The 70,620-nt window shown below is 39.8% G+C and overlaps 4 protein-coding genes across 22 annotated transcripts in view; 3 read left to right on the forward strand and 1 right to left on the reverse strand.

Annotated features, from left to right (window-relative positions):
• Positions 1 to 501: 501 nt before the first annotated feature.
• On the reverse strand, positions 502 to 20,229 carry FBXO9 (F-box protein 9). 2 transcript variants are annotated; one of them, XM_015621978.1, is made up of 13 exons: positions 19,909 to 20,229; positions 16,074 to 16,151; positions 14,927 to 15,085; positions 14,434 to 14,491; positions 11,497 to 11,596; positions 8,150 to 8,280; positions 6,771 to 6,885; positions 6,122 to 6,240; positions 5,757 to 5,847; positions 4,657 to 4,752; positions 3,867 to 3,960; positions 3,017 to 3,171; positions 502 to 1,912 (listed from the first exon to the last, which is right to left on the reverse strand). In XM_015621978.1, the coding sequence occupies exons 1-13, from the start codon at positions 19,909 to 19,911 to the stop codon at positions 1,804 to 1,806; spliced, it is 1,308 nt and encodes a 435-aa protein (XP_015477464.1). In that variant the 5' UTR covers positions 19,912 to 20,229; the 3' UTR covers positions 502 to 1,803. The 2 variants fall into 2 exon arrangements, with proteins under 2 accessions (XP_015477464.1, XP_015477465.1); XM_015621979.3 differs by having other exon boundaries at positions 16,074 to 16,147; positions 19,909 to 20,137.
• A 2-nt stretch (positions 20,230 to 20,231) lies between these two features.
• CILK1 (ciliogenesis associated kinase 1) lies at positions 20,232 to 46,494 on the forward strand. 13 transcript variants are annotated; one of them, XM_015621972.3, is made up of 15 exons: positions 20,232 to 20,369; positions 20,637 to 20,749; positions 26,248 to 26,509; positions 28,451 to 28,505; positions 29,996 to 30,117; positions 30,568 to 30,647; positions 33,088 to 33,220; positions 33,647 to 33,818; positions 34,402 to 34,569; positions 36,817 to 37,113; positions 38,193 to 38,380; positions 38,916 to 39,070; positions 40,416 to 40,547; positions 42,301 to 42,414; positions 42,882 to 43,216. In XM_015621972.3, exons 3-15 carry the CDS (start codon positions 26,409 to 26,411, stop codon positions 43,034 to 43,036), a joined length of 1,872 nt encoding a protein of 623 aa, XP_015477458.1. In that variant the 5' UTR covers positions 20,232 to 20,369; positions 20,637 to 20,749; positions 26,248 to 26,408; the 3' UTR covers positions 43,037 to 43,216. The 13 variants fall into 13 exon arrangements, with proteins under 13 accessions (XP_015477458.1, XP_015477457.1, XP_015477462.1 ...); XM_015621971.2 differs by having other exon boundaries at positions 20,651 to 20,749; XM_015621976.2 differs by having other exon boundaries at positions 20,651 to 20,749; positions 26,327 to 26,509.
• A 1,287-nt stretch (positions 46,495 to 47,781) lies between these two features.
• Positions 47,782 to 57,537, forward strand: LOC107202465 (glutathione S-transferase 3). Of its 4 annotated transcripts, none has more exons than XM_015623236.3 (7): positions 47,782 to 47,892; positions 50,215 to 50,357; positions 52,164 to 52,215; positions 53,737 to 53,869; positions 54,997 to 55,138; positions 56,097 to 56,228; positions 56,769 to 57,537. In XM_015623236.3, exons 2-7 carry the CDS (start codon positions 50,235 to 50,237, stop codon positions 56,910 to 56,912), a joined length of 726 nt encoding a protein of 241 aa, XP_015478722.1. In that variant the 5' UTR covers positions 47,782 to 47,892; positions 50,215 to 50,234; the 3' UTR covers positions 56,913 to 57,537. The 4 variants fall into 4 exon arrangements, with proteins under 4 accessions (XP_015478722.1, XP_015478725.1, XP_015478723.1 ...); XM_015623239.3 differs by having other exon boundaries at positions 50,215 to 50,321; XM_015623237.2 differs by having other exon boundaries at positions 47,838 to 47,967.
• An 8,032-nt stretch (positions 57,538 to 65,569) lies between these two features.
• Positions 65,570 to 70,620, forward strand: part of LOC107202308 (glutathione S-transferase A4-like) — a 10,391-nt gene continuing 5,340 nt past the window's right edge. The window contains exons 1-2 of one of the 3 annotated variants that reach the window (XM_015622906.2): positions 65,570 to 65,695; positions 69,919 to 70,025. In XM_015622906.2, the coding sequence (XP_015478392.1) occupies positions 69,939 to 70,025 (87 nt within the window). In that variant the 5' untranslated portion in view covers positions 65,570 to 65,695; positions 69,919 to 69,938. Of the gene's footprint in view, positions 65,696 to 66,509; positions 66,581 to 68,820; positions 68,843 to 69,918; positions 70,026 to 70,620 lie in introns of those variants that run through there. The other 2 variants (XM_033513035.1, XM_033513033.1) reach the window with 2 other exon arrangements.

Here is a 70,620-nt window from a genome sequence, read left to right on the forward strand (position 1 = left end):
ATCATCTGACTCTTGTGGCAAAACTTTGACAATTCTCAGCAGGCAGAATCAGACCTTTCAACAAAAAGTGTAGGTAATGAGCAGATTTTCCTGTTTACAAACTTTGCAATACTTCAAAACATGAAGCTGATATTCTAAGCAGCTGCTTTTCCTCTGAGCAATGAGAACACAATAGACTCCTTATTAAACATTCTGTTGCATGAAGTGATAGTGAAACTGCAGTTTAAGGACACAGACCAAAGTCTTGTAGGCAGAGACACGTTATAGTAGCTAGAAGCATCATCAACTTTCAAATATACACATCCTTACTGAGAACTCATGAACTGAAAACGTCTCTACTTTTCTCAGATAACCTGTAAGTTGTGTAATAAAATCTATTAAGAGATTAATTCTACCTGTCCATCTTGCCTGGCATGTAGTTTATGTATGGTAGCTCATAACTAATCACCATTAATTGTATGAAAATAAGCATTTCTTGGGAAAATAAGAAATTGCAAGGGATTGCATGTTCAAAATCATGATTTATTGATGTATTTTTTAATCATGTAGCTCCTTGCAAAGATACAGTTTATAAATTATAGAACAAGTATAGTTCTTTCCACAGCTTTCACATTTTAGTCCTCAAGTCCAGGTCAGTATTTTGAAACAAGATGGTCAAAGGTAAATAATGCAAAATGGCTTAAAAAAAAGACACAAAAAAGCTTCATTTCTTCCAGGATCCAAGATACACACATAATAAGCAGCATTACAATGTCTGCACTACACCCCCAAGCGATATATGCAGGAGAAGCAGCATACAGTACCTGCAGACCTCAAGGAACACTTCATGATTAGCAGTACACAGCACCTGAACATCTACAGCAGCCTCAAAATTTATCTTAGTAAAACAAATGCTCAAAGGGTTTACAGCATGTGTGGTAAGGTTAGATGACGGGTTGTAGTACATTACACTCATGTACAAACGAGCCCTGCTTACCTGTATTCACACCAGGCCAGTGCACAAGCAGTGCACACTAGCATTTCACCCCTGCACTGTGACACTCCCCAAGCAGGGCCAAGTACCTGCAAACTCATCCTACCGTACAGGGGAACTTGGACCCGTGTACACTTGCTACAATACATTGCCTGTATCCCTCTCCCCTCCACCAACATCCCTTGGAGAAGACAGGCTCCACTGAAATTCTTCTACCAAGATCAAATTACACTGATAACCAACTGACACCACTGCATTGGTGGGGATGTACCTCTGCAGTTAAATTTTATATTTTGTGCTTGCTTGCCCTTGACTGTTTTTCCTTAAGGCTGATGCCAACAAAATGTCAGACCTTAAAGGCAAACAAAATAAGTTTAATTTAAAGAAAACATTTATTTGAAGTTCTTTTAAATCATACAGTTTAACAGATAACAACTTTCTCCCTTTTCACATTTCAAGTCTTCACCAGGGACCATACACACTGTCCTACAGACAATGACATTTTCCTATTGATTCCTTTTGAACGAATCAGTGTCTAGGCAGATGAAGTCATATTTTAAGCAAACTGATTTAAAAATATTTTTTTAAAAACCCAACACAACAAAACAAAACTTTGTTATCAAATTCTTATCACAAATAAAAGGTGTTTAACACTCATAAGCTTGATCTCAAAACAAAATCCCAGTCATTCACAATCAAACAGAACATACTGCCTTCAAAAAATTTTCCAGAATTTTAAAATGCTCCAAATATATACACATTTATAACTTAAGTGCTTATTAGCTACAACCTTTTACTCATGCAAAAGTTGTGAGAGGAGAAGGTGTTTCTTAGAGTGGCTTTTCTGAATATGCAGTAAAACTCTTCACTCGTGCAAAGAACAAAGGGGTGTACATTTTGTCAATGTCAAAAGTAGTAACAGCTGTCTCACCAGTTGATCTGCAAAAGAGCATTGTAAAAGTTAAATTAGACACAAGTTGCTGTTTGAGTCCCTCATGCATTCATGTTCCATAGTACAGTGTGTGCAGCAAACTAGCTGGAATAAAGTGTCTTCTGTAATGCCTTGTTCTGAAAGCATTTGAGTCCTAGCTTAATCAGACTATACAGAATCCACTTCTACATTCATACCTAAGAAACCACTTTCCCTTTCCACTCTTATTAGGAGCTCCAAGGCATGAGCAGTACAGAAACTTCATGCTGAAAACAATGTCTGCAATATAAATTAGGTATGATAACATTAGCTTTTAAAAAAGTAATTTTTCTGTTTATGGACGTTACCTATACTCCCAGCCTCCAGTTGTTTATTCCTTGCATTTTATATTCTCACAGCTCAATCGCTGAGCTATGTTCCCATAAAAACACTGAATATTAAGAACCCTAAGGTTCTTAATATTAAGGTTCTTAAGGAAGACAAGGTTTAAATCCACCCTAATTGCCAACATCAAACACCTGGAAAGGCAACTTGACAGTAATTTGAAATGCCAGGTGCAAGAACAGTGGCCATGGCTCCTGCCTGGTAAGTGATCAGAACAGCTGGTCACATACCCACATTCTTCACTGCTGAATGATACAGTTAGTAACATTAGAGTTCTCACATGACAAGTACAGACACCTTTAATCTGCACATCCACAGTGGAAAAGAGATATATCTTAATGAATACACACTTTCCACAACTCCTCACTAGCGCCACATTGTCATTATACCCTGATTCAGTTCTGAAAGTAAACACTCTGCATAAATCCTTTAAAAAACTAAAATACTACAGTTAAACTAGTTCAGAAACTTCCTATTATCATTAAAACAGGCTAATAAAATCTTGGAATTTCTTTATGTTAAAGTTCATTCTGGTATTTCAAATCAGGACCAGTTACTGTTTTCATGTAATGAAATTTATGAAAGTAATTTATGAAAATTTCATATATTTTGTTAAAGCCACCTTTAAAGTCTCAGACTCTTTACATTTTCTGTACTTAGTACTGGAAAAATTAATGACACCTTTAATTCTACAGTTTAGTATCCTTGTTTGCTCTCCATTTACTCACCTGCAAGTGATGTGACAAGAATGATGTATCCACACAAGTTTGTTGAACCTCTGGCGCCCACTAGAGCACAACTGTAGTCCTACATGGAAACTGTGATCTGTTTCTTGAGCAGGAACTCGACGGAAATACCTGTATTTGTGGTAATCAACTGGTTTCTGTACAGAGAAATAAAAAGTTTCATGACCTACAAAGAACACATTGTGCAACTATTTGTCCTAAGTGACTGTGAGACCAGATTGGTAAAACTCTCATTTATAAACAAGTACTTCTGTTCCCTCAAAATACATAAAATGTGTCTGTTAATGATGGAAGAAGCTTTCACAGAAAGCAAAAGAAGCATGCAGGACACCACCCAACAGTGCTTACTCACTGTAACACTTCTTACTCTTCACAAGTTTCTCCTGACTAGCAGTTTGATAATTGAGTAAATAACTCAATCAAATCATTCAGAGTTCAATTAACAAATACTGCTTATCTAGTTTTACTAAATGTTGTGGAACATAACTGCACAAGTCAAATCTGTTCTCAGAAAATGACCTATTCATCTTTCTTTCCTGGTAACATTGTTGATACCTAATAGGGGCATAAATGGAAATTAAGCCTAAAGGGGAGAACAACTGTTTAAATTTGAACCAGATATTTATTTGCCTTAATAAATTATTACAGTTTTGGGGACAAATGTAAGAGACATCACCATGCTTATTTATTTATATTTTATTTTTAAACCGTTTAAAAATTAGATTAATTTTTTAATCTTTTGGTGTAAGGCAAATCTTTGGGTCCCTTAAAACACACAGTCTGAGTAAAATCTTGTTAATGTATTTCTCCTCTATTCTATTTTTCTACCTACCTCTTCCTTTTTCTTCATTATTACAGCAAATACTTTGGTTTGATTGTCTGTTTCCTGGGAAAGGCGATAATGGCCAAGCAAGATTGCATCCGTTCTGGAAGGTTAAAAAAGGAGGATAATGTCAAGGACATAAAAATATTCTGTGTCTCAAAAGCGTGATGTTCTTATAATACAATATCAGCAATGAAACAAAGACTGACTACATAGTATAAGGATATAAACTATTTCTTATTTCCATTCAGTAAAGGCTCATCAATGATATTAAATGGTGAAAATGTTTTTTCCCAAACAGAACAGTAAAGGTAAGTTAGTTGGTTCTACCTAGCCTACTGCTAAATTTCTGGTACTACCAGATTTCTGGTACACAGCTCAAACCTGTTTTGAAGTTCCAAACAATTTTCTGGTTTTATGCCCAAACATCAAAAATTATTAATTTCAACATATCCCTCGAATTCTTCAGTTTCCTTCACTTAAAGAAGTGTGAGAAGGCAGTCAGTAACGAAATAGTATCTTTAAAAGGACTGTTCCCTCTACTTGCCTTAAAAATTTCAAATCACATAACCCACAAAGGAAATCTAATTACAATATCCAAATCCTAAAATGAAAGATATTTTTGCATAAAGATCAAATTTTTTTGCAGTTCTTAGGAGAGAATTATGAACATCTACAACACAATATAAATAACATTGTTTTGCTAAGCCAGGATATGAAATCTGCAACAAAAGTAAATACAAATTGCTAGGTAAAAGCAAAATGAAAACTGAAGAGCCAAATATTATAGTTCAATAACCTTGTGTTTTTAGTCCGTAAGCGAGGAACTATAGATTGAGGATCCTCAGGAGTTGTTAGCATCATAACTTGACCATCTGGAAAGAATCTCAAATATCTGAAAAACATAATTGCACAATGCAAACCTAGAAAATATGTCCTTTTCCTGGTTTTTTTCCTTGTTTGTTTGTTTTTAGAATTACAGGATGTTACCCAGAAGGATTTAGAACTTAATTGGTAACAGCATTTGAAAACACATTTCTTCACACGTAACAGAAAGAAGGAGTTCAGAAATCAAAAGAGAGTTATGAATATTGAAAGAGGAAGTTATGAAGAGTTAGGAAGTTTGTGTCACCTCTATCAAAGCAAGGTGGCTAACGTGGGATCAAAACTGATCTCAAGTTTCTCCATTCCTATCCACAGAGACCAATGCAACGAAATCTCAATTACAGTATCAGTACAGAATGAACAACGTCATATGGATTTTTTTCAGGAAAAAATCTGGAATCTGACTGATTTTTACAGTACTCAAGTACTGTGCTAATGCTTGAGACTACAGCAATAGCCATCAGGTTCCATGGTTTCTATGAACAACTTCCAGCCTCAGAAGGGACAGCAGAAAGAAACAATAAATGCTGGGAGCAACAAGATTAACAGCAAAAAAACAGGCTGAGGAAACAAAGGCAAGGCATTTACAAGAAGATAAGAAAGCCCAGCCTCTTGATTTTTACAACTGATTACATATACGCTAAATGACTAATCTTGTATAATCACATGTATTCTCTTTGCTGAATTGGGTCATGTGCTGTGTCAGATATGAAAAGTAAAAGTCGTTTAGAGAAAGAAATCTGTAGATAAGTATTTAATTGTTATAAGCGTTCAAGCACTCGCCATGTGACATGGTTTAAGTGAGGATGAAACACATTTCTAAGTTCATATCTAATTATCATAATAAATCCTATTTCTAAAACCTATTATCAGAAACTGCACATTGCTTTACAGTCTCTAGCAATCCCATTCAGTTTTAGAGAATGATTATTGTCTGATTGTGATAGCCAGAGGTGGATTTAAAGAACTTAAGAGAGAGAAACATTTCACTCACTCATTTTACTACAGCTCTACCTGTAATATTCCACTTGGTGCCATGCTCTATAGAAACCATCAAGAGACTGTTCTCCTTGACGTATGTATTTTGTCTTGCTGACATACACACCTACAGAAAATAAAGATATATGAACAAAAACTAAGAACATAAAATATTTATGACAAAAAAGCCAATAATCTAAAACTTTTGAGTATGGCTTTGTTACTTAAATACATGGAAGTTTTTATTTTCACCCCTTGCACCTTTCCCTTCTCTTTGCAGATATTCTACAAACTGAAATGCACAAATTCAGATTAGGTCTAACAACAACATCATAAACATCAACCCCACCTGACTGTTTCTGTCACACATAGTTACAACTATTTCCAAAAGTACAGCTTACCATCAAATCGAACGCGAGGCCTTTCCAGAAACATGTCCCTCCAAGATGCATATGGAACAAGTTTATTGCAGCTCCTGCCCCATATTTTCAAACAGACTTGATGCCAGATTTCAGGATCTCTAGTGAAAACGAGAAAAAATCAAACCCCATAACTTCCCTACAAACCTTGTTTAGCTTTTATATATCAAAGTAAGACTCTTTTACTTAGTTTGGATGTGACTAAAAGAAACTTTCTTGAACAAAAATAGCTCATAATTTAAAACCCTTGACTAATTTACTTAATCCTGAAGTGTTTGAAAGCCTTTTCCTCTTCCCAGTGAAACTGAAGAACTGAGAGTCATTTTTATACAAGTACAGAACCACAACACTGCAGCACCCTGGCACTTTTCTGCGTGGCTATATGAGGATGACAATATAACACACCATATTTTGGAGACGTAAAACACTAATTTGCAAACAAGGTACACCAAATAATACTTTCTGCTAGATTTTTGTTACAGTATAGTTATATATCTGACATACCATTTAGCAGTGTATTCAAAAACTGATTAGCACTGAGGAGCTTAACATGAAAATGTCCATGGGAAGGAAAAGCAGGACATACTTAGTGTAAAGAGAAGTTTCACTCTAGACAAATTATCTACGATACCTGGCGCAAATGTAAAATCCTCGACAAACAAGAGATAATTGCTCCAATGATCTTAGATCCAAATCACTTGAAACCACCCATCGGAAAATGTACATTAGTACTTCCATAGGCAATGCTAAAAAGAGAAAATAAATCCTTGTTAGATGCAGCCCTTGTTACATGTAAATCTTGTAAGATGTTGTTGTTAACCCCTTGTTAGATGTAAATCAACAGGTTATTTATTTATTTATAATTCCAGGTTTGGCTTTTGACTTTCCATTAAAAAATCCTACTTTTTACATTGTTGCCCAATGCCAGAGAATAAAAAAAATTAACTTAGAAGGTCACCATAGATTAGATGTGATGTCCATAAAGAATCTTTTTGATCCTTTTCAGCCTAGCAACTTCCAAAGCAGATGTGATTTTTAAAAAGTTTTCATTCTGCTATAAAAAAGTCAGTAAAAAAGATACTATAACACAGGACTGGCTGGAAAGTAGTATATAAATCTAGAAAGAGACCAACATTGCTGCTCGAAGGACACATCTCCTTTGAGATAATTTTAGAGTAATGTCTGCAACATTTTGTCTTTACTGGCAAAAAAAGAAAATGCATTTTCCCAAGTGTACAATGCACCAGTTATTAAAATAAAACCATGTTTTCTTTATGTTTTGATTTTGATTTGCTTCACTTACTTTATTTTCTTTCCTTGACCAGAACAAAGGAAATCAGGCCAAGATTTCAAAGTGCAACTGATAATTTAGGATGCATAACAAAGGCATCTGTTTTTAAGGGAGATCATAGCTCATATATACTCTCTACAATTTAGATCTCATAAGGAAGTCTCAGGATAATTGTCCTAGAACTGAAGCACTGAAAATCATTAACCTTCAAAAGACTTTCTAGCTTTGTAATATAGTCTTTCTGACCCTGAAAACACACTTGTTGCAAGACTCTCATACAGAATCAGATAAAATCAAGAAATGTAAAAATGCATAGTCTACAAAACAATTGTCTCTTACTCACATTTGAAAATTGTAATAATAATTGTATTTGCAAACCAAAAGAACTGGGAGGAAAACTGGAATACCCTTACTTCAGCAAGTCCATTCCTAGAAGTTGCTACTTTTAAGTATGCCTCTGATCCTGAAAATTCTACTTAGAATAATACATGGAAAAAGCTTATGTGATAAAGACAAGATCCTGTATGAGAACAAGATTTGTTTACCTACTTGATAAGTTTTTCTCCTTTGTACCTAACTACAGAAGTAAATAAAGAGATAATGCATGCAATTCTTCAAAGGTGGCTTTTGAATGAAAGAGACAATGTTTAAATAAAATGAAACATCTATATAAATTCTGCCTCTCATAATATAATAAATAAGCCTATCTTAACTCTTACCTGAGATGTGGGTCTGGTTGACATAAACTTCAGGCTGACAAAGTTTGACTGAAGATTCCTGAAGAGTTAACTGCTGCTGGAAATCCGTCAGAAGATCTGCCATTTTGTCATCCTCTTTGCTATCCTCAACACTAGAAAAAGGGAAATGCCAACACTGTGATATTGGACAAAATATACCAACAGATGTCCTCCTCTTGGCAATCCACTGCCTTACTCTCACTCAATAGACTTGTTTCTTGTACATTTTTAAAGCAATCTCATTTCATCACACAATAAAACAACTACTGAAATATGATCAAGGTCATTAAGACCTCGAGGCTCAGAATGCCTGAGGCTGGAATGCCTCTGAGAGTAACAACTGGGTTTTTTCATTAAATTCCCACCCCAGTTGTTTTGTTGGGGGGGTTTTTTGTTGTTGGGGTTTTTTTTTTGTATTTGAGAGTTTTTTATTGGAAGTCACTGAAGAATTTCTTTACCTTATGAAAAGACAAATCTCATATTTTACTTTGTCTAAGATATGGCATATGCAGGAAATAAAGTGTTGTTAATGAAATGTTGCATTTTGTAATCCTTCTCATAATATAAGATATTGGAAATAATTAAGGATTATTTTTCACACTTATGTTATTCAATAAAGAGTGATCATGGGTGGGTTTATTCAACAGTAATGAAGGAAAACTACTTTTGTGCCTATTCTGTAAACAGGCAGAAATAATAAATTTCAGGAGCCAGAACAAGATAGCAGAACAGAAACAATAAACTTGCTACCCATCAGTAAATTTGAAGGATTGCTAAGTGATAAAAGAACATTACCACATTTAAAAAAGAAATCTAAATTGAAGTTGTATGTCATAATATAATCTTTTAATAGCTGCCTGCTTGCTTGCCCAAAATAACCAGAAATGACACAAAACTCCTTGAACACAATCACAAAACACCTTCTTCCCCCTCACTTGGTATACAAGGGAATTAAGAGATCTTCCAGTCACTTTTTAATACTATTCAATTCAACTCTAAACAAGTTAATAGCATGAGCTGAGAATATAAGCAAGCAACTAATAAACCTACCAATGGGTTTTGAAATATCATAGAAAAGACAATTATGTTTGGGCCTGTCCTAAGACTACAGTAAGATGTTGCGCCAAACATACCTTGCTGTATTTTGGTGGGTATGATGGTCAGTCCCAGTACCTACAGGCCACACTGTAAACTGTTCTTTTCAAATCTAATTGTGTAATTTGTTTTTTCTCACCAAGACTGTATGAAACACCTACAACAGTAATTCAAGAAAGCACAAACACCACAACTAAAATATCTAAAAAAAAATACATCTCTACAAATACTGTTTTTAAACAGTAGAGTAACAATTGAGACTACTAGTTGTTTTTCCTCCACTGTACAGCAACATTTAAGAAACCAAATAAAAACCCACAGAATTGTAGAATCATTTAAGTTGGAAAAGATCTCTAAGATCATCAAGCCCAACCATTAACCCGGCACTAAACCATGTCCCTAACTGCCACATGTGCACATCTACGCATCTTTTAAATACCTCTAAATCACGGTGACTCAGCCTCTTCTCTGGGCACTCTGTTCAAGTGCCTGACAGCCCTTTCTGTGAAGACTTTTTCCTAATATTCACTCTAAAGCACACCCTGAAGCCATTTCTTCTTGTCCTGTCACTTGTTATTTGGGAGAAGAGACCAACACCTACCTCAATACAGCCTCTCCTTTCAGGTGGCTGTAGAGAACAGTAAGATCTCCCTTGAGTTCCTTTTCTCCAGGCTGAACACCTCCAGCTCCCTCAGCTGCTCCTCACAGGACTCGTGCCCCAGACCCTTCCCCAGCTCTGCTGCCCTTCCCTGGACTCGCTCCAGCCCCTCAGTGTCTTTCTCACAGTGAGGGGCCCCGAACTGGACACAGCACTCCAGGTGTGGCCTCAGCAGTGCCCAGTACAGGGGGACAATCCCTGCCCTGCTCCTGCTGGCCACACTGCTGCTGACACAGGCCAGGATGCCACTGCCTTCCTGGCCACCTGAAAACACACTTGTTGCCAAAATCTCATACAGAACACAATGGCCCACGTTCAGCCAACTATCAACCAGGACCCCAAGGTCCTTTTCCAAAAGGCAGCTTTCCAGCCACTCTGCCCCCAGCCTGTAGGCTCTGCGTGGGGCTGTTGTGACCCAAGCAGAGGACCCAGTACTTGGCCATGTTGAAAATCACACAACTGGCCTTGGCTCATTGATCCATCGTGTCCACATCTCTCTGCAGAGCCTTCCCACCCTCCAGAAGGACCACTCCTGCACAATTTCAAGTCAGACAGTCTTAATGGATTAAAGAAAATGATGCTAAAATATGAAAACAATCCTATGAAAACCAAGGTTTTTACCTGACTATAGTCCATGATCCAGTAGCTTTTCTAGTGCACAAATGCACAGCAAAGATTTCATGCCAGCAACACATTCAGAAACTAAACTGATGGATGTAAATAACACACTTAGCTCATCTTGCACTCTTTTATATTAAGTCAACAGCTGCATTGGAGATGTACTGTCCTGGGGCAACAAGACTGAGCTAGTAATACCACAGGGACAGGATTGTGCTTTCCTTTTTCATTCTCCATGTTAAAACTCTTCTTTTTTTTGATGTAGCTATCAGCAGCACCAATGGCTGCTATGAGTAAGAAAGAATTTGGGAAGCTGTTCTTTAAGCTTGTCTATGTTAGGCTGCGGGGCTGGAACAGAAGTTTTGGCCCTCTTTAAACTTAAGTCTTGGGCTCAAGTTACACCAGCCATAAGTCACTACACATATGCTGTACTGAGTCTAGGGGTATTCTGATGTGTGTAATGATGAAAGACCAGACTACTCAGATTGCAATCTTTGAGCTTCTAAATGTATTGCTCTACTGAAAATGCTCTCAATTTAGCTGTGTTACCACAAGAACAGATTATTCCTTTGCTTAATTAAGATGCTTATTTTATTAGTATGAAGCTTTAACTAATTAATCTTTTTGCTATCTAAAGCTTTGTATATGATCCTAAATATGAAAATCAAAAAAGTGACTGATGTTTTTTTAAAGTAACTATTAACTTAATAACTATTAATAAATAATTAATAATTATTTGTAATCTTACCCCTTCCATTGCCCCTGAAATTAGCTAGCTCCAAACAAACCTGTTACTGTCTTTGAAAAATATAGTATACTCAACTGAGAGTAGGTAAGTTTTCCAGACACTAAGAGATTTACAACTGCATTATTACAGCAGAGTATAGATATCCTTCTGAAACAAAATGTCATGTTTCAGTACTCCTATGCACTTAAATTAGTAAAATTTCATACTTACCACCTCTTTCCAACCCCATCACCATCTGGGGAGCGTGTATAGGTGATCTTAAACTCTATATCAGGCACAAGCTGCATGGCTAGACGATAAAACTTGATGGCTGAAAATAAAGGTTTGATGTTCAAACACATCTGATGCCCATACTAACTTACCAAAGCAAAGACTGTTTTCAGAGAGATGGTTTCAGCTAAAAGCACTAAAAAAGCAGAAAATGCCTTTGCCAAGGCAAGCTTATTTAGCCTAAACTGTTAGGTTTAAATTCCATACAGAAGAGAGGAACATTAAGTACCTGTTTTCAAAACTAAAAACTTCACGTACTTTTTCAGAATAGAGAGTTATCTCAGATGTGTTTCAGCTTTTATAGATTTACCTTAATCATCACAAATTCAACTATGAAGTATAAAATTTTATATTAAAACTTTACAAACTCCTGATGGTGTTTTTTTGCCCAGTACTTGCAAAGATTTCCCAACAAGCTGTAAAGATCTTAGACAGATCCATAACTAGACATAAATTAAATTAAAAACTGTGCAGGTACCTTAAGTCCCTGGTATAGGACAGACAAGCATTCAGACATATACAACACTACAAAGGTGACAATGATGAATAAAATATTGTTGCAATTTTAAAATTTCAGCATTAGATGCAATATATATCAATTTCTCTATGGAAACCCCTGGAAACTAAAGAAGGCACAGAAGCAAGCCACTCAGCACACTGAGGATGAGGAAAGCAGCCTTGTCACAGAACTAGGGGATGTTAAGGAAAACCTGACAGCTTGGGTTTTGTACACTTTTCTCACACACACAGAAAATATTTCTGCCTTTAGCACTACAAAGATCCTACAAACACTGAGTAGAGAAAGAGGTTCAGGAACATCACTGTAGCAACAAACTGTTGTTTAAGCTGCAGAATGTTTTTCTTCTGAGTCAGCTCTATGAATCCTTCTTTCAGGATTCAAATTTAAATAAATTTGATGTAATAACATTCAATCTATTTTAATACCAGTAGTAAAATCATGTATGCATGCAAATGTTTTGTTGTATTCCCACATTGTGATACCAAGATCAGAGGGCAATTCTTCAGCTTGGACTCTTAAAACCAAAATTCAAATAAAACATCAGTAATTGTGGAGCTCAGAATTTGTCTGATGAGTCTGAGAAACTCAGTTTGGGGCTAGTAAATGTTCCTGTTTCCTTGAGTTCATGTCAGGGCCAGTGATTGACAAATAGTATCCTTTGGCTGTGGAGGATGAGAAATACCAGCAGCCAGCTAAATAGCGATCAGTCTCAATTTAGCATTTAATCTTGCAGACAAGGCCTCTACTGTACTTAAGCAAAAACAAGCTGCAGCACATAACTGTCTCACAAGCATCAGGTATCAGCAGATTTCAGAAGCAGGCTTGGGTTCTGGTGACCTGGGCCAGGTCAGCAAATAAAAGCCTGGTCTGAAAACAGATGTCCCAACATCTCCTCAGAAATATATCTCTGCTTGGCACAGGACCATGCCTCTAATGTCTCATAAAAATCTCTGTGTAGAAATAGTTCAGTTTAGTTTCTCAAAGTCTCAAATCAAATTCAACTGAGAAAGATGAATTCATATTCATGCAACCCAGATGTCTGAAACACTTTTGTGAATGGAACTGTTAGATATTACTATTTCTTTGCTGTTATGTTTAACATACAAGGAATGCACTGAAGCAGATGAACTCACAGCTTTCATTTTATGTACACAATGTTTAAATAGACTGCTTTCCTCACTTTTTTTTAAAAAAAAATTGTTCAGAAAGAATATTCACAATCTCCTACATGATTTCCTAAATATGTACCAGATTTTTAGTTCTGACACATTTTTTTTACTCTGCATTTAATCCTTTACCAAACACCCACCATATCTTAGCCTAAAGTAATTTTGCCCAATAAAAAACATGTAATAAATTAGAAACTGAGAGAACTGATTTTATTAATTGCAGGGGACTCGTATTCCTCTCAGTTAATATGAGATACGAAACAACAACTAGAAAGCCTTTGAAAATGAAGGGCTGAAATGGAAATTTCGTTTTCAGAAAGTGGCTGAGTTCAGAAGCTTCCAGAGTTCTCTCAGATTTCTGTATCTTAACTTATTTTGCACCTGCACTTTAAACACTGTGTCCAAACCCTCTGGTGGATGAGCAGGATGGCACATACATTCTGCTTTGCTTTTTTTCTCATGTGAAAGAAACAGAAAATGGGTATCTCCGCTACTGACCTACAGGACTTGGAAGTTAGGACAGACCTCTTACTCTCTAGATTCTGAAAACTAAATATGAGAAAGAAAACTTTGAATTTCCATTTCTACTAACACTGATAGCAAGAGTGCAGGTAAGCAAGCTAGGCACCTTAAATATTTATGACAAACCTCAAAGACTACCAGATTTGAATGCTCATTGCAGGTATTCTTGAAAAAGCTATTTTAGCATGCTGTGTTAATCAAAAAACAAACAAAAACCCCCAAACCCAAACAACAAAGCATTAAAGCATTCCACAGATTAAGTAGTTTTGTTCACAGTGGAATGATGAGAACTGTGGGCACAGGAAATAAAGTTTATTGCCTTGATTAATTATTATGCTAATTTCATGTTACAGAAGCCACATAAAGAGGTCCTCTATATGAAAAAGCAATCCAGTGCTCCATTAAATTGCAGTATTTCATTATACTGTTATTTTGCTTGAAAGCTAGAAATTCCTTCCTTAATGCCATTCTTGCTTTACCTCAACCTTAGAAGTGTGATATGATGGTTCCTTCTATAGCATGTTTGTTTGCTTATCTGAATGATGGAGGTCTCAAACCACTGTTAATCTGTAGCTTAATTTCACCAGACCATGTAGATTTGCCCATAAATCACAGAGTGTTAGATTTCTCTACAATAAAGGTGTTCATTGTAGGCTTCCATATTACCTTCATAAAGGGCCCCATTTCGTTCTTCTTCCACTGCCTTCAGGAAAAGTTCTTTTGCCTACACAATAAATTAAACAGAGCACTTATTTAATTCCTTAAAAATACAAGTGCAATGTCACTTGACTTAGAATTATTTTTGATCTTACCTATTGTACCTATGACGGAGATAACAAAATAATTCCATAAAGAGAGAAGACATAGTCATGTGCTACAAGACATAACTGAAATTCCCAGTCAACAAACTGTATTCCTGCTTCTCACCCCTTACCTACAGTCTTTCAGAAAACAGATTGTGAAGGTGACACCAAGGCAAACATAAAGACTAAAAAAATCAATGTAGGATTATGTAGATATTAGTACGGAGATAACAAGATAATAAATAAGCTCTGCTGTTTCTCCAGATTTAATTCAGCATTAACTTTCAGAAAAGTTATACAGTAATAACAGTAATACAGACAAATAAAACCTCAAAATTATGCATCTTTTTCTGTACCTTTTCCTCTTTTGCTATCTCCTGTTTTCCCCTGGCATCAACAGACTTTAGTCCAGGTTCTCTTGACGATGCTCTGCACGGCAGAGGTTCCAACCCACTAGAACTGACACCTGGGGCAAGCTCAAACATCCACTGAGCTCTGAACATCTGGAGCTCTGCCTAAAAAAACATGATTAATTCTATTTAGTGTTACATATTTAGACAGTACATCTTCTGAGGAGAAATTATAAAGTACAAACACAAAAAAGAATTTCAAAACTATACTTTACATTACCAAGTGTTAAGTGGCTTCAGTGAATTTAGGTGCAGAGAGTTAGCATTGTTTCATAGTAAATTAAAACAAAAAAGTGCACAAGTACTTGTTCAGTCTCATTCAATAATGAAAGTGCTTTTTTCTGGACTGTTCATCTCAGAAGAAAAACTGATGTTTCAGGAAGTGGTTGTTTTAGTACTATGGTTATGATCTAAGATTCCACAGAAAAGTGATCTTTCCAGACATGACCATGTTTGTTCTTGTTTATGCAGCATTATCATAAGCAAGAAGTCGATTAGCTCTTAAAATTAAAATTGAGAAAATCCAGGCTTTTGCATACAAGCATTCTAAGTTATCTACCATTCAAGATGGTCATAGAATATACAAATAAGGCCTTACTCTTTTAAGAAGTACGGACTGTGCTCTGTGAAATAATGTAAGTTACAATTCCTGCCATGCCTTTTTTTTTCAGCATCTTTGAAGTTACATTTCACATGTCTCTTGCAATCATCATGACTTCTGGGGAGCAACTATACATAAATCTAGTCTTGTAAGAGAACACACTTTTCTATTACACAGCTTTTATCAGCTTTCTGGTCCAGTAGGGAGTGACAGCTTAAACTACAATTTGATCACAGAAACTGCTGTCCAATTTCTACAGTTCTTCAAAGAAATTCCAGATCTGTCACAAGCCTTCTTTTCATCTACACAGCCAGGTGAAGACTGAATTTGACACTTGGAACACAATGCAAAATTTATCTCACTTTTGGAGGGGCAGACACATTAAGCATTTGTCAGATCAACAAATGTGTGGTAACTAAATGAGGGTAAGTGATGCAGTTTAAATCACAGCAGTACTGTATTTGTAAAAACCCACTAGCATGAGACACATACCTGAAGATTTGCTTCACCAGATCTTTCACTGTCATCAGTTCTTACCAAATCAGCGTGACAATCTTCTTCAGCTTCTGCCTAGTAGAGAGCAGTCAAACGTGATTATAGGGTCTGCATAAGTCCCTACAGCACAATCACAAAGAGCAACTGTCATGGACACACATTAAAAAAAAATTAAGCATACTTCCCTTTCAATGATAAAAATTAATTTTAAAACTACTGAGATCAGTTGCACTTCCATATTAACTAAATTAAGATAAGTTTTAGACATTTTAGACACATTAATATAACACAAATTAGCTGTGTATCACTTGAAGGCTTCCATGCTTCAATACACTGGCGTACCTGACTAAATACACTCCGTGTCTATGTCAAAGAACAGAGCAAAAGCTTCACTATTAAACAATAATGTGCTTTGCTCAACAAATTAAAATTTAATCACTATCTTCTCATTGTAAAGATAGCCAGTAGTTTTGATTGTTTAATATTTGAAAGAGCACAAAAGTGCTTTGAATAGCAATAGATACTTTATATATACATGTGTAACTAAAAAACTAAAAAAGAAATGTATTGGGAAATAAAATGATAGCATGAGAGCTTGACAGTTGGTTTAATTTACAGTACAGCTGTGAGACAGGTTAAACAAATAAAATCTCAAATAAGACCTTTGACTAAACCTAACATTGCTCTATATAGGAAGTTAAGCCAGCTAATTTAAGAGGAGAACTTCAAAATACACAAATTAATTATAATAGTGAAATATACTGAGATTTATGTAGTCTACACTAAAACAAAAGAAAACTAATTCTGAGCATGAGTAACAAGCCACAACAATGACAACAACAGCAAGATGCCAGTAAGGGGGAAAAAACACCCAAAAATCTCCACTAAGACATGTGTTTAAGGTTCTTCCTGCAGCTGGAGCAAGCTAGTTTTTCTACCATTCTGCAGTGAAATTCACATTTATAATTCTGCAAGTAGATAATGCAAAGAAAGACTACAAGAAGGCAAACCTGACATTAAGATAATCACAACTACTTAAAGAAGTTTTATTTCCCACTCCTTCCTATTGTACTCAGTGCTCAAACTCTTAAGGCGACATTCTGTCAGTGAGATTCTACCAAGCTCTCAAAAAGAAATCTCTACCTCCTGCACAAAGTGCAGAAATCAAAGCATTCTTTTATTCAGAAAATTTATACCATTTTTAGAGCACCTGGAAGTTCTGATCAAACTACAGAATACCAGCAAATGTGATGGGAAGGCAACTCTTTGTCTTGGTGACAAGCACCTCCCTGGAGTTAGCATGTCTTTAGATTCCCCAATGACCACAAACTTACTGGCTTGTCATCTGTAAAAGTGTTTTCACTGATGTCTCAGATAATTTATCATTTACAATTGATAGACATGGTTGGTTGGCTGAAGATAAACAGATATTGCATCTTTTTCTACAGTCTCATTTTTGATTTCCGTAGATCCAGTACACTATAAAACACTAGTGACATTAAATCTCAGTGAAGAGTAAATAACTTAGAAATATCATGGGCTTTGATTCCAGAATTTAATTGCAGGCAGTTAATGCCCTCTGAGTTGTGACGGTCCTACTACATAATTAGCATCCAGGAATATTTTGTTGGCCAAGCAGAGCCAGCCTAGGAATGAGCTAGCTCTGAAATGGGATTCTGTAAGTGCATTATTATGGCACTGGGCTGACAGAAATAAGGCCTAATTCTGTCTGCGCAGAGTGCAAGGCTTCTGGTTTGCAGCTGAATTATGTCCAGTCAGCTCTCCAGTCTGGGCAGAATAAGCTTGGTTTTATCTGCAAAATGCAGAAACTAGCAATTTCTAAACTAAATCAACACACTATCTTCTTATGCATAAAGGCACGCCCATTAAAACCTTTAACTCCTGAATTCTGTAAACAAACTGATTTAAGCGTTGAAACTACTTAGAAGGTTAGGAAGCTGGATGAAGTTAACCTCATTCAAAAACTTTATATTTCACTAATGTGTTTAACTCTTGATTTTCAATTCCTCCTCTGGGTTCAGCTGCCCTCCTTCTTCATTTCTGAATCATAGTCAGACATGGTAGTGGACTGACTACATCCAAAATGTAATTTGATGCTCTTTGAAACCTAAATATGCTCTCAGCTCAAGCCAAAAATACTATGAAGACCTGGCCCACAGTATAAAAGCTGTCAAAAACCATCGTGAAATTGATTACAACCAAAGTTTTGTCATTACCTTCCCTATAGTGTAGGCATGTGTGACCTGCAATCTCTCATATCCAAGGTCTGTCTTCTGGCAGTAGTAGCAGCCTAATTGCCCACCCCTCTAAATTTACTGGTAAAGCAATTAATTCACATTGCTACTGCACAGGAACAAACTAGAAAACTGATCTCTATTAACAACCTTTCCACTATTTATCTGACCTGTTGAAATCCTGAATTTCACAATCATATTCAACAAGTGAGTAAACACAGGTACTGTGAAGCAAGGACCTTCACCAGCAGACAGCTCATGAGATCACACCTACAGCACTCCACAACATGTACAAATTGGCTCCTTGCCCCAACTCTGAGAATGCTTGTGTTGTACTTCTAGTTTCTAAAATTCACAGAACACTTTGCTCTAACTGCTACTTAGGGGATAAATCTAGACTGTTCATCGTTGTGCTGCTGGCCTTTCTCCTGATACAAGTCAGCTGTCACACAGAATAGTGACTTCGTCCTGATTGAAAGGAAGATACCGTACTGTGTACTGGCTGGTTGGCTTGATTAATTTTCCATAAGGGTAGTAGCAGTCTGTCAACCCACCAAAAGGTAGCATGTAAAAAGTAAACATCTAATTTAGGCTGCAACTTGTAAAAAATTAAGTCAGCTGAGTAGATTAAATTCTGATTTGCTTAGAAACCATTTGCCAAATGCAGAACTAGTTTATTTGCACAGTTCAGTTTTGTTTTGCAATCAATAATTGCACACTTATTTCCTCAGTGTACATTAACCATTCACTAAACTGTAACATCAGGTCCGTTAATAGTTCTGATCTCCGTTTCAGCGAAATAAAACCAAAATCAGAAAAAGTTCGAAGCTGAGTGTCACCAGTTGAACAGGGCTATGAAATGTGTGAACCATACAGAACTCAGGGAGGAGCAAGCACGGCAAAGCGAAACAGTGACTGCCAGCTAACACTCCTCCTGGTTTTATAAAAAAATGAGAAAGCCACCCTATTTTTCTGTAAATGTGATAAAAACAACACCGTGCTCAAATTTAAGAGTTTTTATAACCTTGGTGAGACATTTTAACAGATCTTGTGCGGTATAAATGGTTTAACTTTGAATGATCGAGTTTTCATCATGGATACTTGAATCCATACTGAGGCGCATTCAATAAAGCAATACTGAACCAAGGAGTATTTCTGGTAAGTCAAATGATAAACTCAACTCGAGTCCCTGGCCCGCGGAATCCTTTAAATTACTGAGCGACTTTATGCCACCACATTTTTGAAGAAAGCAAAGGAAAGGAAGGGCACGCTTCCCTGTAATGACACAGGGATTTTGTTCACGCGTTCCTACGGAGGGCTAGATCGCTCCAGCACCAAGCAGCCCCGCTCATCAAAATCCTCTGGGGGAGGTGGCCGTGTCTGCCCGCGGTGGGGCGGGATCACGGCACCTTTCCCACAAGCATCGCCCGGTGCCTGAGGCCGGACAGGCGGGCAGGGCAGGGATGCCTGCCAGCAATTCGGCCAGGGGGCCGCTCCCACATACACACCCCCTTGTCCCGGTCCCGCCCGGCCGTCCCTGCACGGTGGCCGAGCCCCCGCCGCCCGGGGCCGCTCACCATGCTGCCGACGCTCGGGCGGCGCTGTCCCGTCCCGGGGGCTCTGTCCCCCTGCTTGGTCCGTGTGTCCTCCCTGCCCGCGGGGGGCACTTAGCAGAGTTCTCGGTCGGAGAAGCGCACCACGCAGCGGGAGTCCCTGCGGGCCCTGCGGACGGCAGCCATCTTCCCGGCGAGCAGGGCCGGCGGCGGGAGCGGCGGGACACGGCCCGGGCGAACCCGCCAGGTCAGAGCGCCGCCTCCCGCGCGGGCCGCTACGACGCGCGACCGCACAGACTCCCCGCCCCAGTGCGCACCGCGGCCCGTGTCGCCTGTGCCTCCCGCGGCAGCGCGATGCAAGGCCTGCTGGGGAGCGTAGTCCGCGGCAGTACACCGCGGGAAGGGCAGCAGAGCAAAGGCTGCCGGGAACTGTAGTCTCCGTGAGGGGGAATCCTGGCAGACGCGATCCCGGGGCGGGAGCCGAGGTAAAGTGGCGATGTCCCGGAACCGCAGTTTCCGCTGTGACTGCGGTCAGAGCGGGACCCTGGCACAGGCGAATTGCCGACGGGGTAACGGGAGAGCGCTCAGTGCCGCGGCTGTGGAGATAACAGCGGTACCGAGGCCATTGAATCGCGTGGCCCTGCTCATTTGCCCGTCCAGTTCAGTGAGCGCAGTTATCACCTGCTGCCAGCACACGCCTCGTCAGGTTTTCTAAAGTTCGATCAAACCTATCTTTTTAAAGCGTATCACAGTCTTTTTGTTTCAGAAGAAAACCACGTGTATGGATCCGTGAACCTTTGTGCATGTCTACTACCCTGAGCGTTTTCAGGAAGAGGATGAGGCGGCGTGTGTCTTCTCCGGAGGGGTAGGTGAGCGCTCAGGATCGGGCAGCGGGAGCAGGATATGGGGATGCAAGGGCTGTGGGAGCCGGCATCAGCAGCGGCTTTCAGATCCAGGTGACTGTAGAGCTGCTCTGTGGAGAGGAGAGAGGCAAGGGGACTGCTCGACAGGCCGGGCGCCGATCGCTGGCCGGGCAGCCGGAGGTGGTGGGGAGCAGGGCGGACTGGGTGCTGCTGGCGGGCTGTGTGAGCAGTTGAGATGACACAGCGTGACCACCTGAGGTTTTCAATGGGGTGCTACAACTGGTTATTATCAGTGCAGCTTCTCGTTTGTAGTTGGAGTAAAAGCTGCTTTTCTCCTACCTGGGTGTGCCTCTTCGTAGAGAGTAAACGTTCCATATTAGTAAAAAATCCTTTACTGTGAGGTCGGTGAGCACTGGCACAGGTTACCCGGAGAAGCTGTGGATCCTCCCATCTTCGACAGTGTTCAAGGCCAGTTTGGGTGGGGGTCTGAGCAATCTGGTGTAGTGAAAGGTGTCCCTGCCCATTGCAGAGGGGTTGAAACTAGATGATTTTTAAATCCAAATAATTCTATGATTGTTTCGTGAATGAAGAAGCCTTGCATGTAACAACAGAAAAACGGCATCCTGTGGCTGTCGCTGAGCTGAGAGCTAATATATGATTATGCATGTGGGATGTAATATAGGTGGCTTAAAGCAGAAATCTCATGTAAGTGTACACTGCTCCTCCTAGTTTCACTGAGAATCATGCCTATCTATTGGAGGGAATTTGAGTCTTTATTATATATTCATGCAAATATAGAGATTAGCCTCTGACTAGATGGAGTGGGGGGAGGCACCTAGAGCTTTGTTTTTCCCCTTATCTGTTTTAGCAAATGAATATCTTGCCCTACCCTGTACTCCTGCATTACAGCACCAGCTCTTCCTGTCTTTCCAAACCCTGGAATTAACTCTATGCTTTACTTTTAAAACCTAAGAGATGAAGTGTAAAATGAAGCTGACACTTCCTGAATCACTATTACAATCCTGATAATCAATTATTTTAGCACAAGTTTTTGTTCCTTGTTTTCTTTTTTCTGCCCTTCCCATGACATCTTAGGTTGACCCTGTCAGAGTCAGGTGAATTGCTGAATTTCCTTGGGTGAGGAAGGCAAGTGCCCCTCTATCAGCACTTAAAATATTGATATTCTTTGCATTTGTTCACAGTTTGGTATTTCTGTGTTCTAGTTTTATTGTTTAAACTCCTCTCTGAGATGGAGAGAGGCCCATCATCATTGTGGGGTTTGTGTTTGTTCGGCTGGGTTTTGTTTTCACAGAATCACAGACGCGTTAGGGTTGGTAAGGACCTCTGGAAGTCATCTAGACCGACTCCCCTGCCAAGGCAGGGTCACCTAGAGCTGGTTACACAGAAGCACCTCCAGGGTGGGTTTTCAGTGTCTCCAGAGAGGGAGACCTCACGACCTCCCTGGGCAGCCTGTCACAGTGCTCTGCTACCCTTAATGTAAAGAAATTCTTGCACACAGTTAATGGAACCTCATGTGTTTAAGTTTATGGCTATTGCTCCTCGTCTTGTCACTGGGTGCCAGTGAAAAGAGTCTGGCACCATCTTCTTGGCACCCACCTTTGAGATATTTCTACGCATTAACGAAATCCATCCCCAGTCTTCTCCAGACTGAACAGGCACAGCTCCCTCAGTCTCTCACAAGAGAAGTGATCCAGAGATGGTTTGGTTTGGTTTTGTCTCGCTAAAACCCAGCTCAGCGCCCCCTCTGTGAGGGGCCCGGAGCGGCTCCCCTGGCCGCAGTCGTGGGGCGCTGTCCCCCCGCGGGGAGCCCCGGCGGGCCGGGCCGGGGGCACGGGGGGCCGGGCCGGGCGGGGGCCGGGGCCGCGCCATGAGCCGAGCCAGGCCCGCTCTGGGCCGCAGCTGCTCCGCGGGGCGGCGGGGCCGCGGAGCCGCCATTCCGGGCCTGTCCGCCGGGCGGGCCGGAGCGGGGAGACACGTCCGCGGTGAGTCCCGCCGGCCACGGGCACGGGCACGGCGGGCCCCATAGAGCGAGGAACCCGCGTTCCCATACAGGGAGGAACGAGAGCGGGGACTATTCGGGTGTACAGGGACCGAGGCTGGGGATCGGGCGCCGCCGCAGCGCGGAGGCCGGGCGGGAGCCGGGACCTGTCCTGAGCGGCCGACCCGCCATCGCACTTCTGTCCGTGCCTTGGTGTGCAGCTCATGGGGCACCCCCGGAGCCCTGGCTTACAAACGCGGCAGCCGCTGGGACCGAGCCCGTGGGCACCCACGGCTTTGAACCGCGCCTTCCTCACTGCTTACTGCTCGTAATACCTTCAAGTAATTGCCACAACACAGGACAAGTTTTAAAAGGCACATGCTGTTTGTTTACTTTCTGCGTTTCTCAGCTGTGTCAGAGTCAGCCAGTTTCGCTTTCAGTTCTCCGTGCTTCGGTACTTCAGGCAGGACGTATTTAAAGGGTTCATAAGCGAAATAGTAGGTTTGAGTTGAATTTAGTAAATGGTCTTGAGATATTGAATTAGGGTTGCTGTTAAAAGCGTTTTACTATTTGATTTTTGTGGGGAGAAAGTGTATAGGTGAGGTAGAGTCTGAACACGGTGTTACAACATCGTGAAAATAAGAGATTTACATTTTGCTCTTTAGTATCAATACACTTTTTACTTAAAGATATTTTCGCAGTTTATATTTACATCCTCTAACGATGTGAATTTGTGTAGATTGTACTTTTAGATTAGCTGATGCATGTAGTTCTGCAGACTGCTTGTCGGAGACTGATGTTCTACACTGATTTCAGTGGGACTCGGCCGAAACAGTCTGAAGGCCGAGTAAAGCAGCTTTTTAAAACAACCTCACTATTAAGTTCAACCAGAAACGGTGCTGATTGAGTTAACCAGAGAAGACTTGATTTAGATTTTGTCTGCGAGTTTTCATAAAGGTGGATTTGTGCTTCCATGGGAGCTGGGTTAACTTCTCTGGATCGTGGCATGTTTTTTAAAGTTTCTGACTGGTTTGGGTTTTTTGTTACTGTTATTTTTTGTTTCATTGGATTGTTAGGTTTTTTTGAGGTCCATGTGTGTGTGTATGTGTTGTTTTGGGGGTTTTATTGTTTTGGGTTTTTTTGGGGGGGTTGTGGTTTTTGGGGGGTTGGTTGGTTTGGGTTTGGGGTTTTTTTGGTTGTTTTTAGGGGTTTAGTTTGATTTGGATGGGGGTTGGGTTTTTGTGTTTTGTTATTTGGTTTTGGATTTGGTGGGGGGTGTTGTTTTTGGAGGGTTGTTGTTTGCAGGTTTTTGTTTGCTTGTTTTCTCTACTCACTTTTATTCCTCAAAAGTATTTCAATTAGTCTGTTTTGGTCACATTGGACACCAGAGCTAGAATTACAAAGATAATTTCATACAAGTTTTGTGAAAATTGGTGGCTCTGGAAAGCAAAGGGACTTAAATTTGTATCCTCAGTAAGGAATAAGCAGTTAGGTTTGCCACTTCATCTGTTTAAGTCATGAGACAATCTATCGAGACATTTGTGATTATTGCTAGTAGTGTTAAACTTCTTTAGTTTTGCTGTGGTTATCAAATGAGGCAAGGGTGCTCCTCCACTCTTCAGTCATAGTTCCCTGAAAGGGATATGTAAATGGTAATTCAGGGACCGCATAGGAGTGTGTGAATTGTAAGACATGACAGCTATTAGGATCACAGTTTCAGAACATTGCGTCAGGGCAGTATGAGCAGTAAAGTCCACTAGTCAACTATGTGTTGATTTGAAATTACTGTATAAAATTGTTTGGATATTAATAAATTCTAGATTTTAAGACTAGAAGAACATTTAAGATATTGTCATTGTTTGAAATGTTGTTGCCAAGAATCTAAATAAAGGTTTTTGAGTTGCTGTCCAGTCACTGACCAGTTGGAGTAAGCAGGTTAAAGCTTTTTAACCTGGACACAGACCACTGAGCATAGCTTTATGCTATTCAGGTGCACAACCTGAAAACCAGCAAAAAAGGAGCTGGTATTCCAAACTGCTGTTGTTACAGACAGGCTCTGTGTTCCTTTGCAATAAGTACAAAATGTGGGATTAGGTCTCTAATATAAGGTGCTCAGTCCTCATTCTCTGTAGTAGTGAGTGTGTGGAAGGAAACAGGGCTGCTACAGGGCAGTTCCTCCTGCTTGTCTGAGACACTACCCAGTGTCTGAGATAGATTTAGAGACATGCTGCACAATGGCTAGATTGTCAAAAGGTCTTTTACCTTCAGATTTCCTGGTCTTTAGTCCCATATCAGTATTAGTAGGGCTAGCAGGCTTAGAAGACGGAAAATAAAGGATGGTCACAACATCTTGCATCTACAGGATTGTGGCTTTGCATTGATGTCAGTTCAGAGTTCCAGTAACATAATCCAATTACTTCTAAAATCATAATACGGCTTTGTGAAATAAGGAAGATGTAAGGTTGCTACAAAAAAAATGGTGAAAATGTAGTTAAAATACACGTCACAGACGGTAAAAGTCAAAAGCCATGAATATTGTTGTCTTTTTAGGAGATGAAGAATAAGAGAATGCTGTGACCAAATTTTCATTGTGGGGGAATTCTGTTTTATTTCAAATGTATGATTAGTTTACATAGAATAGATTATATTTTTTCTAAGCTGTAGTGGAGAAAATACCAGCAACAATTACATTAAACTAGAAACAAGAAATTTTTTGTTTTGTTATCCAGTAGAGATTCTGTGGATGCCCCATCCATGGAAGAATTCAAGGCCAGACTGGGTCAGGCTTTGAGCAGCCTGGGTACTGGAAGGTGTCTCAGCCCACGACACAGGAATTGGAACTAGATGATTTTTAAGGTGCCTTCTGATCCAAACCATTCTATGATTTTTTTGTTCATGCAGTGTCACAACAAAAGATCAGATAGATAATCTCATGTAGCTACTATTCTAGGGACTGATTCATCCTTAGGGTTACTGTAGTAAAATAGATTTGGTCTTACCTGATGTGAATGTAATATTCTTCCTTTGCACACTTTGTTTAGAGGAATGCATATGGCTATGCTGTTTCACATAGGACCTTATGGAAATTCAGGATATTGGTTTAACTGATGGCAGTGTGACTTGTAAGGTGGTGACTTACATGACTAAAAATTTGGCTAGGACAGATCCCCACTCCTATTGTATTGTAAAGCTTCATTTCTTTTCTGGTAGCAGACTGTTTTCTTCAGGCCAGAAAACTTTATCCTGTGACTTCAGCAATAGTGTCTCCCATCAGGGCTGCCTGCAAGCTTGCTGTAAGGTACCTTTAACTTTAGCATTGGAGTAGCTTTGGGGATTACACCCAGTCACATCCAGATGCAGGCTGGCCCTTTCTGCTGAGAGACCGAGACAAGTGTTTGTGTATGGCTGACAGGGACTGTTCTCTTGGAGGAGAGTGGAATCTGCAAACAAGCAATTTCAGATGGGTACAGAAATCAAATGGATTATGTTCTGTGCTTTCAGACCAAAGGCTAAGTCTTGAAAACATGATTCCTGCAACTGTTCACACTGTCCTGAGTGCTCTATATTTATGCTGCCACAGAAAGAACTGGTTACACTCGGAGGAGAAAAAACACAGGAAACGTCAAGGACTGAAATGTGCTTGCAGCTAAAGTATCTTCATCATGAATAGGTACAAAACTATCAGACAGCTTGGTGATGGGACCTACGGCTCTGTTCTCCTAGGGAGAAGCATTGAATCTGGAGAGCTAATAGCCATTAAAAAGTAAGTGCTTTCATAGATTGCTTAATAATGCATAGTCCAGGTTTTTCCTTTCTAGGTCCACATCGACTTGGTCATGCTGGTTTGAGTGCTACACATCCCATGCAGCTTTTTAATATGGAGTTGTGTTTTGGCAGCATGAAAAAGTTCCTTTATCTCAGCAGGAGATAAAGAGGGAGAGATATATAGGCTTACTGTGTAACAGCACTCCACTGCTATGTGCAGTCAAATGTGTGTTCTATGTATTATTTAGAGTATTCTGCAATGCTGCTTTGAAATGTACAGCCTTTTTGCTGCTGCTTACATGGAACATATATTTTGTAGTCTAATTTTTAATGGAATATTAATAGTGCACTGATAACACAACTGATCTCATTGTCCATTATCTGTATCTTTTATGCTATTATATTATAATAGCATAAAAGATACAGATAATGAGATAATAAGATATTATTAAGATTTTCTTGAAATTCCTGGAGAAATTCACTTGATTTTCTCATCTCCTTCAGCAGTGACCTTAGTTTGTAAATGGCTTATTTGTCCTAGCTATGGTAAGAGACAGCTGTAAAGCATTGCAGGCACCTTCCTGAAATACCGACCATGGCCACGACAAGGGACAGACTTGTCAAAAGGGCTTTCAGTACAATGCTGTTTTGTATGAGCAGTCAATAGCTGGCTTTATCAACTTTCTAAATCCCTTGTGCTGAGGGTATTTTGCCTATATCAGACCTTGCTAGAAGCACCTTTAATTTTCAGTTTGTAATATGGGAAAAATTCAGAAAAATCAGAACGAGCCAAAAGTATTCTCTTAGCTTAGGTGTTAATGCCGGTCCTTTGTTAAAAAAAAAAGTGGCCTGGTAACTGAGTGCACAAGACTGTAAGTACAAAAAGAGTCCTTAAAAAAAAAAACACCAAAAAAAACCCTGAAAAAAAACATCCAGACCCCTTCATGACATGAAGGGCTTGTGGTTCTCAAACTACTCTAATTGTAAGGGCTGATTTCAAACCGGAAACTTGATACAATAATAAGTAATACTGAATTATCATTAAACGCAAAGACTCAGATCTTAAGAGAGTGTCTAAAACTCCCTCTGAAATCCAGACTCTATATGGTTGAGTATTTTTGTAAGTTTTAATCTGTGATCTTCTGTATGTGTGTATGTGTGAGCCTTCATCCTTTTGGTCCTAAAGCATAGCCTCAAAGAACTGAGTGGTAATCAAAATGCATATGAACACACAGGACCATACATACAAATACTGTGTTCATACACACACACAAATACTGTGTTCAGAGTTGCTATCTAGCTTAGGAGAAAACTGCCGCACAATTTGTTTCTGTTAGAGCAGAGTTCTTTATAAGCTTGAAAGGGAAAGTAGAATTCAAAAAGCAGTTGGCATGACAGATGCACCTTGCAAGGGAAGGAGAAACATGGGGAGCAGTGGACAAAGGAAAATGTGGAAATACAGCAAGATATTAAAATTACAGAGAAGAGAGGCAAGGAGAATATGATAAAATTTGAACCCAGTGAAGTGATTGGATCTTCATTTGATTTGTTTCAAAACCTTCCTCTAAGTTGTTCATAACTGTCAAAACTACCCTTGTTCTTTTTACAGTTAGACTCCACCACATTGTTACACCAGAAAGAAAACTAGCATGCCTGAGCTTGTTGAAGGCTCTGAATTATTTTCAGCAAGATATATATAAAGAAAAATGCAATACTGTGTAATAGTAATTATTATTTGACTGTAATTCCATTTGAGTGTGTATTCTAATAAATCTACTTGACTATACCTTGTCTAGAGATGTAAAGTGTTTTGGCAAAGGAGCTAACATCTCACATTTTGATGGAAGAATTAAATTGTTAAGATGCAGTGAGACTTTTGGTTCTAAGAACAGCTTATGTTTTCAATGCTTTAGTCATTATTTTCTCCTCACTTTTGTAGAATGAAGAGAAAGTTTTATTCCTGGGAGGAGTGCATGAACCTTCGAGAGGTTAAGGTACTTGTTTTGTTTAATAGTTAACTTCAAATTAGACTGTTACTGTCACACTTGGGGGTAACATCAAATTCTTTACAACTCTTCTGTCATAACACTACTCCCAAAGTGAGCTGTAGCATTTGACATTACAGTTTTGTTTTCTGACTCTGCATTGGAAGGGAGTGCTGATAGTCTTTTAAAAATGCTTATTGAAATTCTGTATTCTTACAAAAATTATTTGGCTGTAGAGAGCTGATTCCTCCCTGCATTGAGGGGTGTGTGAGTGAGAGCTTTCCTGTCACAACACCTAGAGTTGATAGGTGTTTGTTTTTCAGAGCTTGAGAACATATGCCCTTTGCACAGCATTAACTTTTGTATGTGCAGTTGTGTCTCTATAGTTGGCTTGGGGACAGACATTTAGCATTAAATTCTGATGCTGATGAAGCACTGGGGGTAGGCTCTAGGGACATCCTTAATTTAGTCAGCACTGAAAAGATGCAGACAACCTAGGTAATGTTTCTTACAGTACCATGTAAAAATGGACATCAAATACACTGAAAATTGAAAAAGAGGAGGAAGACCCAAGTTTTCTGGTTTTGGTTAGGGTAGATTTAGTTTTCTTTGTAGGAACTTCTATGGGTTTGTGTTTTGGATTTCTGACCAAAACAGTCTTGACAATACAGGCATGTTTTAGTTATTGTTGAGCAGTGCTTTCACAACCTCAGGCCTTCTCTGTTTTTCATGCTTCCTTGTCAGTGAGTAGGCTGAAGGTGGGCAAAAGGCTGGGAGGGGACACAGCCAGGACAGCTGACCAGAGGGACATCCCATATGACATTGTGCTGAGCAACAAAAGCTCAGGGAAGGAGGAGGAAGCAGGAGATCTTCAGGGTGAGGGCATATGAATCCCAAGTAACCATTATATGTGATGGAGCCCTGCTGTACTGGAGGTGGCTGAGCACCTGCCTGCCCATGGGAAGCAGTGAATGAATTCCTTACTTTGCTTTGCTTGCATGCTTGCCTTTACTATATCTCAGCCTATGAGTTGTCTCACTTTCTGCCCTTCTGATTATTTTCCCCATCCCACTTGGGCCCACTTGTGGGCTCAGCTGCCCACAAAGGTTAATCCACAGTACTAAGGAAGACTTTCCAGGGTTGTTTTTAGTCTTGACTCTAACCTGACTGTTGCCAGTGCAGGTGCAGGAAGAGTGTGAATCCTGCCATTAGGAAGTTTCTTATAGAGAAAATGCAATTGTTTTGGTGCTTAGTTACAGTGATAGCAGATAGCTGGCTTCTGAATGACCAGCACACATTAAATTGCAGCATAGACTGTATATGTATATGGTAATACTTGGAGATCCAGTCTTTGTTCTCAGAGCTGTCTGATTATTTAAGACACCAAAGAGTTTTTGAAGTTAATCCTTCTGCAACAGTGAAATAAGTTGGTTTTGTTTTTTTTTTTCTTCGCTATATTATGACCCTTGTAAAATCCTGTTTTAATTTTCTGTTTCTAGTCTTTGAAGAAATTAAACCATGCCAACGTGGTAAAGCTGAAAGAAGTTATCAGGGAAAATGATCATCTGTATTTTGTGTTTGAATACATGAAGGAAAATCTTTATCAGCTAATGAAAGAGAGGTATGTAACAGCATCACCCATTCCTGATATGTATTAATTGTGTAATGTGCTTTTAACACCTCTGATACTGTTCAAAAGGCTTTGGATCATTTGTTTACGTTTGGATCACTATCATTAAAGGTGCAGGCTGCAGTAGGAGCTGTGACTGTCACCTTTGAGTATATCCCAGCCAGTCTAGTGTGAGTTTCCAGTGTCTTGTCCCAGATTAGTGTGGTAGGGGGAGTAGGGTGTTCTTTTAAGATGTAGTAACTGTGGGCTTTTAATGGTAAATTTTGTGCCAAGGGACAAATAAGTATTTCCTCTGTAGCTAGAAAAAAAATTAGGCAAACAGGAAAAGCTAACTAGAAGTTTTATTTGTCATTACTACCTTTTATCTTTGGTTCATTGGATAGCATAAGCTAATGTATGAATTTAATCATTAATATTTATTTCTTCGCTTTTATTCCACAGAAACAAACTATTCCCTGAGTCTACAGTTAGGAATATTATGTATCAGATCCTGCAAGGGCTTGCATTTATTCATAAGCATGGTAAGTTACGTTTTAGCTATAAACATCCTGAATTAGAGACAAATAGTGTTTTGTAAGTTTTTTGATTAATACACAAGCAATTACTTCACTAACTTTAGTAGGAGGAATGATCAAAAGAATGGCTCTGTATGAGAGATTCAGATTTCTGAAAACACCTGTGTTTTGTAGTTGCCTAATCTTTCTTTCTGGAGATTTGCTCAGTTCCTTTTCTGTACATTTCCACTTTCTCAGTCTGGCAGCTGGCCACTCTCAAGCTTGTTAGATGTTAATGAACACATTTCTTGGTAGATTTAAAGGTCCTCTGTGACTGAGAATAAAGAAGAAATTACTCTTTTCTCAAGGTACATGCCAGATACCTGAATAAAACACACACATTCTTTATAAGATACATTTAATGTAATAAAGTTTGAGTGACAAGCAGCTTTCCTTGCATTGGCTTCCAACTAGTATTTGCAACAGTGATAAAAGCTAAAGCTGATGTACCAGCCAGTAGTAACAACAATAACCCACTTAACTGATAAAAAAAATCTCAAAACAGACACCTTGTTTTAACAAAAACTTCCTCACTGTTTTTTGCTGACCTGTGCAATTCTGTCTGCTAGATACACTGTAGGGTGTGTTGCTGGGCAGCTCTCTGGGTTATCAGAAGAGAACTGACATCGGTGGTCAAAGGCATATAAGGTCCATATAAGGACTGAAAGGCATATAAAGACCACCATTACATTCTTCATTCACTTGAAGAACATGTTTAATTGCATTTTGCAAAATATTTTCCAGCTAATGATTTTATTCACACTTTTAATGGGGCTTGGATACTCATCTGAAACCTAACTGTAAATTCCAGTCTGTTTCAGTGACATACATAATATGTAAAAGCAGAAAAATATTATGATTTATTTGGAAAAATCTAAGCCAGCTTTTTTCAATAAATTGTAAAATGGATACAGCCTTTCAGAACAGCTTTTATTGCTATTTAACTTACTATAGCTGTGAAGACTGAACAGTTCTATGTCAAAACTGTCTTTTTCATTGACCTGCTACCACACTAGACTTGTATTTCTGCCAAGATGTTGCAAATGTAGTTAAGAGCACCTGGAAATGTTTGGCAAGTCCAACAGGATGGTTGTGATGATTTGTGGCTCACAGTGTAAGAATGAGTGTCCCAATATTCTCTTAGAAGTGTTTTGGAAAAAAGTCACATGAATATTTTTTCTCTCTCTGTATTTCTCTGTTCTGCTCCTGTGTGGCATAGAAGTGCTTGTCAACTAAACTTCTTACATTCTTTGTCCATCCAAACTTTTAAGCATCTTTTTATATTTGAATACACAGCAGATTACTCTTTTTACAAGTTTGTCATGAAATAAATTGCCTCACAAACATTCTCTTGGTGCATGTTTGTGCAGCAAAATACAGAAGTGATTGTATTAAATGCTAAGAACAGGCTTGACTGCTTTACCTGGTACCTTTCACAAAGAAGCAGTAGTTCAAGCTGGCACCAGAATATCAACTCAACATCCCTAGGAAGGATGCAGTCTCCTGGTTAGTAGATACCTACAGCACTATGTCTTCAGTGCTGTTACGCATTAATCTAACAAACAATAACAAAAAAAGCTAATGTAGTTCTACTGGACAATGTAGACACATCCTGTTCAATGCTTAGTCCATTTTCTGTGAGAGCATATTCAAAGCTGTGGAAAAAGTATATTGGTAATATTGGAGTTTCTGAGAGGGAGCTCAGAGAGCTCTAGTAAAGTACTACAGAAGGAGCTGTATCTAGGAATGGTGGTTCAGAAGCTTGCAAGAAACAAGCATAAGGACAAGATTTCCGGGCTAATGGTGGAGACAAATTTCAGAGACGGTAGTCAATGATACTCCAACCCTCTTCTCTCCTTTGTATTGAAAGAGCTCTTGCCAAATATTCATTCATGATCAGTTTTTGCTGAATGCAGGGAGCAGTAAAAAAATGTACTGAGATCCTCTTACATCTTGTTGAGTAGCTGAGTGCTTGCAGATTATGTTCTCAGATTTAAAAAAAAAGTTCAAAGTGCAAAAAAACCCCTCATTTTAATTTATATTCTGTTTAAAATAAAATTTTATGTAACTGATTGATAACTTACTTGGGACAGTTTCAAATTAGAATTAAACTAGCATTAAAATGGTGGAATTCTTTATGTTAGAGAAGTGTCACTTGAAAGAGAGCTGTCTTGAATAAATACTCTGAATTGTTGCAAGGTAGCCAATTTGTGTATACTGTTCTTCACAATTTTAGATGAAAAACACTGTACTGGTCAGCTCTGCTGATCTCATATGACTTTGATGTCTGTGTGGTGCTATTCCAGCTTCAATGCTAAGAACTAAAGCAAAACAATCCAGCTGGAAAATAAAGGATACAGTTGCGAGTGACATTGCAATCCACATCAATATTTCATTTGAATTTCAGGGTTCTTTCACAGGGACTTGAAACCTGAAAACCTGCTTTGCATGGGACCAGAACTTGTGAAAATTGCAGATTTTGGCTTAGCCCGAGAAATCCGATCTCGTCCTCCTTACACTGATTATGTATCCACAAGATGGTAAGTGCTTGTACTCACCTATGTAGTAGGAACTTGTAATCAACACTTGAAAGTAGTACTGTACTGAATTTGGGCTGATTGTTATACTACTTTTAATGCCTCTGGGTTATGAAACTTTTATATAAGCTTGGTATAATTTGAAAAGCTTCATTTAGTGCAAGACAGTTTACAAATAATAGCAGCACAGGAGCAGAGAGGGAGTGTGGTAAGGCTGGTGGGAACACACTAGGATTGCTGTGTGTCAGGAAGGTGTAAGAGAGTTTACAGAAGCTTATGTGGTTTTAATAAAAAGTCTGTGTACTGGAGACAAGAGGAGGTTTTGAAGAATGTTTGCTCTTAATAGCTAAGAATGAAGAGGTGAGTGATTTCATGTATGTTAGAGTTGTGTTGATTGTTGGGATTTCCTTTTCCGTCTTTCTTCTACAGGTACAGGGCTCCTGAAGTACTTCTGAGATCTACCTGCTATAGTTCTCCAATAGATATTTGGGCTGTTGGTTGCATAATGGCAGAAGTTTACACGCTGAGGCCTCTCTTCCCAGGCGCCAGTGAAATTGATACTATATTCAAAATTTGCCAAGTCTTAGGGACACCAAAAAAGGTAACTGAAGTGATACTCCAGGCTGCAGTAATCCTGGAACTGTTCTACAATACACAATGGCATGGTAGCAGTAAGCATAAAAATAATAAATTTTCCTGATTACTGTTAATTTATGGTATTACATATATATTAGATATGTATTAGATACATATGGTATCAGATAAAATAAACTAAATTAAAACTTATTTTCTGTGCAGTAATTATGCTATAAAAGCTGACACATAGAGGAGGAGAAATAGACGCCTGCACAGCAAACAAAATCCTTAGACTGGGATTTCATTAGGTGGGAATTTAAATTTTCTCTTGTACATTGCATATAAACCTATGGTTTAAAGAGGTTGAAAATTGAGATCCTGGCAAGATTCCTATTTCCTGACTCTGTTTGTGCCCTTGACTCTGTCAGATGTACAGCAAGACTCACCTCTCACCAGAGGTTTGAGGTGAAGATTTTTAGTGAAATTTTCAGTGTAAGACCAGAGTAAGCTGGACATGGTCTGTTACTGGTAGAATATGTGCTAATGTGCTTAGGCACTGATACTTTACAGCTGAACTTTATTTGTGTTTGGAAATCTCACTCTTCCAGAACGACTGGCCTGAAGGCTACCAGCTTTCAGCTTCTATGAATTTTCGCTGGCCTCAGTGTGTACCTAACAACCTAAAAACTCTGATACCTAATGCTAGCAGTGAAGCGGTGCAGCTCATGAGAGACATGCTGCAGTGGGACCCCAAAAAGCGGCCAACAGCTAGTCAGGTTTGATTTCGTTTTTTTTTCTCTGCTTGTGATTTTTTTCTTTTACTGCAAGGAGCAGTCATTTAGCAGTGGCTCAGGGGTGCAGTTCTTAGAAGGGAGAAGAGAATCCCAGAGCAATTTGCCAGACAAAGGAGGGTAATTAAGAGAGAGTAATCAATCTTTTGAATGAAACATCAGCTGCTTGGGGTATGTGCTCAGTGATCAAAGGTGTGACTGCAGCATGTAAATACACCTGAATTAAGTGTTATCCAGTCACTGACTAGCAGCAGAGTGAAGGTAGGATGAATGGCTGTAGGCTATGATGCTGTTCCTTCATTGTGGTAGGCCAAAGAATGACTGGAATCTGGTTCAACCACCTTTCCCTAGGCAACTTGTGCCAGTGCTCAGTTACTCTCAGGGTAAAAAGGTATTTCTTTGTGTTCAGAAGGAGCTTCCTGTGTTTCAGTTTGTGCCTGTTGTCACTGGGCACCCCTGAAGAGAGACTCGCTCAATCTTCTTTGCACGTTCCCTTCTGGTTTTTTTGCATACTTTCATAAGATCAAGAACCTTCTCCTCTCCAGGCTAAACAATCCCAATTCTGTCTTTGCTCATACATGAGATGCAGTCTCTTAATCACCTTTGTGGCCCTTTGCTGGACTCTCTCCATTATGTCCATCTCTCTCCTCTGCTGGGGAGGCCAAAACTGAACACAGCAGTCCAGGCATGGCCTCACCAGTACTGAACAGAGGGGAAGAATCATTGCTCTTGACCTGCTGGCAACAGTCCTGTTCTGGCAGCCCAGGAGTTAATCTTATTTGCAGCAAGAGTGTATTTGGTAGCCCTTCCATGTTCAACTTGGTGTCTACCAGGTCCTTTCCTGCAAAGCTGCTTGCAGGTAATTGACCCCAGCATGCACTGGTGCACGTGGTTATTCCTTCCCAGGACTTTGATGAGGTTCCTGTCAGCCCATTTCACCAGCCTGCCGAAGTCCCACAGGGTGGCAGCACAACCAGCCAGCGTGCCACCACCTCCTTCCGCTTGTCACATCAGCAAACTCGCTGAGGGTGCGCTCTGCACTACCAGCGACATCATTAATGAAGGTGTTGGAACAGTATTTGCCCCAATATTGACCTCTGGGGAGCACAGATACTTCCTGGCCTCCAACCAAGACTTTGTTCCACCGATTGCCACCCTTTGGGCCTGGCCTTTCAGCCAGCTGTTAGTCCACCTTGCTCTCTGTTCCTCCAGCCTAGTGTTGCCTGGATAAGGCTTGCTTTTACAGGGCAGCCACCGCTCAAGTGTGTTGCAGATATGTTCTGTACATAAGCATTGCCCAAGTCATCACTATTGCACACAGGTGGTGGCTGCTGGTTTCAGGTAGTACTCAACTAATACATTGATCAGGGCACCTTTTGGAAAACAGATGTATTTCTGGGTTGAAATCTGACACTTGACTTCAAGGGCCATAGCTGAAGCTTTGTGATTTAATTAGACCTTCAGTACAAATTGCAATAAAAAGCTTGAAATGTAATTAAAATAGTTTAAAAATTAAATAAATTAAGAACTCTTAAAGGTAATGAAGAGCAAAAAACCAGACTGTAATGGTATTAAGAGCATTAACAAATGTTTTACAGTAAAGGACAAATAGAGTGAGGAATCTGAACTTTTAGAAGCTTTTTGCAGTAAGAAGTCTGGGAAAGAGTATGTCTGAAGCATCAAGATAGATTAATTGCCTTTACTGACAACTTCCTAATTACTTGTAAGGTGGGATAAAAGTACTTTTACTAACTAATTGTACTAACTTGTCAGAAAAGGTAGAGGCTAATTTCCATAAGAGATGTATTTCTTTCAGTTAATTCAAATTGTCTCAGAAATGAAGAATAGAAGAGGTGGGATGTCTGTTGGGGTCACTGAGTTTTGCTGGCTGAATCTGTAATGATGAGGTGGGATGTGTTTGCACGTGCATACATGAAGAGACAGCATGTAATGAAACATGTCTTTAGATGCCATATACCTGGTTAACTATCTTAATCTGCAGAACCTTTCCTTCTGTACTAGTCCACAGAAGATTTGATCTCTTGAAACTTCTCTGCTGTTGCAACATTTTTTTGAAGTGGATTGTGCTCATTAGAATCTGGTGTTGAAAGACATGTCTTCTGCTGTTTCCTACCCTAGAAAAAAAAGGAAATTAAATTTGTACTGACACATAGGAGTGGGGTAAATGAAAAACTTAGGTTTTCAAAGCCTAACTTCTTTATTACTTTTTAGGCACTTCGATACTCATACTTCCAGGTTGGGCATGCCCTGGGCATTCAGGAACTGGGAAAACAAAAGGAACTGCATAATAAATCATCTCTGCATATTAAGCCTGTCCCTCCAGCACAGCCCCCTCCAAAACCTCATGCCCGAATTTCATCAAGGCCTTTTCAACAAAGCCAGTCTTCTCAGCACGTGGTATATGCATGTAAAACAGACAACTCTGGGGCTGAGAACAGTGACTACTTACAGGAGGACAAATCTAACCAGGTTCTTCTGCCTGCAATTCACAATAAGGTTCCTCAGCAGGTAAAGGTCCATCTAGCATAAGATAAGCTTTCTGATATACTGCCTGATTTTTTTCCTTGTGTTTCTTTTTCTTGTTCTCTTTCAAGGCTCTTGTACTTCACTAAAAGGATAGTGAGCAGAACTAAAAAATGGTTCCAATGTTCCAGCTTTCTGCTAGAAACTGGAAGTTCTCTACTGAAATATAAATCCAGTTGCTGTAAAACAAGCAAGTGAATTTCTCAATTTAGAGCCATTTTGTGCTTCCCTTTGTTGTAAAGCACCACTTACAGGATGACACTGATTTCATATGAGTAAAAAGGATGTACAGTGTTCAAAATATTAATGGGATTGATGCCATTATTAAGCTAAATAGTACTGAAATGAGGGAAAGGAGACTATTGCCTTTATCCATTTAAGGCATCCAATTCATTGACTGGGAATAATAGTCCCTTTGGTCTTCCATGCTGGACGTGGAAACCAACAGATTCTTCCTGCAGCATGAGAATGTACCCTTTCTGTCTACTAATGAGACTGGATTCATAAAATAGATGATGAGAGCAGACAATGCAAATGCTGCTGCTACAGGATCAGTCATAAGCAGGGTCTGTACTGACCACTGTCACACAAAGTCAAAATGTACTGCTGGGCCTGAATGATTGAAGAGACACAGATTTGTACCTGTACTGTCTTGAAAGAGAAAAAAAATTTAAATGTCTGGACACAGGCTTGTGGAAACATAAGCATTCATGCAGTTTTATACTCCCAACATGGGTTTAGAAGTAAAAATTTAGTATAAGGTAATGGTTTGGGAGGTGCATACTGAAGCATGAATAGAATTGGAATTGAGACCCAAGAAATTTCTTTTTCTCTGTTAGTTCAAGATGCTTTATTGCAGGAAAAAAAGTATAAGACATATAATAATGTCAGCAGGCTACAGATCGTAATCTTAGCATGTTTAATGGAAGTTGAAGATTGTGTTGTTACAGCTTTACTACCACTATTACTCTTAAAGATCGAGGAAAAAAAAAATCCTCTTTGTTCCTGTCACCTAGTTTGTGGTCTAAGCATGTAGGTTTGTTTCTTTTCGATCTTTATAATAGAAAACATCTCCTGGGTCTGAGAATATAAATGGTGAACTTAAACCAAAACCTAGGCGAAGATGGGGACATCTTCCTAGGACAGTTAAGAGTTCTGAAGACTGGGATGACTTGGAAGACCTTGATTTCAGCTCTTCTATCATGAGAATGGACTTGAAAAATAAGAGGCAGAATGATGAAACTCTTTGTAGGTAAGGGATTTGTTATGTGTATATGCTGTTTGGTCTATTTCTTTGGTCTTTTCCTCTTTCTTAGTAATGTTGCTCTTCATGCTTTCTTTGTATTTGGAAATATATGTATATACAATTTCATGTTCTTTTTTTTTCCCCACTGAGAATGATAACTGGCTTAATTCTCCCCAAGTTAATTTTTGAATATATACTTTCAATTTTACATGTGGACCATTTTGACATATTCCATGCATATAAGCTTATTTTGGATAAGTCCTAGCTGAAGTTTCCATGGATGGTATAGAGAAGAGAGAAACTTATTGATTTATAAAAACTTGAAAAGCAGTATATAAGGGAACTAGAAGCACAAATCTGTTTTTCAGGTACACTTGTATGACTTCGGGTTGGTAATATTCCCTGTTTTCTGTGTGTTCGTGATGTCGGAAACACATAATAAGAAAATTATTCCTGGAGATGGGGTGGAGTTGAGAAAGTCAGCTGTGCATAAACATGTGCTATAAGAGCTGGACTACATGTACCAATTTTTGTGTTTCAGATTTGAAAGCATTTTGGATCTGAAGCCTTTGGATGCTGTAGGCTCTGGCAGCAGTGCACGAACTTCCCATGCGACCTTTTTGCGGCAAGACACTCCCACATTGCGAGTTTCTGCAGCAAAGCAACACTACTTAAACCATTCTAGGTATCGACCTGGTCAGTAAAAAATGCTTTTCTTTTCTTCCTGCAATTCCAACAGTATGAAATAGTCAGTGGTACATTAGCCCTTAGTCTTTGAACTTGTGGAGGGGGGCTACTGCTCAAAGAACATGAGGACAGAAAGAGCTTTCCTAATGTAGATGGCCATGACACAAACTGCATTGTAGTAGTCTAGCAACTGAGAAGTACTGCTTACAAACAAGGGAAAAGGACTGTTGGTACTTCTTCCTCCTGATGGATACTCTTTTACATGGAAGTGCATTAGAAAATGTCTGTATATGTGCCAAACTATTCCCTGTCTCCCTAAAAAGTGTAAGACTGGTCTTCTAGAGTGGAAAAGAAAGTGCCATGTGTTTACCTTATATAATACCATGAACTACAGGCAAACTAGTAGTGGGAATATGCTTTGCTGCAGTTTGGAGTTAAGTAAAATGCAGATCTATGTCTATAGAGAATTACATGCCTGTCTTCATGATAACCTCTGCTATACTGACACCAGTGCTGGGGCAGGATGAAGTACAGGAGGCAGACAGTATGTCTGCTAGTATTTAAAATGAGATGAGTATAAATGTATTCTTTCTCATAATTTCTATTCATAAAGGTAGTGTTAGCTATTTATTCACTTGTACTAACTATTTCTTCAAAATTAAGTAAACTAGAAGGTATTGTGACAGCAAACTCAGTCTTTTTTCTTGAAACGACTGACTTTCAAATTGTCTCACTTAGATAGAGTTTTGGTAGCTAAAACTTGTTTTACTAGAGATTGTAGAACACATTGATCCCAAGACTGCTTTAGCCATATCATAACTTGTGAGTGCATCCTTGAATGTTAGGTACCCTGCTTAAATACAAATATTAGGTGTCATCTGAACTGTAGTGCCAGCTGTTTGCATAATCTGAGGTTTCAGTAGAGACACCAAAGAAGAGTACAGTACGATGAGCAATGGAATTGTCATTATTGCCTCTCAGGTTCTCTTGTCACTGTTAGGCTTTTATAAGAACCACAGATTTCATGTACATAGCAAGGTTCACTTTCTGTGACATGAGAATATTTGTGGCCTTGATGTAAGGACCCTGTCCTGTGATATAATCAGCCATTGATGCTAGTGGAACTATTTACATTGTAATGTTTGCAGGATTAGGGCCTGTGCCTAGTTATAGCATTCCTGTATTATGAGAGGACGGAGAGTGACTGAGAGAGTCACTAAGAGAGAGTTTTTGGTTAAATTTAGTTAAGTTGAACCAGACTTCTGCTCTAAGATTGTGCATCAGGTGGAATGAATGCAGGTTTGTGTGGCAACAGGGATTTTAGTGAAGTAATCTTTGCATTTTTGCAATATAGGAATAAGCACCAGGAGTAGCATAGTCTCCACTTCAAACAAAGAGTCTGTTCCATCTAATCACTGGCCCAGTTCTGGTTTGTCTGGGAAGACTTCTGGTTTGGGAGGAAGTACTACCAGCAGGATGAATTCAGGTAAGAAGGTGTGCTTAAGACTGAGAAATGATAATAAGTGATGTCTGTGCAATTCCCCACCAGTGTATTTTGGAGTCATCCATTTCTAAAATGTTGTCAGCTCCAAAGATACCTGCTAACCCAGTCTTTCCGTTGTGTTAAAATGAGCACTCTTTTTTGGGAGACTGCCTTAAATTGAAGCATAGTAATTTTTTCTGATGAATCATCACAAGTCTGAAGTACCCCATGCATAGAAGGCTGGACAGCTTAGGTCTGTTCTACCTGAAATACTTCATCTTGCTTTCAGTTTCCCTCTTCAGTTTCTTTAAGTCATGTTTTCTGGTTTCCAAATTATTTTAGTCCACTTAGTGCATAAATGACTGTCATTACAGGAGAAATAATTACATTATTTCTGGTATAAATTGAACTAGCCATACACGCCACTATCATTACACTAATTAAGCAAAGAAAATCTATTATGTCTTTCAATTGATGTTTATAATAATGTAGTAATTTTAGTTTTAAAAATTCAGACAAAAAGCAAAACTATTCAATTTTTCTTCTTCAGTTTTTTTTGGCAGTTGGTATTCAGGTATTTAATCACTGTTGTTTAAGTTGAAGTAACTAATTTGTAGATTTTTACATTAGTTTTTATCAGATAGAATATGTTGATAAATACATTGATGTTCTTAGATTGTGTCTACATATTTCCTCTCTAAACCGTGGCTTCAGGTTTTCATGTGATACAGCTCTGCAGAGCCATACTTCTTTTGCATATGTCGTTTTGAAAGTGTTTTATTGCCAAAGTTTGTGTTGAATCTTGGCCCAAAGAAACATTCTGGGCCTCTAGAAAATCAGGTTAAAAAAACCCAAAAAACAACAACTTAAAGTTTTGCATGTAATTTAATCAGAAAATTAATTCTTCTTTAAAGAATTAATGTTCTTTAGAGATTTGAGATGGGAGGACACTGTAAATAGCTAAACTACATGAGAACCTTTATATTCATAGCACATCTCCCTCCTGGCTCTTTTACAAGTTTTTGCTTTTTTTGTAGCAGCATAGGATGTCATTAGGCTTTTCTCTTTTTTATTTACTACCATCATTTCCCACCACAGGCTTTGCCAATGCTCTACTGCAGCGTAGGCACGTGTGTGATGGCTCTGCTTTGTGCACGATACCTTGTTTAGTGTGCCTCCATGCTATAACTCCAGACTGTTTTGTTCCATTTCTGTGGCTTATCCTACGGATCAGTTAAATCTGTTGCTGCTCCTCTTAGGGACAAGTTTTATAGCTGGCTTTTAAAATTTGAAATGTGAATCTGTACCACATTTTTAAGTTGTGTTCTCACAGGCTTCACTAAGAGCTTTGTAGCACCAAAGCTCCAGACTCACTACATAGAAACCAAGAGTCAGTATATTCTTAGTACATAGTTGCTGAAAGTCAAGCAAGATCATTTCAGCTGAAATGCTAAATTTTGGAAACTTTGGGAAACCTTCAAGAAGCTGAGCTGTCAGGGAGAATTGCCATTCTCCCTGACAGGTACTCTTTGTACCTGTTCTCCATTCATCTCTAATGTAGTCTGATGCTGACAGTCTCCTGAATACAGGTATATATATAGTAGCTGTGGATTTCAAGTGTCTTCAATTAAGTTCTTGTTTTGATCAGTCCATGATCAGGCTTGGTCTTGAACATGGTCCCTCAGGGCACATCTTTGTCACCTGTTGACAGTGTGGGAGATCCATTGTGTTCAGGTGTCCCTGCCATTTCTTTCAGGGCCCATAGGATCAAGTGGTCTAGCAAGTGCTTATGTCCCTTCATTTCTGAAGAAGGAAGTAGGTTCTGCTGGGCAGAGGGTTCAGTTAGCACCAGTTGTGGATCCATCTTCTGGTAAGTCCACTACTGAAGTTCTCTTGGTCCTTTGGTCAGTACTCTGGTAATGCTGTATGTATGCAACACTGACTGAACTACTTATCTTTGCTTTATTTTATTTGTCAGTATATGACTGACTGGAAATATTGTTTGTAACCTCACAGAACTTCATATGGAGAAGGATTTGGTTTGTTTTTACTTTTGTGTATTAAATATGTGAGTTTATCTGCAGCTTATTTCAATGGGACCTAGAGGCTGGTGTGAGAGCTGAAACAGAATTCACACTTGTCAGATCAGTGATATAAATACACCTTGTCTGCTAAAGTTTTAGGGATTGGATCCACTATTGTTTCACATCAGCAAACTTTGTTAAAAATGGAGACTTATTTCCTGAAGAAGTAAGGATCTGGACCTGCACTCAGTTGTTGTTCAGCATGGACAGCTCTCACTAAATCCTTATATCACAGAATTTTTTTGTCCTTCAGATTTTGCATCTCTGACATCAGTCAGACCCCTACTTGGATGGCCATCATTCAGTTCACCTACCAAAAGTTCGCCGAGGTTAATGCCTCTGCCGCCGGCAGCAGAGCCGATCCACGGGCGCATTGACTGGTCTGCGAAGTACGGCGCTCACCGGTGACCTGGGAAATACCCTCTGACCAGTGCCTGCTTCCCAGGAAGTGGTGGCCAACATGAGACCATTTCATAGTGGTTTATATACCTGTACATTTAAAGGGAGTAGATCTTCCATGAATGAGACATTTTGAAGGGTTTTTTTACTTACTTGCATTAATCTGAATGCAATCTTGTACCTTTTTGTATGAAAATGTTTTGTTATATACTTGGGTCCAGTTATTTTCATGCAAGTGATACATTTTGTATATAAGGCTTAGGGCATTTGGCATTTTTATACAGCAAATTTTTATAAGGAACTTTCAAAGAAATTAATTTTTTTTATTAGATTCAACTTTTTTATACACGTGGATAAAAAAACCCACGGTGCAATATTGCAGTGAAAGGAGAAGTACTGAGGAAGGGGCATTCATTAGACATTTTCTGAAGTATATGTACTAATTGAGGCTGTGTAATTTCAAGTGATGCCATGTCTCAGTGCCACACTTTTGTTGTCCTATGCTCATAGCTTTGTGCTGACATCAGAGGAGTGAGTGACTTAACAGTCTTAAACCCTCCTTTGCAGTCACTGAGAAACTGCTGAAAGATAGTGGGAGGCACCTTTTTTTTTTAATTTATTTTTGCCTTTAAAAGGATTTTTGTTGGACTTCTAAATCTGAGGACTCTTGTTTGGTGAGGGGTAAATTCTCTTCTGTACATCTGTTTTCTGACACAGTGTTCCTTTTTCCTGCTCAAAAGTTGTTCTTTGGCATTGTTCACTATGAAATAGAATGTGGACCTACCTCTGTTAAATTAATGTAAATGGTCTAATGATTTCTAAGGAGAAAAAGCAGATTCTATTTCTTCTTTTTCTTTTGTTGCGATTGTTAGTTCTGAAGACATATTTAAGACCATATTAACAATTAATAAATCAATAACATTAATAAAACTGGTTTCAGAGTAACAAAATATTAATGATGTGCCAGCAACATAGTTTAAGGAAGCAAGATCTATGCAGCTGACGTACTTTTCACAACTGTTTTAAATGGCTGCTGTTTTAAATCACTTAAGGGAAGAAAATCCCAAAAAAACAAAACAACCTGGAGGAAATGATTCAGTCTAACCTTACTTATGTTTATACTCAGTTCTTCTTCATTCAATACATCTTCATTTACAATGTGAAGAATATGTCAGCTTCCATAAATTAGGCCCAGAGGCTCTACAGGAAAAAATGGGATCTTACACGGTCCTGTTAAGAAAATGTTGTAAAACTGTGGTCGATTTCACTGAAATTGATACAGTTCTTTGAAGAGCAGTTTAACTCCATTTATGAGAGTATGATTCATATCAACTGCTAGAGAAAAGAAAGTAGCCCCGTAATCTGATTTAGTTCTGCTCTGGAAAGGAGTGCCGGAGTCCAGCCATCAGCAGAAGATTCTTTTAGATCACAGCCAGCATTTCTCTGTTCCTGCACCTCCTTGTACAGAAGAAAGGTAAAACTCTTCAGTACTGTGGGAGAACACCTCCATAGCTGTGTTCTGGAGTGGTGCTGCCAAAGCTGAAGTGTGCTGGAAAAAATGCATCTCCCTGCAGAAGGGTGCAGAAATGCTCACTTAATGAGCTCATTGTGTGATCAGCTAAGGAAGATTGTTTATTTAAGAGATTTAAATCCAGCCTAAAGAGATCAGTTCTCAGCTTCCAGCTGTTTCACAGGAACTGAATGGCTGTGTGTCCGCGAGATCCTCTGCATGGGATCTGCCAGCACACACAAGGGGCAGACGCTGTGGTCTTGAGACTGAGAACCAATTCTGACCTTTTAGGTGCTTCCCATGGTGAACATGTGGGATTTTTGAAGAAACTGTACCCTAGGGTAGGCTGCTGGCTCAGTGCTACAGGGGGAACCACAGGGAGCACTGGTCACTGTTTGCTTTTAAGGGCTCAGGCCACAGTGAGACAGTACAAGACAAAGAGGGAACAAAGTGTGCATGTAAGACTTACACATGCCAAAGACATCTTCTGTGTCCTGTTGCTCTTTTTCTGGGCATAGCAAATACTAATTCCAAACCATACCTAACTGCTTCCACAGCAGTGATGCCAATGCTTAGCAAAGTAAGTAAAACAGCCATTTCTGAAGTGCACACTGGTGGGTGTCTGTGGGTAAGTGGAAAGGGAAATATGTATATCTGTGTTAGAACTGGAAAGATAGTTGTTTCTCTTGGTGGAAATAAATACCCGTATTTATGTCTACATTTAATTTAATTTATTTTATCACCAGGTAATTTGTCTCAAGAATGAACAATGATACTTATCCCAGTATCCCTAGACCTAAGTAGGCTATTTAAGTAGTCTGGTCTGTACACTTAGTTCCTACGAGTGGAAGGAGACAAATCATGAGAACAGGCAGCTGAGGCTTGGATTCATCATACCTAAGCATGAGCTCCTTTGTTGTGAGGTGACTCACCCCTGGCGAGTGAAAATCATGTCAAAAGAAATCTGTCTCATTTGAGAACATACTAATATTCTGGAGATACCTGAGTCCCTCCACTAAGGAGGGGGACAGTTCTGTGAGATTCAAGTAACACAGGATAAATTTGAACCTGGCCTGTAATCTCTGAACCTTTATCTGGCCATCAGTGATTCTTTTCACTATAGTATTCCGGCTTTAGTCAGTCCAGTGAAAAGATTAGATAAATAAATTGTACTTCCACTTTTCTTTTCTTTGTATCTCCTTCTTTCCTAAGTTTAAAGCCTTATATTTTGGGGAAAAAAGCTAATAATCCGGACATTCAGAATCACAGCTAGTTTTAACTTAGTGAGACAGAAAATCAGCTGTATGTAATGGCTGTAGCCTTTACTCAAGCAAATTCTTACTTACGATGGAAAAGTTCATTTTGAGCAGGACGGAGCTGAGTTTATGTATTTTACCGTGCTGTCTCTGTGCAATACAGGTATGGAAAAGATGGAGGACTTTATATATTGAAATCTGGACAAGCAGCATATCTGAGAATTTATGATATTTAACCTACTACTTTGTGCTTTAATATTTAGCAGCGTCTTTGTGGAAAATGTTTTTAGAATTGTACTGTTTACATTTTCTTGGGCTTAGGCATAACATGTAATAATAAAGGGGTCTGACAGTGGATTCATTACCCCTGTAATCCAGATTTTCCAAAATGTAATGTGTAAGTGCCATGATGTTAGCAAGGAGAAAAAAAAAAAAAAAAAAAGCCAGAAAACTCAGTCCCATGATGTTCCTGTGTCTGATATGGCTGTTGATATGAGCAGGATGTTCTGTAATGTGAGGGGGAAAACATGTACTGAAAGAACATTGTAGAACTTAGTATGGAATGAGGGGGTGGAATTGTCAGAGATGTGGAGAACTAATGGTTCTTGTTTTTTCAGTATTTTTGTTCCGAAACATTCTAAATGCTGTTTCATTCTTTCTGTGTCAAATGTCCTACCCAGAATAAAGTTATCCTTAAAGTACTACTGTCTGACTGACTTGCTCTTTTTTTCAGTTTTTAATGGAAGCTCTTTAGTTAGCCTTTTGTTTGGTTGGGTTTTTTTAGTTGGGTTATTCAGTTTATTCAGGTTTTTTAATTAGCCACCTTGGGGGGGCACTGCACGTTCACTGGCCACATGGTTTGAGTGTAAGCTTGTAATTTCTGCAATATACTGTGAGCTCCCTGTAAAACTGATTGCTTGGATGTCAGCTCCTCTGAAACTACCTGCAATACTGAATTATAATATGCATAACACTTCAAGAAAAACACTTCAGTCTAGCTGAACTAGATTGTTGTGGGTCCCTTCCAACGGAAAATATTCTATTTTGTTCTGTTCCTATTCTATTAAAAATTATTCTCAGTGTCTTGTGTCACCTTTTTAGCCTTCACCCCTGTCTTTCAAGGCAGTAGAAGCTGAAGATAGTTTATAACTTAAAAGCCCAGCCCTTTTATTAGCTGTTTAAGTGGACTGAAAACCACTTGCACAGGTGGACAACTAGGTGAAAAACACATTTACACGTGCAAGGAATCCAGTTTTACCAGGGGGGTGGGGGGAGGAGCGTATCATGTGAGGAGCTCACAGATTCATAGGTGACCGGGAAATTGGAAAAGCAATAAAGTGAAATAAGAAACATTTGCATACACACACTCTCGCTGCGTATAAGGCACAAAACAATGGCAAACTGCCCCATGCAGCGCCTCACTTGGATGTGTCTGCAGTCTTGGAAGCTTGACTACCCTACGTTCTCCTACAAATGGACCTTGAGCTTGTTTGGAGGTTCTAGCAGGGGAGCGCAGCTACCGTATACCCTTGACCGATGAACGGTACCGTCTCTATCGGGGAGGTCGTCCTCTTCGACCGAGCGCGCAGCTTCGGGAGGGACGCACATGGAGCGTTGAGGGAGGAAGGGGACACCCGCCTAGCCAGCCAGATCAGCCGAATCAACCCTGGCGATCAATGGGGTGACAGATGTCGCAGCCAGATCGCCCTCACATCCAGACAAACCGCGCTCGCAATCAGCTATTTATAGCTCAGTACTGCCGATCTCCTCAACGTCACGGTTTGTAGCAACCACTATGAACCTAGCGGCACGGAGCATGGAATCATCAACCTGCAGCGACAAAACCTTCCGAGAGAAATAATTTTTTAACCCAGTTAAAAATTTTAGCGAAATTCTTTGGGGTTAGGTGTCTTTCCAGAAGGCTTTGCGAAACTTGCAAATTTACGGCTTCCCATTGGCGGCTGCTCCTCTCGTCCCCGTCCCGTGGCCTGGGCGGGGCGGGCCCGGCGCTGATCGCGGCTGCAGGCGGGGCCAGCGGGAGCGCCTGCCTTGGAGCGTCCTGTGCTCGCTCGGCATCGCCGCTTTAACCCTCCGTGCGTGTGAGTAGTGTGGGCCCCTGGGATTTCTCTCTTCCTGCTCCCTCCCAAACAGTGCCCGTGGCTGGTTTGGCTCAGGTGAGGCGGGGAGCCGGGGGTCTGTGAGGGGCTCAGGCCTGAGCCGTGGATCGGCTCTCCCGGTCACGGGCTCCCCGTGTCACAATGCGGACCGCTCGTCATCTCGCGTCTCCCTAGAGCGGGAGGGCTGGGGGCTGGTGGCCCGGGGAAAAGCTGTTGAGATGTCCCTGTTGAGCACGGGACGTTCCCCCGTGTTGGTGTTGCGGGTGCAGAGTGGAACCGCTTTTGGGCTGCTGCTGAATGCTGGCAGGGAAAATCGGGCCCTGGAATCCTGGATCTGCAGGACGTGCCAAGCACAGCTCGACCCCTGGCCCTCTTCACTGATATTCTTCTAGTTCATTCTAGCGGGGGAGTGATCGCTTCTTACAGCGATATTCATTTTCTCTCATTCCCTCTGTTAACCCAGCTGGCCTTTATAAGTCACAGCAAGGGAGCAAATTTTTCGCAAAGTCCCTTTTCCTCTTGAGGTGTCAGGTGTGAGGGGAATGCACAACAACCTACCAGCAATTGCAGCTTCTGACTGCAAATTGCCACTTTACCTGTTTGTGATGAAGGGCAGAGAAGGGAGAAAGTCTCTGTCCCTGACCAGGGTGCTCTTTCCATCAGATTTTAGTTCACAAGTTGGACTTTCTCTACCAGTATGGCATGGCAGGCTCAGTCCTAGGAACCTAGAACGCTACAGCTCATTTCAAACTTTTTGATCCCCTGGTATTCACAAAACAAGCACCCACCATGCCTCTTTACCTTCCTTTTGCCTCTGCTGCATTGAGATGTGTTGGGCATCAGTGACTTGTTATGTCCTGTGACCTGTCTCCAGAAGTGGCACTGTGACTCTTCTGTTTCTTTAGTTTTTTAAACTGCAAGTTAAATATCACCTGTGTTTTTTTTTTATTCTTTCTCTGTGAATGTAGCTATATTACAAGTAGCTCCTGTTTCGTTCTGTTCTTTTGTGTAGCTCACAGTGATACTTTTCTTCAGTCTTTTTGTGTGTTTCTAATTCACTGCTGTATTCATCAGTGGTAAAGACACTATTTGGCAGTGTTTTACTTCCCTGTGACTTACCTAAGAGCAATCAGAGGCCCCTGAGCAGGCAGAGGCAGAATAGCCTTTGAATTCCCATGGCCTGATGCAGTCTCATGTTTTGTGTTCTCTTTTCATGCCTCTTGGCTAACAAGCAGACCACTTTGTGCGTGGTCAAGGTCTTTTTTCCCTCTGCTTATGAAGGAGCTTTTGAAATATTGGAAACTGCAAGTTATTGTTTGCATGCCAAGAGCCTCTTTTCCAGAATTACTTGAACTGTGGATTGAAGTGACAATAAATCACCTTACAGAGGGAAAACAGCTCTCAGTTGCAGCAAGGACTTGCTGTTAGGGAGTTCTGCATGTGAAATGCCAGTATGAGTAAATTTGATTGCTGTCTTGGTTTATGGCTCTACAGTAGAATCCAGTTCCTGCTGAGGCCTAAACACTATTCAAAAAATAACAATTAATAGCCTCATTTATGAAGTCATTAAAGAACTAAAATGCTGCTTGCAAAGCAGCATTTGATCATCTGAAAAGTCTACAAAGTTTTACATAGCAACAGGGTTTATTAATAGAAAGAAATGTGGTCTGTAGAAGGATAAGTAGTGCAACACTCTGAAACTTTGTTTTAATCTGGATTATTACAGAAGAAACAGGCCATTCTTCTGAAGTTTCTACTGATCCTGGATCACATATTTCAATACTTTTGAAGTTTCTACTGATTGCTAGATCACCACAGCTAGGAAGAAAAAAGTGAGAGGCTTGAAAGTACATTCCCATGTTTCACCTAAACGTGTAGAATTAAAGTTTAGATACTTCTGGCATTCCTTGATACAAGGTTTGCCAGATTTGGAAACTTGGTTTATTGTCTCTTCTCTTTGCTCAAGGCTTGGCTTTTAGCAGTGTCTGTGTAACTTCAGTGCTGAAACTTACATTTTCTAAAAGTTTTAAGGATTTTCTTTGTGGTGACTTTTTATTTTTTCTGTTATCTCCTACTTAGCAACTTGATGCTTTTCCTGAATTTCAGAGGGATGAAATGTCTACGAAAGAATTTGACTTGACTGTGCAGCAATAAAAACAAATCAGTTTAGACTGAAACTTTGCTAAAATATTTTGTCAAAAATTAACTTAAATTTTTGTTGTGTGAGTGACCTGTGAACCGTTATCCCAGCTGCCATCAGATTTTTGTATCATTATTAACTTACTATCTTTTATAACTCTTTAGGTAACAGAAAGTTTGAAGTCATGTCCGCAAAACCAAAACTTTACTACTTTGATGGAAGAGGCAAGATGGAATCGATTCGTTGGTTGTTGGCTGCAGCTGGGGTCGAGGTTTGTTTTGGAGTTTTTAACTTCTACTGCACATTGGTAAGCTTGTCTTTGAGGCAGATCACATGTTATTAGTCAAAAAAAGAAAAGGCATCCCAAGATGCAATAGTAAGTGAACACTGGCTATTCAGTATAATTAAATACTTTTACTTCAGGCACACAAAAGCATGGCTTCAAGTTACATGTTTTCTGAGCAGTGACACTGTAAACCAGGTTCTTGCTTAACACAAGAATGTAATCCTTAATTAAGCACTTGATTACTGACCCAGAGTTGCTGAACTGATAGATGTGTTCCTTACATAACAAGTGTTATCTGTGCCCAGTGAAACAGCAATTTACTTTCTCTAGTGTTCCTGTTTTCCATTGAACACTCACACAGAGATTTTTGTTTTATTTTTCACTCCACTGGCTCCATCTTACATAATAAGCTCTAACACAAATTATGTTGTGTCTTGCATCATTTAGATGAAGCTTAGCAGGGTGAAGTGAGCAAATTGACCCACATGTGTAGGGAAATTAGAAATCTGCACAGGAAGAAAGTACTTTGATAAAACAGAGAAGGAAGATAGTACTTTAATTTTTTTCTGATAGTATATAATTTACTTATTCATTTGCTGTCCATCTTGGTGGTAAACTGGTAATACAGTTTGAGGACACAAAAGACTAGTATTTTCTCTGAGTGTCCTCTTACACAATAAGTTGGTACAGTACATACAGTTACTTGTGTACTGAGCCAAGGAATAGAAGTTTTTCAAAAAGACCACCAGTCTTTTTTTTCAGGCCTTGCATAAAACAGAACTTTTTCTGTTCCTCTGTCATTTCATGATCATCATCCAACTTCTCTCCATCATTTGTTCCTATGTTTTAAGTCGCTCTCACTTCTTGAGTTTTGTTTTTTTGTGGGTTCTTTGTAAGTTTAAAAAAAAGCTGTTGATGAGTACCAGTTGCTACATTTTTTCCTTGGAATATTCTTTTCTCAGCTTCTCATCAGCAGAAACCTGGGTTCTGAATTTTAGACTGTGATCATACTTGCTATGGTTGAACATTGGCAATATGTTAATATGCCTGATCTTCTGGGGTTTCCCTAGTATAGCAAATCTTAATTACTAAAATGAGTGGCATAGATGTTATGAGAGAGGCTGACTGAGCAAGGCATTTAGGGATTGGTAACATCAACCATTTTCCAAGTCTCCATGTTCTGCACTGATCACAGACATGTATGGCACATGTAGAAGTCTAACTGGTGTCTTAATCTTGAACTTGGTTCCTCCGTAAGTAACCCTGATTGGATTAGCCATCCTCAGCCATTTGAATGCAACTACATTGATCTGATCACCGGCAATTCTCTATCTTTTTGTTTCTCATCTTGTGAATAATTAATCTGCAGGTGTCTGAAACATGCATCTGTACTAAAGTTCTTGCAGGGCTTGCTACTTGTACATTATTTTTTAAAAGCTTTGTTTTAACTTCCAAAGAACTTGTTCCTGTCTAGCTCCCAAATCAAAATATCGTACAGCAGATTTTTTCCACATTCCAGAAAGCATCTTAAGAACAGCCTAGACTGTTTCACATTACACTACCTGTTTAATACCAAGCAAACCATCCTCACTCCAGTTCTTCTTGCCTATTCTTTTGCTAGGGTTGCCCGTAGGAGCATTTATCAAGTGTGACAATCCAGGAGATATTGCCAGTACTTCTGTCCTTGTGTTCTCCCTTAAAGCCACATCTGAAATGGAGAGAACCATGATGTATATTCTTTTCCTTTTATGGTGCTTTAAAGGTTTATCTGTTCTAAAAATGTGAAAAGATTCTTATTTCCTCTTCTTCCTCACTCTCTTTTGTCAGTTTGAAGAAGAGTTTTTGGAAACACGAGACCAATATGAGAAGCTCCTGCAAGGTGAGTCCATATGAAATCTCAAGAAAAGTGTAACCAGACTTAGAGAAGATGGGTGAAGTCTTTGAAGACTGTATATGTCTTCTTTCCCACATAGAAGAGTAAAGCTGAGAGCTGTGAGCAGCTGCAGAGGCTGTTTTTTATCACATGTGGACAGATGAAATCACAAACTGAGTATCTTTCCAACCTGGAGGGTTTGCCATGCCTCTGGATTCTATTGTTCTCCATTTGTCTACATATCCCACCTTAGCTTAAGTCCCACAAATTTAACTATGGGCTTCAGTAACCAGAAAATATGTATCACAAAATTTCATTTTATGATCTGATGTTGTAGTTGATAGCTTGAAATATATCTTTTCCCATCTTTTAGTTGTGATTTCCGCCCCCAGCTTCTCTTTCTCCTAATTGTTTACCTGGTGTTAAGTTACCATGGTTACTGAAGTTCCTCTCCTCAGCCCCACGGCGAGAGGCTGGAGAGAGTAAAGAGAGGACCCTGCTGGCATTTCCAGCTGCTTGAAGTTTCTTTAGCCCAGGAGACCCTTCTTTCCAACACGGAAGTTTGTAACTCTGTTTTTCCTGTCCCAGAATGCCTCTGAGCTGTGGAAGCTGAAAGGGCATGCTTCCCTTCCCTTTCTTTCCCTCCTGTGTTGCCAGGAAACCAGCCTCTCCCCCTCTCTCCCCCTCTGCCCCTCTGTGGAGAATACTCCTACACCTTTGTGGGCATTTGAAGAAGTTGGTGTCTGTTATTTCTTATCTTGGTGTGCGTAACCTTGATTTGTAGAAAGTTTGTAAGATGTACTAACTGAGAAAATAATTGGTTCTTTCTCTGATGTTCCCTCCCTCCGAGAAACCCTGTTAAAAGAGACCCCCCAGACCCCAAATCCTTGCTCTCATCCTTTGGATTCCCCTTCACAGAAATAAACTGTGGAATGCAAACCAGAGAGAGAGTCCCCCCCTGATTTCTTTACTTGCTCCATAGACTTGGATTCTTGAAGAAAATCAGTGAACCCCACAAACATATGCTGGCTCAAAACTCGAGTGAAGAGAAACCTCATCACTGAGCTAGCTGGGCCACACTCAAGAAGACTGAGTCAATCTGATACATCTTAAAGATTGGTTGTAAGAGAGATATCTGTAAATCTAACATTTGTTTCAAATATTGTCTGAATAATGGAACAGAATTTTTTTTTACATTGTTTAGAATGAGACACTTTTTACTCAATTGAAATGTTTAGTGTGATTGTCTCCATTGCATTTCAATTTTATTTTAAAAGCTGCTATACACAGTCCTGACTGCAACTTCAGTTAATTTTTTTAAAGGAAGGATGGTAACCTACAGTAATTGTGTTTTTCAGTTTAATTTGTCTGCACCACTGAAATTCTTTCTTTGCATGGAAGAGCTACAGTTTAATACAATGACTACCCACAGAAAGATCACTATAAAAGCAATAATCCTCTGAAGACAGCAAGAAATCTGATGTGGAGTTATTAGATCAGTCAAATAATGTGTGTCTTTCCTTTCAGGTGGATCCCTGCTGTTTCAGCAGGTGCCCATGGTGGAGATTGATGGGATGAAGATGGTGCAGACAAGAGCCATCCTCAGCTACATTGCAGCAAAGTACAACCTCTATGGGAAGGACCTGAAGGAAAGAGCCTTGTATGTAACAGTATTACTATTCTTGAATTTAATGTAGTAGCTCTGGTGCATCTAGAATTAATTGCATGGCTGAACATACACCTGTGCACAATCACCTGTGAGCCTTAGTGATACACAATTTGCAGTGAGCCTGAGAGGCCACAGTTAGATGCAAGCCAACTGATGTGTTCTAACTCAGTTACTTTTCACATAAAAACATTTGAGTCATGGGTTTATTGTGCCTTAGTGAAAAATTAATACAGCCTGACAGAGGTATTTGAGAGGTGACTGGCATATAGATGCTGAACTCCTTTTGTAACCAGAAAACTGCAAAGAAATGGTTAGTTTCTAACTTTTGGCTGCAAAATAAGAGCTGTCATTGACATTATCTGTGAGTGCATGCTGTCCCACTGTGCCGTAAAAAAGTGCATGGTTTAGGTATTTTGGAGCTGGGGAAAGAACAGCTAAAAGCTGTTGAAAAATTATTGGTTTCATGTGAAATGAAATCCTCGATGTTGTGTCTGTGAAGAAGAAAAGGTATGATTGGGCTGTCTCAGTATGTAGCATTTTGAATGTCCATCTACAGTACAAAACCTGCTCTCATAGTCTGGAAAAGGGACAATCTGAAGAACTGATATACTGATAATTTAGCTGGATGAAGAACCTGGTATGCTTCGGACTTCCAACCCCATTATTTATCTGTTTGTCACTACTTGGACTTTGGATGAAATTCTGAAGGTGGGATACATCCAGATAATTAAGTCAGTTGGGAATGACTCCTTGTGGTGCTGTGTGTTTCTTTGGTGATTGTGATCTGTTACACCAAAGTTACACTCTTAACCTCTGTGCAACCCTGTTTAAACTTGCACAGAGAAGCAAGTAAAGAGCCAAAATCATTACAAATACAAGATTCGCACTGTGACGTATTTTTTTAATTGCAGAAATAATTTCCATGAAGGAATGTGTTCGAGATTGCTTAAAAAAAGCATTTCTCAGATCACACTGCAGCCTGAAAGCAGGGAGTGGGGGGGAAGGTACCACAACAGGGGGATGGAAAATTCAGTGTTTACTATCCTAAAACAAATATAAGGTAATTCTGCTTGTGAGGGTGCCTTCTATTTAAGGTTTTTGTTTGCTTTGATTTTAAGGATTGATATGTATGTTGGAGGAACTGATGACCTTATGGGCTTCATCTTGATGTTCCCTTTCTTATCAGCGGAGGATAAAGAGAAACAACGTGCTTTTATAGTTCAAAAGGCGACAAGCAGGTATTTCCCAGTGTATGAAAAGGTATGGAGGAGGACCATTTTCTCCCTGATTCTGGAAGGATAGCAATGGGTATATCACCACAACCAGCAGCAAGTGTCAGTGCAGTACTTTAAACCAGGACTGTCTGTTGTCTGGAGTGGGGGTCAGAACAGTATCAGACAAGCTGGGGTGGGTCAACCCGAGAGTCTTTCATGTATTTTCTTCCCCATGTCCAGGTGAGGGAGTGACAGAGCAGCTGTGATGGGCACCTGGTGCCCAGCCAGGGTCAACTCACCCACAGTAATTTGCATTGCAAAAGCATTGCTAAATTGTCTTTGTTAACCATTTCAAATACAAGTCCATTGGGTTTTTCTAAACACAGCAATACACAGTTAGCACTGCTGACTTCTAGCCATACTGGAATCTTGGTGTTTTTCTAACTGATAATTTGACAGCTAGAACCCAAGAGGTACTCTCAATGGAAATTAATATGCATGGACAGGATGATCTAGCAGGAATAGCTCCTCTCTGTTTTAACTAAAGACAGTTTTTCACTTTGCCAGGTCTCCTGTAGGTGGTTGCCAGAATGCATTCTGCCCGATATTCCACTTGTTGCATCTTAGCCCCAATGCTTTAGGCCAATCACCTCTCTTTTATACTCTATTTTTCCATTGAAGCTGTAAGAATGTATAGAAAAAATCCAGATAAACTAGACTTGAAAGGTGTGAACACCAAGAAGGTATCTAACCCTATCGTCTAGTACACAGGGTTACCTAGAGCTATTGGAAGAAAGGATCAGTAAACCCTGGGATTCTAGATTTCTGCTGTAAAATGATCAGTGACTGCTGGCACATCCCCTGTTCCCCCTGTTAGCTGCATGGGAGAGAAGGGTGAAAAGGAGACAGTAATATTGTCAAAGAAGGTGTGCCCTGTGCATTTTGAAAACGTGAACCTCAGCTGGCTATCCATACCTGAGTGTTTTCATCCATGACATTTCTAGGTTTTGAAGGACCATGGGCAGGACTTCCTTGTTGGCAGCAATTTTACCTGGGCAGATGTTCATCTTCTTGAAGCCATTTTAATGGTAGAAGAGAAGAAGTCAGATGTGCTCTCAGGCTTTCCTCAGTTACAGGTACTTTGCAGTAACAAGATGCTCATATGGCTCTAAATGTGATAAATGATATTTCAAAGTATTCAAATTCAAAAAAGTATTTGTTACTTTTTCATTGTAGTCTTGCTTTTCCTGCTTTAGGAAGAGCCTTGTAAAATGTTTCACCTAGAGAAACTGTCATTTTCTGGAGTAACCCCTGTACACATCTGAAGAAAAGCAGCCTCCCTTTTTTTTTTTACTCACCAGTTCTGTGATACTGTTAAGTGGAAGGTATTTTCTGGATCATAAGAACTGATCTGAGTAATGTACATATTAGAAACCACAGATTACTGTTAACACTTCATCCCATATCAATACAAGACAGAGGGCTCATTTGTTACTGTGGAAAATAAAAGGGTTGAAGTGAGTGGGAGTAAAATTCATCCACAGTTAAAACCATATTTCCTGTCTTGTCTCCACATACAGCTTCTTAAAGGATGTTACATGAATCAGTAAAATAGTTTTTTGTCTTGTTTTACTTTCTGTTCTTTAAATACCATGTACTTACTGTTTGCCTTTTAGGCATTTAAAGCAAGAATAAGCAGCATCCCCACAATCAAGAAATTTCTTGAGCCAGGAAGCCAGAGGAAACCTGTTCCTGATGATAAATACGTAGAGACTGTCAGAAGAGTTCTCTGCATGTATTATGATGTAAAAGCAAATTAGTGTGCCTGGCTGCAGGCTGTAAGAGAACTGCCAGATTCCACACGGCCAATTACACCACAAAGGAAGGCGAAGGGGTGTTCGAGAGGTGTTAAAGTGGGCAGGAGGTTGTGCCCTCACACAAAATACAGTAGGCAGGTATCTTTTATAACACTTCAACACTAGCCTATTTTCTCCTTCATTCATCACAAGATTTTTTTCTGGTAATTTTAAGCAAGTGAAATGGCAGCAAGCACAGTCTCACTAGAGATTTTGTGAAACACCAGAAAAGAGAAATGTGAGTTGCTGACTGATAGCTTCAGTATGTTGTCCTATTTCCGAGGACTTTTTTCTAGATCCAGATCAGATTTTTAGATGAGGATTGCTTCCAATGTAGGCTTTTCTTCTTCTTTAATATCACTGTTGGCAAATGAACTAGTAGTTTTTAAAGAAAGTAGGAGTGAGGTCTTTCTCTTGCCAGTTCTGCTGGACATCAGTGATTTGTCTAAATGTCAACACTGTGCCTTTATAACTAAGCTGCATTTTTATTACTGAATTAGGAAATAAACTGACTGCCAAATGATGTTTTTGTTTAACTGCTGTATCTAGAGGACCTGTACTAATCAAATAAACTTTTTATGTAGTCACATTGTTCTGTTGTCTTGTGAATGAAAGCTGGGGCTTGAAAACATTTTTCTTTTCTTGAAGGATAAATTCTTTATATTTGGTATGAGGAGGATCGTTGCCCACATGCCTCATGGAAAGGCATATTTTATTTGTGTTTATAAAGAAGAGAATGGAGATGTGAAGGAGAGGTAGTAAACCATCACACAGACCTGATATAGCTCCTATCTAGTACCAACCAAACTCAAAATGTTGGTTTTTTTAATCTTTTTTTTTTTTTAACACTGTGGTTTCCACAGATAGCTAGAAAAAGGAATTTAAGATGGTTTTAATCACTTCAACAAATGGCACTTAGGTATTGAAAAGCTGCTTTGCAGGATGTTACCTTGGTGTTTCATACTTGTTATTTATAGTTCTACATTAATGACACAGTTTACAAGAAAAGACTTGTGCTCAATCTCTAATGGCTCTGGTTTACTCCTGTGTTAGCTGTGGGTTGAGAAATAAGATGCTGCTTGACACTGCTTGGGATGTAGTAAGTACACTCATCTGATATTTGATGAACAAGCTGCCCACTTGAGAGCTCGTCAGACTCCCCAGCTTCAGAATGATTGAAGTTTTCAGTGCTACAAACACTTTCCCTCATTGCCAGATTTACGAAGTTTGCACTGACCTACAGTAATTTAGCAGCTAATGTAATATCAATTGCAATTACAGTTCAGTCCTTGGTTTAATCTCAGAATAGCTTAATAGAAAAGTTTGGAAAACGCTGTAGTTGTTGACGATAATTCCTTTGCTAAGTGAACTTTTCTCCACAAAATGAGGAAAGTTGTGGTGTAATGCTGTTCAAGAGTTCCACAGAGAAAGATGCAGCAGTTGTAGGAGGTGACTCTGCCAGTACTTGTTGGTGATAAGCCTAACAGCTGATGGTTATTCCTGTTAGTAAATAGACTGGTACAACAGCAATGAATGTGAGCAGAACTATTGGCATTGAAGCCTTGTCATCAACGCTGCATGTGTTTGGGACAGAATTAACTTCAGCATAGCTCAAGAGTGGTTGTGTGGACTGAATGATACTCAAACAGCATTTGGGACGCTCTTGCAGCACATTTTCCAGTTTAATTTTGTCCAGAAATAATCCAGTTTGTACACCTCAAGATCACACTGTGATGGGAGCCAAAGCACAGGTAAGAAATTAATTTTTAAAACATCCTGCTAATGTAGACATACCCTATAAAGTTCCATGTCTGGCCCAAGTGATGGTTCATTTCCTGATATTTCAGTAAACTGTTGATAAGAACTTCATTTTGTTTTATTATTTTTTACTTATCGTCTTGGTTTGTTTTAAAATGAAAACACCTAAAAGTGTTTATATCGTGTAGACTTCTCCATACAAAGTCTGCAGCCATGTTTGCTTATGCTGTGGTGGCAGGGCTACATGATGTGACAGTGCTGTGGGTTAACTCTGTCTAATAGCCTTCTCATTTTGATATTCCCAAACAGGTTTGTCAATCTACTCTCTAACCTGTAAAGAGCAGCAGGTTTACAGGCTGTTATTGTGATCTTCCATATTCTGGGCAAACTAGGGATGAAATCATCTTAAATCTAAGTGTTTTACAGAATACCTTTTTTTAGTGAGCAAACTTGAGTCCTGGTAAGCACTCTAGCAGTAATTATTTAGGGTGTTAGCTGACTTCAGTAATTCTTTTACAACACATAAGACCCATCATTTCTGTTACCAGCCTTCAAGACAGTGGTAAACAAGTAAAATACACTGATGTTTGCAGCTATTTCTCTTATGTCTCTCAATGTTGCCAGCCCAGTAATTCCTGTCTAAAAATTAGTTAATGCATAACCTCAGGATTTGTTTCACTCTTACCTCTCACAAAGCACTTAGGCAGGCAGTTTTGATGTGTTCTCCGAAAAGGACTAGGGGTTTTCTTCAACTCTTGCCTCAGTAAGACCTATACATGTACAAATCAGCTTGAGCATCATTCTGATAGCCAAGAAAATTATGCTTAGTGGAAGTAAGAGTTATGATCCCCTACAACCATTTTTGGTTTAAAACACTCTGCCAGTGGAAGGACATGTTCATTTCCATCAAAAACACTGGGATAATTCTCACTGATTTGCTTTAGTACAAGTTATGGTTGCTGATGACTGTATGGCATCTTTACTGGTGCTTACATTGTGCTTGCTGATGTTTTGATTACAGTTAAGTCTAGTGGAAGTCTTCTATTTGGTTAAGCACATCTGAACGGGCAAAAGAAGCATCAGCTATTCACAGGAATTTTTCAAGTCTCCTGCATGCTTCTTGTGGCACTTCACACCTGACTATAGCAACACTAACTGAAAAAAAAGGCAAGATGCCAGTTCAGGGAAACTAGTCAAGTCGGCTGACTGGAGGATTCCTAACACTGCTTCTAGCAAGCACTTGACAGATATTCCTATGCTTAGTATCACTTGTCAATTGCCACCATAGGCAAAATAGACTTGATTTGGGGAAAAATTTCGTTATTACCAATTAATATAGTTAGTGAGAAAGAAAAGCAAAAACTTTAACACCTTCCTCCCACTTCTCTTCCCAGACTCAATCTCCTTCCTTCGTCCCCGACTCCTGTCCCATCTCTCCTTCTCTGCGTGTATTTGCAAGGCCCCTTCTCCACTGTTTATCCCTGGCACTGTACCATGCAGTGTTTTGCCCCTTGTTAAACAATTCCTCACTCCCCAGCTGTGGTTCAGCCTCGCCTTGAGGTGGGCGGCTGTGTCCGACTGGAGCCAGCTGTGTCTGCCCCGGCCTCCCTCACGGAACCGCCGCAGCCCTCGCTGGAGCCAAGGCATCATACAGCGGTGCCTGCTGTAATGAGCTGGTCCTTCCGCGGGTTTCCAAGCGGGTCGTGAGGATCACTGGGACCTGCTGGTGCTGGTTACACCTTTGAGGTCCAAGAGGGGAAAGTTCGCAGACCAGAGACGTGTAGGACGTGGGCACCAGGTCGCCTGGATGCTGCTGGTGCAGAGGAGTTCTCAGGAGGCTGCACTCGGAACCCAATCTTGAGTCTAGGAAAGGCTATTTTATTTGCTGCTGGGGGGGAAATTGAGTCGTAGGCAACTCTTCGGCATGTCCCCGGGCCCCCTTTGAACAAGGCGGGAGCTCTGGGCATGGAACTAGCCTGACATGACTTTTCCTGCCCCCAGGTGGGGCCCTGCGCTTTCCGCAGGTGCCCTCGATGGGGGCTGGCTGGAGGAGGCGCTGCACCCCAAGCCATCCTCAGCCGCAGAGCCCCAAAGGTACACCCGCACTGGGGAGGGCCTGAGGGACAGACCCTGGTACAGCAACTAAAAACCTCTAAGCACCAGATGCTCGTTTTTAACATGTGACTACTTTAGGAGTCAGTGGCAACAAATAATTTTACCAGAATACAGTTTATCTGTGAGGCATGGTTAACCTCTGAGCACCTAACTGGAAGCATGCCTGCAAGCCACCTTGGAGTGCAGGACAGGAGACTTTTCTACAAGAAACAGGGTTTTTTGTGGCTTTTAATTTCTGTGGATAGCGGTTGCTTGCAAAATTTGTCATTGGAAAGTCTCTCTTATCTTATGGAACCTTCTTATAGGCTATGCCATTTATGGGCTATGTTAAACATATGGGGCATTATTTTAAGGACCAGTTGTTTGAAAGTCAAGGGTTTTTTTAACCTATTTCTGAGATAATTTTTATTTTTGAGCATAGCAATTCTTCTTTTGGGGGAGGCAAAGGGTTTTTGTTACTTTTATCTCTCTTTGTTCTGGCTTTTTATGGGTCATAGCTACTTGAACATTTGCTTGCTTTAGCATGGGTGCTTTTGCTTATAATTTGAATATTTTTAATATTATATATTTATAATATACAATTATATTTTGAATATTATAAATCTGAATATCCTCTATAAGGATATAGATTTATACATATAAATATTATAATATTTACATACTATATATATAATACATAGTATATATAATTATATTTATCCCTATAGAATTATAGGGATATTTTAGTGTATTATAGTCTATCACTATGGCCTTACTGAAAGAATTTTAGCTTAAGACTAGGGTATTTTCTCATTTTCTTTCTATTTGGGATTTCACCTTTTTTTACTGACTTTGGTGTCTTCATATTGGTTTTTATGTGTTTTTACCCTTTTTCTCTCACTTGAGAGGGGATTGAGATCTGCAGATCTCATCTGTGTAGTGGAAGAGTTAATACTTCGCTTAGGGTTTGTGGAGGATTATATTATGTCTGCCGAGCGGTGGCTGGAGTTATGGTGCAAGACTTTTTTGGGCCACGCTGGGAGAGAAATTAGGAATTCTCGGCAGTTTTTGGTGACAGTAGTAGTAGGATTTCCAGCTGAGTCGCGGGTCGGCCTGGTTGCGCTGGTGAGGGGAAAGTGTCAGCGAGATGTCAGCTGCTGCGGCCCAGCCTCGGCCGGGGCCCCACGGCCTCGCCTCCCCTGCCCGGCCCAGCCTCGGCCGGGGCCCCAAGGCCTCGCCTCCCGGCCGCCGCTGGCCGTGGTGTAGCGGGCCCGGACCCACCAGTGCCCCGTTACCAATGCAAGGCCGGCATCAAGAGAGAGATTTCCCGGGCTTGCCCGTCTTTAAAATGTGAATTATACAGAGGCGGACCTAGCTTTTAAGTGGTTTAATGGGTTGTCAATTCTCAGAGCTAGCCAGCTATTAGTTTTGGCCAGGCACACAGGAAGCTTTTAGCAGCCTCTCTCAGAAAAATAATTTCTGTAGGTGCCTTCTTTCCTTCTCACCAAATGTCAATTAATGCAAAACCAGCACACAAAACTAAATAAAAACAGCAAAATACAAACAAATAAAAGCAACAGTCGTACTAAGATGGTGGATCTCATTGTTAGAGGATGTCACTGAGGCCAGGAATTTAAAACAGATGAAAGTATGACAGCAATAATGAACGCAGTGAAATCTTGAAAGATATTGAACATTTAGGGGCTAAGCAGCTCTCCAGTGCAGAAAGACTAAAATGTGAAAGGCAGGTTATCCTGGTATTGATCACTACCTTGCTTTGTAGGCTTGTACCATCTGACTTGCATTTGCTTTTCTCTGAAGTTGGACCATCTGCTCTTAGGAAATTGCCTCCTCACTCATCATCAGCCCTGAGGCACCATCTGATGAAGCTGAGTTCAGAGGCTTTTGTTGGCTTGATTAAAGATTTACCCACCCCTATTCTTAGCAGTAGAAAACAAAAAGATTATTTAAACCCAAGTTTAGGTTATTAGTAATTTTAGTTGTAATAATGCACATGAAGTGAGAGTCCTAGAAAGACTTCCAGAACACAACAGATACCAAATAGAGGAAACATACACTTATACAAGTTTCTATCAAAATACAAAGTAATTACAATACATGAGCTAAGTTAAATATTTTACAATGAAAATTTTTGCTACTAAAGATATGTTTCAGTTGTCTTTGAAACCTTGATCTTGTCTATCTTGTACCTTGATAAATCAGCCCTTTGACCATGTTGAGATAATTAGATCAATAAAGTCTAAACAATCCAAATAAAGTACTACTGAAAACCAGCTCTCCATTTAAACTCTCCTCACAGCACTACAGTGGGTGTAAATCAGAATTAGGTTTCTTGTTTTCATACTTTCCTGTGCCAGTGGTCCAGCTGAGAGTCAAAGAGCTCAGGGAAATATGTGTGAGGGTTACTACAGGCTTGGTTAACCTTGCTTTGGGCAGTCAATAAAGCTTTCTGCACAGAACCAGAGCAGTCACTGAAGGTTTGCAGCAAGGCTTAATTGATGCATGACTTATTTGAACTATTCCTATGGACTTTAATTATTTTTATCATAATGGTGTTGTGCTTTAGTTTAGGAGTGCAATAAGCAGCATGGGTAGAATCCTCTTACCCTTCTGTGTTTCATTCTTTGGTGGCATTTAGTGACATACCCTGTGCTCACCTCTGGGAGGATGCTGCAATCAGGCATCATTCCCCAAGCCAGCTGCTTAGCTGTTTGTGAGGACTGCAGGTAGGTATCTTCTCAGAAGACTTCGAGCTTACCCCATCTACAGCACAAGGAAGTGTGTCTGCAGAGCACAGTGGGAAGGTGACGTGCCAGGGCATGGTATACTCACTAGTTAAAATCTGCCTTTGCCCAACCCCAGATCACTTCAGTGGCACCTGGGCCCCATGCCTGCTTCTTGAATACTCATGGGTGTGGCTTAACAAATCATGTGTAAAATAAACTTATTTTCTTTTCTGCTCTAGAGGTTTACAGAACATCTATTCAAGTTATACATAATAGCAACCTCCTTGATATGATTACCTTCAGATTCCAAAAGAGCTTTGTAATTACATTATGAAAGGTTGTGCTGGAAGCAAGATAAAAAGATAACAAGGGAGAAAGTCCTGTCAAACAGGAATGGGTAGAAGGGGAACAGTCAAATCTGGATGTGGCCATATTCAGAAAATTCAAAAAGTATGGGAATGCTTTGCTTGACCACTCACTCATCTCTGACCCTTAAATTAGGAACCTCTCCCTCCCCATCTTTGCCACTGAGCCTATTGCTGTCCTTGGCAGTATTTGGGACTGCAGAGAGGACAAAGAGACTACGGTTACATGCATGCTCTTCTGTGATCTCTGTACCTGAACCAGCTCTTGCACTCAGGTGCATGCAGATGTCAAAGACCTCAAAAACAGAAATAGATTAATCTGGATTCAATACTGCCATCATGGATAGGTATGAACAAATGCTCCTTTCCTACTCAGCTGTCTGTGTATGTGCTGCATTCCTACTGGAGCCACATCTGCATTACGTAGGGATCACCATGCCCATGCTTGGTACAGTATGCATTTACACACTGTTCAGATCTTACAAAATAGGGTACTTATTCTGCCAGCTGGGGACTATTCTGGGTCTCTACTAAACTTCTGACCCATATTTAGGTATCTTCTGTAGGGTAGCCTGGTAACTGGGTTTGACATAGAAAAAATACAGATGTATGCATTTAATGTTACACTTTACTCAGTATATTATGAATTTAAGAGTCAGGCAAAGTGTAGAGTTACAGTTACATACAGTTAGGTTTTGCTGACAGCATCAACCTCTGAAGCACATAAACTACAAATTTGCAAGAAGCCTCTAAGGGAAGTGCATCCACTAGAAGAAACTGCCAGCAATTGCCAGGCAGAGAAACCATTACAAAACTCCAGTTGTGAAGAAAAAGTTACCTGGAGACTTTTGTCCTGAGATTCCCCATAGTGACATGCTATGTTAGTACAGCCATGGCTTTAGACAGACAAATAAAATTTTGTGTAGGTTCTGTGAGCAGATCTTCAGCTTAGTTGTGCCGATGTCTGCTTCAGGGATTTAAAGTAATGTCCAGTATCACATGTGGGTCTGTTCTAGAGGAAAGAACCTTATCTTGGCACCCAAATCCCATTTTCTATTTGCTATGCCATCCTTGTATCTGTTCACATCCACTTTCAGTTTTGGGATTTTTAGTTGAAATACAGATAGAAAAGCTGAAACAGTTACTTCTTGTGGGTAAGAAAATCATCGTTTATTTCATCCCTGAGTATTAGCCATGTACATTCAATTTCAAAAACGGATGTAATTGTCTTGAGACATAGGATATGTTATGTCATAAACTGCTCATCCATTTTTTATATCAGATAAGCTTGATAGTGTATTTCAAAGTAAATGAGCCCTGTTATCCCATACTTTGAGTAACTTTCTCTATGCCATACAGCAACAAAAATAAAAACCTGCCCAATAATTAAATAAGCCTAGAGACTTTAGTGTTTTTTCTTTGAATTATTACTATTACCTTAAATATGACCCAGAAAAAAAATCTGTAGTTTTCTCTGTTTCCAAATGTCTTGCTCTTGTATTTGGGTAAAATGCTCCCCAAATTCCAAGAGAACAGTTCTCATAGATGGCTACCATAGAAACTGTGAGGTTGGCATCATGGTATAGTCAAATCAGCAAAGACTGTCTCTGCTTGGGTGTCAGTTTTCAGAGCCATATGTCTTTAAACTGGATAGTGTCAGTTTAAGAGCCTTGGGAGGTTTTTTCTCTAATTGGGTATAGCTGGAAACTCCCCCAAGCTGCAGAGTTTAAACAGCCCTGGGGAACCTGCCTGTACGGGGTGGAGTCTGAGTTAAGGTCAGAAGGTAAGGACTTAAAAATTCTGTTTTCTTGAAGTGTTAGCATGACTCTTTTTAAGTGAAACAACCAATTTTTTTAGGGCATCTGCTGGTGTAATTTAAATTCTCTACTCTCCTTTGTCTGTCTGTGTGCTGGGTAACTAAAAATGGATTGATAGTTACCAGCTGGAAGCTGCAGGAGAGAAAATGCCAGAGAAAGATGTGTTTTAACCAGGAAATTAATTCTGTTGTGCAGTCCAGAGCTGAGCAAGGCAGTCATGAATGAACCGAGGGGACAAAGTGCAAGCCTCAAGCGCTCTGTTGTTTTTTCTAGGTTTGAGCAGGAAAGCTGGCCTGTGGGATATGCTGGACTCTGATCCCAGCTCCAGGGCTAAATAGCACTTCATGCTGAGTTTTCCTGTTTCTGGAAGATGATGATCTCTTAAATTGTTCTTGCTTTCCCGAAATGCATGCTCAGAGAAATTCTGGACAGGCATGTTACTAAGGATCACCAGGCAATAGGGAATAGGATAGAAATATGTATTGTAGATAAAAACAATAACAAAGTGTATATAGTTAAATTTTGCATTGAGACTTCTGCTAGATATCAGGGCAGTGTATGCAAGATGCGATTATTTATTTTGCTGCAGCATAAATTCAGTACAGGAAACAGTGTCTAGTTTAGTGCAGTAGTCCCCAAATACCCTGAGTAGTGATGTATTTTGGCTGTAGGAATCAGATATTACTTAATTAAAACTAGAAGGTTTTCCATATCTGTTCTCAACAGTCCCTGGACATTTGGCTATTTGTACCTTTTGTGAGAGTCAGTTTTCTTCAGCAGGAGCAGTTCGACACAGCTTTTCAGGAGCAAGCAACAACAGCTTAGACCATGGACTACTTGTAAGCCTGGTGGTTTGTACTGCTGTTGTGCAATATATGTTAGATCATTTCCTATCTCTTTTTTTTGCCCTTCTGCTGCATGATTTGGCTGATGAACGATAGCACGTTTCTCTGGCAGTTGTATAACTTCAACAGTTTAGTAATTCATGGAGCATTTGATATTTTACTTCCACTAGAAGTCATAAATTCACACAGCTTCCATAGTTGCCCAGTGGCATGGCATACTTCAAATCTATATTGAGAATCAGCATAAATATTCACAGTCTCTTCTTTGAACACCTGATAGATCTTTATTAATGCAATTAATTCAGCTGCTTGTGTGCTCAGCTTTGGACCGCGTAGTGAAGCTTCCACTGCTTCATTCACAGTAGTCAGTCAATAACCTGTATTCCTCTTGCTGCTCAGATAATATGACCACCCACAAATAACAATTCCAGACTGGGATTTAGAAACAGTGCATCTGTTAAATCTGCTTGAGCCTTTTAGGCTTTATGGGTGGTTACTACACAAGCATGATGACATTCCTTCCACAGGTGGAAGGAGTAGTGTGGGATTCAGCATGTCAGTTACTGTCCCAGAGGCTGTTCTTCACCCTTCTGGTGCAGACAAGGTAAATGATTTACCACAGCCTGGCAGTCCCACAACAAGTGCAGCTGGCTTCAAAATCTTGAATGTCTACCTTGTGTGTTGCCCAGTGAATCATAATTCATAATTTCATAATTATAAATTCTTCATAATTTCATTAGTGATAATGTAAGTTATCGGTATCAGGGGTTTTTCTGTTTCCTTGAAAGAGCTGTCTGGGGGTGTCAGAATTCCAGAGCATCTGAAAAGTGTTCATTTTTAGTACCTAGTCTTGGAAGATTTTGAGTTATTTTCATATGATTTTCAGATAATAGTTACTCCTCTTGCTGAAGAATGTAACACAGATATTCTATACTTCTCTTATAAAAGTTGTAACTTGTATACAAAGGCACAATGACCATTTTTAATTAAGGCAAACAGTAAGGAATGGGTGACAGCTGTACAAGATTACTTGGCTACTAAAAAAAATCAACATATTCTATCAATACATCCTGAAAATCTTAGTGAAAAGAAAAATAGCGGAGGTATGAGTGAAATCCTGAGGCCTTGACTCTCTAGGCTGTATCTTTCCCCAAATAAATGAAAAAAGTGTTGCCTGAATGAATAGGTTTGCTTTTTTAAGGTAGAAGTTACTGAGTTTCTAGCTAGTCAAAGTTGATCTTCTGATCTTTAGGGAATCTCAGGTGTCAGTACTCACAGGGGAATGAGCAACTAAACAGAGCCCACCAGACAAGACTCAGGTTCAGACCCACCAACTGAAAGTAGCTTCCTATTATGTGAGCTACAGGTGTCAGGACCGTGAACAGTCTGTGGAGATGCACTCAGCAGATCTAAAGACTGAGGTGACTTTTAACCAAAACTGAAGAGGGTTTTTTGGGGTGATTTTTGGGTTGTTTTTTTCTGTGTTGGAAGCTTAAGGTAACTAAAATCCACTCAGAGGTAACAGGGTTATTTTAAATTAAATATTCATTTAATTAATATTGCAAATTGTTGTTCTATGTTTGTCATTGCTCTTCTCACATAATTTAATTCCACATAGAAGCTCTTGTTCATGTGAAATGATAAAATGATGCCTGAAGCTTCTTACCCCTTCTGCTCTTCTGCAAACAAAAGATAATGTTTCCAGGAAGATTGAGGTTCATATACTTGATATTTCAGTCATTGGCTTTTTTAATGAAAGGAAAAGTCTTATTTTCTGTAAGTTTCTGTGCATTACAATTATGGCAATGTGTGTTGAAATGATACAGATGCAATGAAGCTGAAAAGTATGATAATGAAAGAAGCACTAGCTAGTTGTTGTGAACTATATTGATAAGCTGCCCTACTGTGAAAAGCAGTCACACAAAGTGCAAAAATGAATAAAACACTGTCCATAGAGCCAAACACTATAATTAGGAACAGCTATTTATGCTTTAAAACTGAACACACTTTTTCCATAATGTGTGTTTAGATTATATTTACTAAACTACCCTAAATATCCCTATATATTCTAGTAACATGACTCTGTTCTTACTGGTATTGCTGAAGGAAGCACTCTCAATCTTGTGTTTTAAAGTCAAGTTTTGGCAAAATATGTTCCAAATGTGCTTTATTTTAAGTACACCTACACAAAGCACTGTGACTTGAAGGAAACCTACCACTAGAGTGTACTGAGCCTTATTCAAGTAAGAAGTGTCAAGTGGATGCAAGGTATAACAGATGTAATGTTGCAGCTTTGGCTTTAACTCTGGGGAAACTGGTGTAGTCTGGAAATTTTTTTAGTGAGGCACTCTGAGCCATTAGGATATGATTAGGAGATTCATTTTAAAGGTTTTTTTTCCCTTCTGATCATCAGTGTGTGATACAAGCATCTTTGTGAAGTGAATGCTATTCGTGTTCTTTCAGTAACTAGGATATGAAGCACAGAGGAATTAAGGCCTGGATGTAGAAATGCTTATGCTCACACGTGAGCACTGCCAGTCCTATTGGTTGTCCCTGGGTATGAAACAGCTTGGCACAAATATGCTGTCCCTGCCACATGCTCAGGGAGAGTTAGAGCAAAGCATCGACAGCCTCGATGTGCCGGTCCCTCGGACACACAGGGCACCCATGCCCCTGGGGATACTTCTGAGGACATATGAAATCAATGCAGCTAGGTTCTTCATTTGGCTTCAAGAGACACCTCAAGGCTGCTGTAAGCAGCAAGGAAATGGGCTGTAGCCATGCAGGATGGCCAAGGAAGCTTTCCTGCTTCATGGGATAAAGGGAATATCAACAATTCATTCGCCCTGTTTGAGGAAAGAAATGGACTGCATGTGAAGCTGCAAAATGTGCATGTGGCAAACTAAGTTAGACAGATTTCAGCCCACTGGTAAAACATGTTTTCCTTTCCTTCTTTTCATCTTTTCAATGATGATGGCAATGAGGCTGAGTAATTTCCCTGAGAATGTGGCAGGATTTTCAGTGGCTTTATATAATTGTCTTCATAGGCACCAGTTGCCCCTGTAGCTAGGGACTCATAGCACTTGTTTAAACATGTCTGTGTTTGCTTGCGATCATAAGAAACCTCCCTGGCAGCACTGGGGAAGGTTTTGCAGATTCACACATCTTTCCTTTCCTAGGACTGGCTGTGTGGTGTCACTGGTCTGTCTCTCATTTTATGTTTTGAACCAAATGAAGTTTAAACTTCAAAAGGGATAGTGACAATAAAAGGTTCTATCTTCCCTCAAAATAATGCTGCTTACACCTGTTTTATGTGATACTGTTTTCTGCTTAATATCTTTCAGGGAACCAGGAGCTGAGGAACATGTCGGGGAAGCCCAGACTTACCTACTTAAATGGAAGGGGCCGGATGGAGTCCATACGATGGCTGTTGGCAGCAGCTGGTGTGGAGGTAGGTTTTCAGTAGAGTGTTACAGACCGCTGTTCTCAAATTTCCTCAGTGAGGGACAATTCAACATGCATGTGGTAGATAAAAGCTGCATGAGGGTGGCTAAAGTTATTTGTCCAGTGCACATTTTTAACTACCTTGTTCCGTGATTGATAGTTGGGATGCAAACTCAGTGGCATTTAGCATTTATTAGAAGTAGTATCAATCTACTGAAGTGATTAATCATAAGGGGAAAAAATGGGGATTTATTTAAAGTATCTTTTTAAAGTGTAAGTTATCTAGCTGTGTTAAACCACTTTAACTCAGTCTTACTAAGTTTCCAGTTACAATGTGTGTAAGCTGTGGTGGGATTAGAAATATTTGGTGTATCTTGCACTTCCCTTGCCACTGGCTCCAGCCCGTCTTGCTTCTGTAGATGCCTGTACTCTGTTTGTGTTTGGTCTTGGGTTATTTCTGAATCAGTTCCCTGATGCAGAAGTGGCCAGACCCTCCTTCTAATCCCCATCAGCTGTCAGGGCATGTGTGGGATCCTCGGGACCTGTACCTAAACAGTGCGGATGAAGATCTGGCCCATTACCTTTTGCTTGACTCAGTAATT

The sequence above is a fragment of the Parus major genome, chromosome 3, assembly GCF_001522545.3.
Source record: "Parus major isolate Abel chromosome 3, Parus_major1.1, whole genome shotgun sequence".
Classification (NCBI taxonomy): Eukaryota; Metazoa; Chordata; class Aves; order Passeriformes; family Paridae; genus Parus; species Parus major.

Excerpts from the sequence above, each read along its gene's own strand:
- FBXO9 (XM_015621978.1), bottom strand. Across the intron at positions 4,753-5,756 it reads CACCAAGTGGAATATTACAG|ATATTTGAGATTCTTTCCAG; the intron begins GTAGAGCTGTAG and ends TATGTTTTTCAG. Across the intron at positions 3,961-4,656 it reads TTACGGACTAAAAACACAAG|AACGGATGCAATCTTGCTTG; the intron begins GTTATTGAACTA and ends TTAACCTTCCAG.
- CILK1 (XM_015621972.3), top strand. The coding sequence starts at position 26,409 with ATGAATAGGTACAAAACTATCAGACAGCTTGGTGATGGGACCTACGGC. Across the intron at positions 38,381-38,915 it reads AATGATGAAACTCTTTGTAG|ATTTGAAAGCATTTTGGATC; the intron begins GTAAGGGATTTG and ends TTTGTGTTTCAG. Across the intron at positions 40,548-42,300 it reads TACCAGCAGGATGAATTCAG|GGCCCATAGGATCAAGTGGT; the intron begins GTAAGAAGGTGT and ends CATTTCTTTCAG.
- LOC107202465 (XM_015623236.3), top strand. The coding sequence starts at position 50,235 with ATGTCCGCAAAACCAAAACTTTACTACTTTGATGGAAGAGGCAAGATG. Across the intron at positions 52,216-53,736 it reads ATATGAGAAGCTCCTGCAAG|GTGGATCCCTGCTGTTTCAG; the intron begins GTGAGTCCATAT and ends CTTTCCTTTCAG. Across the intron at positions 56,229-56,768 it reads CAGGCTTTCCTCAGTTACAG|GCATTTAAAGCAAGAATAAG; the intron begins GTACTTTGCAGT and ends TTTGCCTTTTAG.